Source organism: Hippopotamus amphibius, chromosome 12 (genome assembly GCF_030028045.1).
Source record: "Hippopotamus amphibius kiboko isolate mHipAmp2 chromosome 12, mHipAmp2.hap2, whole genome shotgun sequence".
Classification (NCBI taxonomy): Eukaryota; Metazoa; Chordata; class Mammalia; order Artiodactyla; family Hippopotamidae; genus Hippopotamus; species Hippopotamus amphibius.
Genome location: NC_080197.1, coordinates 43,796,510 through 43,868,598, shown reverse-complemented (window position 1 = coordinate 43,868,598; position 72,089 = coordinate 43,796,510). Strand labels below are relative to the sequence as shown.

Sequence of the window (72,089 nt, the reverse complement as noted above, 5' to 3'; positions counted from 1 at the left end):
ACAACTCATCATCCAGCAGGCTAACTTGAGCTTTTTCCCATGGCAGCTTCTGGATTTCAAGGCCACAGAAACGGAAGCTACAAGGCCTATTGTGGCCTAGGCTTGGAACTCTCACAACATCACTTCTGTTGTGCTCTATTATCTAAAGCAAGGCACAGACCAACTCAGATCCAAAGAGTGAGGAAATAGGCTCCTTCTCCCGAAGGAAGGGGCTGCAAAGTAATTTTGGTCATTTTTGCAATCGAGTACAACCTTCCCGTAAGCATTTAATCTTGCAAAGCGGGGACTGCATGGCCTTGAATTCATTCCCAGACTGAAAACAAAGCAAATAACAACCAAAACAAACAAACTGGACACTCCTACCTCTATAACAGGAACATAACTCAGTGCTCGACAAGATGTTCAAATAAAAATCGCTTTAGAGCAGTATTGGAAAATACGTCGCCTGTTGAACCACGAGTCCCCAGATGGTTGGGGATTTCTGCCCTTGGTGACCAGACATCTGTGCCACAAGCTGCTGGCAGCTGCTGAACTTGGGTTATGCCCTCGTCATAATAGGGAGCCGCAGTTCAACGGTGGTCAGCCTCGGGGCGGGAATTCTGACTGGAACGAGGAAAGCCTCCACTGTGTCCCTGCAGACAAAACACAATCTGAATCACTTTAGGGGGCTGGAACTCAGTTTCCAGACACCCTGCTGTGACTTTTTCCCAGGATACTCTTGGTTCGGAATGATGCTTTAGGAGAATTTCCTTTAGAGTGTAGAGATGACTGTCTTTCACGCACAGTGTAGAATGAAGGCAAGACTGTCCAGTTCTGAAATACAAAGATAGTAAACCCCACTTTATAAAGCACAGACTTGACCTGCCTCAGGCTCAGTGGTAAGCTCTATGTATGTAGGTAAAGTTACCAAGATGGATAGACAATATGATATACATTCATTAATTGACCATGTACTAAGTTCAAAATATTGCCCTGGATACTGAAATGACCGGAAATACACATAAGAAAATATTCCTTCTCTCACAGGACAAAAGTCAGTCTGTGATAACAGCTGCTCAAATTCTCAGTCCTTATAAAAGAATTTCCCTTGACATGACTCAGGAAACTTATAATAAGTTTTATCCTGTCACAAGTATTTTAACTGAATCTAGTAAATAGAGAAATGTCTTATTTCATCACTTAATGTTTAATCTAAAGGGGGAGATTTACAGATAGGTCTTAGCTTACTGTTTTCCTTTCGGGAGGTGACAAGACACATGGGGAAAGATGCCTCAGCGGTAATATTTAATGAAGAATGCTGAATTCCTGGTTCATTCAGGAAGCTCACTCATTCCCCTCAGGGAAGGGAGCTTTGAAGCTGCATCTTCCTCAATGGGTTCGCAGGAAGGGAGAAAGGCAGTTAAGCCCCTCGAAATGATCAAGCCTGGGGAGAGCATGAGGAGACTGAAGAAACAGCTGATGCTCTGTGAGAGAAAATTTCAGGAAAAGAGAAGCAACTTGATAGAAAAAAAAAAAAAACAGACAAAGGACATTAGAAACAATGCAAGGAAGAGTGAATCCAAGTGGCCTACAAATGTCTAAAAAGGTGCTCACACTTATTAGTAGCCAGTGGCTTACAAATGTCTAAAAAGGTGCTCACACTTATTAGTAGCCAATACAATGCAAACTAAAGTACAAGAAGATACTATGTACTTTAGATCTGTTCTACTACAAACAATTTAAAATAACATTATCACTGAAGACAGGTAGCCATATCTCTAGAGGAGAGGCCTAAGAAACCATGTTTCAAAAAATTTTCCAGGTATTTATGATGCACGTGAATCTTTGAGAGCCAGGGCTTTTGTGTAGACCTAGTAGTTGTTGCAGGCTTTTGCGAAAGCAAGTTGACAAAACCTAATGAAATTACAAATATATGCACCCAGCACTCCTGAATCTGAGGATCTTTCCCATAGGAAGAAGTACTAGGAAATATAAATATATGGACAAGGATGTTTATTGCAGCTTTGTCACAAAGGCCAAAACCTAAAACACAATCAAGGCATAACAGAATATTGAATAAATATATCCAATATTAGGGGGAAAGTCTTAAAATATGAATTAAAATATGAATTACATTAGAAGAGATTTCAACAAAATTTTCCATGGAGAAAAGCAAGTTGTGTAGAAATCTGTTAATACGATCCAATTTTGTGAAGCAATAATAAAAATTATAAATTGGTGATAAGTAAGGAAGAGAGAGAGAGAGAGAGAGAGAAGGGAAAAGGCAAAGAGACCAGAAAAAAGAAGAGTCTCAAGAAGCCCTGCCTAACATCAAAACAAAAACAAATAAAATAACATCGGGAAAAACGTTTAGGACCCATTGGCAACTTGCCCGAAGTTACGCAGCTATTCAGGGACAAAGCCTGAACGGGAAGACTAGTTCTGACTCCAAACTCATGTCTGTTTCCATGAGTACACCCTATGTCTCGTTCAAAGGTTAAGTCCTGGCGGAGGGTGTTCAATGCTGATCCAGTTCTGACCCCGTGCGTAGCATCTCGTACGTGATAGCCACTCATTAAACATTTGTTTAAAGGATGTAGAAGGGAATAAAGAACGCAAGCATATTTCAAAAGCGCAAGCAGCAGAATTGTGTTCATTTTACTCACTTGTTAGAAAATCTTCCCAGAGTTCCATTTTGTTGCCTTTGTCAAATTCAAGCAGCTTTGCTTGATATTAAAAATGCGTAAAAGCTAACTCCACCCTCCCAGCCTATGCTTTTCCCCCTCCTTTCTCTCACGCTGCCCCTAGTCCAGCTGTTCCTCTTTCTCAGCCTCTCCTCCCTGCTTTCACTGGAAACTTGTCTCTCTTCCCCTTTCCTCTACTTCTATCCATCTTTCAAGCCTGGTTTCTTTTCTATCTCTCCCATAAAATTTCCTAGGAATAATTCTTATATTTCCATGCACTTATGATGTCTTTCCACCCACATTATCAAGCAGCTTGGTCAGAGATTATACTATATAAGCTGCTTTGCCCACCCACAGGACCTTTCTCAATACTTTGCATTTAGTATGAATTTAATAATGTCTGTCCATGATTCAAGTTTTTGTTCTAAATAAACAGGAGTATTTGCCACTTGTCAATGTCAGCCTTCTCTTGGCTTGTTTTGAAAGTGTCTGAAGCCCAGATGTCCTGAATGGAATTAATTACAGTCCCTCCATGAGTCTATATCTCTTTCTATGTTTTCTGTCCCAGTTACTGATACCATCATTAATTCAACTGTCCAAACCAAAAACCTCCCATATCTGATCCCCTATTATTTGTTCCTCTCACATTTAATTGGTTGCTAAGTGTAATTGATCTCTCCCCTGCCACACTGCCTCTTCATGTATTCCTTTCCTTCCATTGCCCCTGCCAAAGCTCTGGTTCATGTCCTTGTGCTTCCATCTCCTATTGTACAGCTTCCTGATGCCTCTGGTTCTCACTCTCCAATTCCTCCTTCAGAGGTCACTGGAGTTAATCTTCGCAAGTGCCATTTCACTTTTCAAAAGGTCATTAAGAATAAAGAATAAGCGTCAGTGTATGGAATTTAAATCCTCTTCCGTTGGTTTCCCTCCTAACTCTTCTGCCTTTCCTTCCCCATCTCATCCACATGCACAGAATTCCCTGGAGGTCCAGTGGTTAGGACTTGGTGCTTTCACTGCAGGGCCTGAGTTTAGTCCCTGGTCAGAGAACTAAGGTCCCACAAGCTGCGTGGCACGGCCAAAAAAAAAAAAAGTCTTTCTCTCTTCTCTACTAACCTGAACTCTGTCTGTAACCCCTGTCAAATAGGAAATATTATAACATATTAGATAGTTTTATTTTTAAAGGCTGAATTCAAATGATCATTTTCTCTGTGATGTTTGTCTTGATGTTACCAGTGAATATCCATGGGTCTTTCCTCTACAGTCTATACTCATGAATGTCTCCATAAAAACTTTAATTTTTTTTTATCATAATTAGCTCGTTGCATATCCTTCTCTTCGTACTTGATTGTAAGGTCTTTGGGAAGAGAGATGGTGACAAACTCATCTGCATATTCTCACAGCATCTGGTCCATGCGTGGTACATACTGATCGCTCCTCAATTGCTTGATGAATGTATGAAAGAATGAATGGTTTCTCTCATCTAGTTGTGCTGAGGAATTGCTTATACTGAATGCTTCATGATGTTGCATCTACTTCCTTTAGCTGGCAATTAGTAAGCACATGTTTGTTTGCAATTCATAATTTAATTTTTGAATTTATATTTGTATCAGGGCAATATATGGACAAATAAAAACACTTTCTAAACGATTGATGAAGAAAATACCAGTTCCCCACTTCTTAGTCATTTTCCCATTTTCAACTCTGTAGACTTTTCCTTCTGCTTTTTAGGTATGTATTCCTAAATAATATGCATGTACTGAAATGTGTTAGTTTATTGCTTGTAGACATTATCTACTGATTTGCAATTATATATGGTAGATTAACAGTTAGCTCTGTCCAGTAGAGAAGACCATAATCTGAGGCCAAACAGCAGAGCTTTGCCTACACAGAGCCAGCTGATTCTCAAAGGGATCAAGCCTGTGATGTTCCTTGTGTTAGCCCCTGACTCACAATCACTCAGCAAACTGATTTCTTAGCTTAACTGATATGACCATTAGCTTAAGTCTTGGGGCTGTCTGAGTTCACTGTAATGCTTGCTTCTCTACCAAGCTTTCAGTTGATGCCTGTGTTTAAACATTAGTTTAGGATTAATTTCTTGTATCTGCATTTATTAAATGCAATAATCTAACTGCATTAAAGTCTTGGCAAACACTATATGTAGTCATCATCTACCTCCTATGCATTCACTCTGATGACTTTTGGAAAATGCCAGTGCTATTTCCTTTTTGGAAATACATGGGAGGGCTTCCCTGGTGGCACAGTTGTTAAGAATCCACCTGCCAATGCAGGTTCGATCCCTGGGCCGGGAAGATTCCACATGCCGCGGAGCAGCTGAGCCCATGCGCCACAACTACTGAGCCTGTGTTCTAGAGCCCACGAACCACAACTACTGAAGCCCATGTGCCTAGAGCCCATGCTCTGCAGCAAGAGAAGCCACCACGATGAGAAGCCTGGGCACCACAATAAAGAGTAGCCCCCGCTCACCAAGAGAAAGCCTGTGCAGCAACAAAGACCCAACACAGCCAATAAATAAATAATTAAATAAAGTTATTCAAAAAAAAAAGAAAGAAATACATGGGAATACAAATCTTGCAGAAATACCATCTGTAAAGCACAGGTTTTCCTTTGAAATGTCTCAAGAAAACATTGTAGCCATATCAATATTAAGCAAAATTAAACATAAATTTCAGAACAATTCAGTACATTTCCAAGAGAAGACTTGTAAAGGTTAGTTTTTACCTTCTGTCATCTGGGTACAACTTCATACCTCAAGGGGAAATGGTGTCAAACATAAGCTGTGTTTGTCCTGGACATGTTCATTTAGTCAGAAGAGGTCAATCAAAGGCTATGATATGTCCAAAAGATTTCCTCCTTATATCTTGGCCAAGAATGTAGAACAAAGAGAGATAAGGTAAAGACAGCAAAAGCAGGTGTGGTCGAGTGCTAGATGGTCTGTGCTTAGGAAGAATGTTTTAATTGTTAAAATGCACAGCCAGGTAATGCTTCCTATCACTGTGTGGTCAGATTACTAACAGTGGTGCTGTCATCAGCAACATCATTATTGTGTTGGAGCCATGTGTGTACAGGCCTCTTGGTGACTCAGAGTGCTATCATCAGTGTAGGCTGGGGGGCACTGGCAAAGACAAAGACTGAATCCAGTAGAGGAAGAGACAAAGAAAGTTGGCTTTTGAGTGAACATTCATGTCTACAGGAGCTAAACTAGGGAAAGCCCTGAATGTCTCCATGGCCAAAGCCAAACAAATAGAATTTTTATGAAAGTAAAATCTTTGTTAAATAAATGGGCTTCTATGCAAATTTTAAATGGAGAAAAACAAATTTAATGAAATAAAACATATCGCAGTGCCCAACATATTTTCATAAGTCAATCTTTGGGTGAAGTGATTTCTGGGTTGCTTCATTAGGCATGGTTTTGGAGTGTGGTGCTTTTCATCTCATATGTCTTTGTCTATTACTTTCTTTGTGGGCTTTTGAATGGAATAGGGACAGACATTACTCAGAATTAGGATGGAGACTGTCTGTTTTGCAGTAACAAAGCTTTATTTTAAATGTCTACTCTGATCCAAATCTTGTTGTTTTGTTTTGTTTGTGTATATGTGTGTACGTGTAATAATATAATAAAAAAATCTTAGGATGTTTATCAGCAGACTACATGGACTTACAGATCCAGAGAGAAATTCGGATTCCTCAAAGCTTGAAGGTGCCTTACAGAAAGATGGGTTGCAAACAATGGACTTGCTTTTCTGAAACAGCTGTGGAAAGTGCATTCCTTTCAGAATTGGAGCATTTAAACAACTTTGAATCATTGGTTTTCAGTCAAAAAATCACAAATTTACAAACAAAAGTACATTTGTTACATGTGTATAAGTTGATTACATACAGAAAAGAGCTCATGACTAGCTATTTTATCATTATTATTTTATTATTTGATTTTTTTATAATATATATTTATATGACAACAATCCTTCATTTAGCCAGAACAAATTAATTTAGTTAATTTTGAATGTTACTTCCCACATGTTTAAATGGAAAAGAATGAAAATGCTTTACAGCAAAATAAAAGACAATTCTTCTTGCACCTGGAATCTGATATGAATCAAAGAAAAAATGTTAATTTGACTTATGTGTAAGCATTTCCTCTGTATTAAATGACTGATCTCTATATCTTTTCAGCCTATCACCATATCAAGTATTATAGTTAATTTTCCCATAATTTTTTTTATCTAAGTGAAGTTTTAAAAATTTACTTCGATGTCCAGTATGATATAACACTGAGTACTGAATTATAAATCAAGAGACCAGCAGCCACCATGGAGAATAGTATGGACGTTCCTTAAAAAGCTACAAATAGAGTTACCTTATGATCCAGCAATCCCACTCCTGGGCATATATCCATAAAAGACAAAAATTCTAATTAGAAAGATACATACACCCCCATGTTCATAGCAGCACTATTTACAATAGCCAAGACATGGAAGCAACCTTTGTGTGCAGAAACAGATGAATGGATAAAGAAGATGTAACACACAGAGACACACACACACACAATGGAATATTACTCATCCATAGAAAGACTGAAATCATGCCATTTGTAGCAACATGGATGGACTTAGAGATTATCACATTAAGTGAAGTAAGTCAGACAGAGAAAGACAATTATATGATATCACTTGTATGTGGAATCTAAAACAATGATAGAAATGAACTTATTTACAAAACTGGCATATACTCACAGACATGGAAAACAATTTTATGGTTACCAAAGGGGAAAGGTGGGGAGGGATAAATTAGAGTTTAGGATTGATAGATAACACTACTAAATATAAAATAGATAAACAGCAAGGACCTACTGTATGGCACAGGGAACTATGTTCAATACTTTTAATAACCTATAATGAAAAAGAATCTGAAAATGAATACATATATATATATATATATATATATTCAGTTATGTGTATAACTGAATCACTTTGCTATACACCTGAAACTAATATAACACTGTAAATCAACTATACTTCAATTAAAAAAAAATCAGGAGGCCAGCAGATTTGCTATGTAGTTTTCGGTCTAATCAGGTGATCTCTTTAGGTGTCAGTACCTGCAACTGGAGGAGTCTGTGGGGGACTGAATATAACAGTGCCTAAGGTTCCTCTTGGCTTCTACATTAAGTAAAAGCCTTTGGTTGGACTTGGTATGCATTTTACCTTGCCCTGGGCTTACCTCAGAACAGTACTATGTGAGGAAAGATGCTACACTGTATTCTCCTTCCCCAGAGTCAAACTGTTTTCAAATTCACTTGCAGCTGGGATGAAGAGCTCACCCCACAGAGGCATATGTTTTCTATTTGGGAAACAGATCTGGGGAGGGCATTCTAATCAGGCTTGTGCACCTCCCTTTGAACTTGACAGCTCAGTGAACAACACAATACCTCCAAACTATTCCAAATACCAGCATGAGCTGCCAGCCTTGATAAGTTAGTGTGTGAATCTCTCTTTCCTTTTTGCTTTTATTGGAAATGACGTATAGTATTTCTGCATCAAATTAAATCTGGCCCACATAGAGCTCTTTTACACAGAAAATGCGAGAACATGGGTTTTTGGCAGATGTAAGGTAAATATAGAACCTCTGATGGTGTTTGGGTGCGAGGAAGCTTATTCCCTGCCACAGACTAGCAATGACTACATCATTCACAAGTGGTGAGGCTGTGATAGGTTGTGCAATTCCTCCAAAAGTTGTGGTATTAAAATTGATACTAATCACCCTACTGCCTATTTTATTCATGTCTACCTACCTATCTAATTGTGCTAACTTTTGTGGGCTATTTTACTCCTTTCCATTTTTTTTTTTGTAGTTAACTGTTACTATGGAAAGGACTGGCTCATTAGTTTGTATGGAGGAAGCAACTCTGACAGTCAGTCTTAAGTCTAAAATGTGTTCTGGGGTCTGAGAGAGTGGGGTTTGAAAGAATTCTGAGCTCAATTGAGTATTCAGCAGTTTAAGTGAAAATATACTAACCTGAATCTCATGAATTGACAGAACACGAATTGAAGACAAGTTAGTTCTTTATGGGGCAACAGACATTACCCCGGCAGTAAAAATATGACTAGTTGTATTCCGTTCACAACTTAGTAAACAATGCTATGATAAGTTGAAGCATAACTTGATTTTGGATTTACAGTTTTTGAGTACATATGGGCTGTCTTCAAGACTTCTTAGCTTGCATTCCCCATTCACTGGTATGTGATATTCAATCAACAGGAAATTAATGAGAGCCTACTATGTGCCAGGCACTTTGCAGATGTTACGGATATAAATATAGCTCAAAATTGACTTGAATTCTGGGATTTATACAGTTTAGATGTTACTTGTTTCCTATTGGCTTCCAGATAACAATTAACCCCTGAGGTTATCTGTGAAGACCATCCTGATGACTTCACTATTATATTCAGAGAGAAAACTCCGAGTTCTTGGCATACATAGGTCCACCCCACATTTTGAAAATTAAGTGAGGGCCCCTGGAAAGTTCTTGGAACCCAGTGTGGATGTTTGCTAATGAATCTAGCATTCAATGCTTCTCATGAACCTCAAGAGCCATGGTTTCAAAGTCTTTTCATCTGTGATTAAAGAAGAGGCAATTTTGAGGAGAATAGCAATGACAAGAAATTAGATCTAGGTGGAATTACGCAGAGCTTACAGTCCATAGAAGGTTCTTGGATCCTGTTTGTAGGTAATCAGGAGACCAGGAATACCATGCTTTATAGAAAGCTAGGTCAAATTCTTATAAACCTCAATTCATTTTCAAACATATTTTCTATTTTTTCTTTTGCTCATTTTAATAAGTTGTGCACTTCTGGGTATATATTCACTTCCCATCAATTTGAAAATTTAGTAGCATGAAATTGTTTATTATATCCTTATTATTTTATTAATGTCTTAGGACCTTTAGTGAAGTTCCCTTTTTATTTCTGACATTGATTGTTATTAAAATTTAATTATTTGCCTTTTCTCTCCTTCCTTCCCTCTGTCCCTTTCTGGAGCTCTCTCTCTCTCTCTAGCAGTCTCTCCAGCAGGATACTTTATTACCTTTTAAAAAGAGTCACCACTTAGCCTTGTATTTCCATTGTTTTGATTAATTTCTGTTTTTATGCTTTTTATTTCCTTTTTCTATTTTCTTTATATTCACTATGTTGTTCTTTTTCTAATTCCTTGACATGGACACTTAGATTATTGACTTCTAGCCATTCTTATTTTCTAATATATACATTTAAGGCTATAAGTTTCCCTTTAAGTGCAATTTAATTACAGCTTATAAGTTTTGATATACAATATATTCATTTTAATTCAGTTCACAATATTTTCTAATTTTCATTGTTTCTTTTTGACCCATGGGTTACTTAGAGATGTACTGCTTAATTTCAAAATAGAGACTTTCTAGTTATCCTTTTGTTTCAATCTCTAGCTTAATTCCACTGTGATTAGAGTAGCTCCTCTATATTATTTCAATTCTTTGAAATTTGGTGAGATTTTCTATATATCCCGATGTATATCATTTTGGAAATATCTGTAAACACTTGAGAAAGATGTGATTTCTGCAGCTTAGGAGTGCAGTGTTCTAAGAGAGTGAGATCAGTCTTGTTGATAATGTTGTATATGTCTGTTCTCTACTTTCTCATTTTTTGATCTGCTTGTCAACTAAGAGCTTTTATTATAAACTTCTGCCATTTACATCAAATACTATTTGTACATCTATTGGAATGTTATATTACTTTCTCATTTGTTCCATTAATGTGGTAAATTATATATATTGATTTTAAATGTTAAATGAACTTTACATTTTAGTATTGATGAATTGCCTTTTTTTAAAAACTGGGTCTCTGAATTTTTTTACTAGTATTTTGTGCCTCTTGAATTTGTGGCTTGATGTCTTTTCTCACTTTGGAAAACTCCTAGCTATTATCTTTCAAATATTGTTCTGTCGCATTCTCTCCATTTCTTTTGGGATTCCAAATAATTGTATGTTAGAACCTTTTAATAACTCTCATAGGATTTATACTTTCTTTCCTGTACTTTTCATTAATTTTTCAAGTGTCAGTACAGGTATCTCTTCCTGATCTATGTTCAGTTTCATTAATTCTCTCTTCAGCTTTTAACGTTACTAAAATCACTATGTTCTTAATATCTGTTATTGTTTTTTAAGTTCTATAGTTTTCATTTTAAAAACAAATTTGTTCTATTGCAAAATTTTTCTTCCTGCCTTTTAAAACATTTTCTTCAGTATTTCACTAATAATTAATTTCACGTCTGACATCTTCAGATTCAAGATATCCTGTGGGTCTGTTTCTGTTATCTATTTCCTCTTATTTTTTTGTTCTTTTTTTTTTTTTTTTTGGCCATCTTATCTTTGGTATGCTTGTTTAGTTTTTTTGTTTGTTTGTTTTGAATGCAAGATATTGTAATTGATCACTTTTAGAGGTGCTTTGGAGCCCTGGCTGATTTTTATCTTCCTCTCTAGAGGGTTTCTCTTTGCTTCTGGTAGATAGCTAAATTAGTCACTAACAATCCTGTATCACTTTAGTCCAACTGGGAATTGAGATGGTTTGAATCTGGGTTCTCTGTGAGGTTTGGGCTTCTTCCAGTTCACCTTTCTTCCTTAGATGTGGTCTTTGAGGTACCAACCAAAAGACAAGGTGTTCACCAAGGATCTTCTTCCTTGGTGTGCAATGTACTCTACCCCCGTTTTTGTCCTCCTAACAATATAAATCTAGCAAAATCTCTGATCAGCTTTTCAGCTTCTTTTCTTCCACTTTCAAAATGAGCAAAAGCCTTGAGGGGAAGAGTGGAAACCAAATGCCTGGATCATGTCTCTGGACTTCCCTCTGTTTTATGGAGTACTTCCCTCCACATCTTCACTACCTCAATAACTCTCCCATGCCTTTAAATAGATTTGAAACTCATTTCTTCAGCTCTTCCTGTTGTTTTCAAAGATGTAGAGATGGGTCAAGAGTACTTAATCCATTTTTGCCTGGAGCTAAATGCAAAACTGAAATCTTAATTCATTCTCTCACTCACTGTCTTCTCTGTTTGAGGAAATATACTCAATTGCTCAAGCATGAAATGTAGGAATTATCCTTAATTTGTCACTTTCTCATGTCTCACATCCAATTCACGAGTGTATCTTGCCAATTCTCCTCCCAGCATGTTCTCTGCCTCCATTGCTACCACCGAGTCCAACTCACCTTTCTCTCTCTTGTCTACTTTACTGAAATACCTTTATACTGGTCTCCTTGCTACTATTCTTTCTTCACAAAGAAACACAAGTTATCTTCCCACAAATGACCTCCTCCTCCTTAATGTAAACGACCTTAGAATAGCTTGAATTTAGAACAAAATCCACTCCATAGCATAGCTGCCAAGATCTTCTACAATCAGCCCTCTGACTATTGTCCTATCTCTTTTTACTCTTATTTCCTACTTTAAGCTACATGTCAGCTACAATGGCCTTTTACATTTTCTTAAACAAACTTTCTTAACACATAATACCTTTCTTTACAATTTCTCAAACACATAAAGTTGCTCCTCCCCCTTTCCCCACACACAGACCATCACAAGGTCTTGACATAAGCTGTTTCCCCTCCACCCTCTATAAGCTGAGTTCTTTTCATCTTTTGGGTAGTCACTTACCTGTCACATTAGTGAGGTTGCCCACGTTATGTAATATAGATAAGATGCCATAAAAATGTAGAGGAAAGGTAAATAAGAGTGAGGAAATAAGTAGGGAAAGATTTGAGGGAATGTAAGTTGGAACACAAAATGAACATAAGCTCAGGGCTGATGCCAAGCTTTGGGTGGTAGCCAGTAAAAGCAATAATAGGAAACATGCTTGGAGAGGTAGGGTATATCACGTTGTGAAGAAACTTGGGAGGAATGCTGCAGAATTTAAATTTGACATATAGGACAAGCAAAGGAGAAGGGGGAGGGTAATAGGATGAAAGCGTGGGTTAAGGAAGGTTAGTCTGCCAGCAGTGTGTAGGTGGCCTAGAGGTTAAGAGAAATCAGTAAGGTCAACACAGAGGCTGCCCTTGTAATCCAGGTGTGAGGTGACGAGGGGCTGGCTGGGGGTGATAGCGATCAGGATGGAAAGGGGATGGATTTCAAAGACAGCCTGGCAGGCCTTGTCGACAGATGGGATGCGAGGACTTAAGAGGACAAAGTTGTCAAAGACGTCCCCAAGATTTAGTGCCTGGAAGACTGGGAAGTGCGGAAGTGGGAGGGAGAGAGAGTAAATTCATTATACTTATATGTTGATTTAAAGATGAAAACAAACTGTTCAAGACAAGAATTGCCCTAGAAGGGAGCAATGAGGTTGTTTTGTCTTCAAAGAGGGTAAACCTAGAGGTGTGGTCACAGACCCCAGTGTCTCAGAAGCAAAGAAATGCCTCTCGAGGGCCCCTCTTCCACTCAAAGAATCAGCAGCCAGACAGGCTGAAACCACAGTGTCTGGTCTTAGAAAGTGGGCTGTAAGGCTGAGCAGTTTCACAGTGATGGTCTGTTTCTTAACTTCCTTTTTCTGTGAGAAGATAGCAAAGACTTTGCTGACCATGACAGAGATAAGGGGAGGTCATATTTGGATTCCTCTTGCCACGGTTTTGTAACATATTGGGCTTATAAAGCCCTACGTGTGTTTTTGCCCCAAGTCCTTTGCTTAATTTTAAGCCCATATGTATTTTGGAGTCAATTTAATCCATATGTTTCTGATTAATTTATGCTTAGCTCATCAAAATGTTGTTTTAAGAAGAAAAGCTTATAAAAAAAAACAGAGTCATGCTTCACCAGCCGCTGATGAAATCAACTCCAGAAGACTGTAGCTTAGTCAGAAGATCAGATGGGCCAGGGGTCCAGTGGGTTCCAGAATTTGGAAACTCATTGTTATGACACCAGTGAAACCGAGTATGTTCAACACTTGGGGGGAAAAATCTTAGTTTTTTGTTTTTTACCATGTGCTTGTTTTTGATTTCTGACTGTATTGATTTGTTCTTTGGATTAACTATGATTTCTTTACTTAGCTGTTCCGTCAGCTTCCAGTTGCTATTCATATAGCCAAGTGGGGAGGAGGCTGGGGAGATGTCATAAAATGATGAGTCTGTTTCCATGGTGGGCATATGTGATTGTGTTTTTGTCAGTTGAAAGACATCTCTGCAGTACAGGCCATGGAAGTTTAATAGAAAAATCTCTGTATTTTTGTCTACTTGGGTAATGTAGGTGGAATTATGAGTGTGTCTCTGTCATTGTACTTAAGGTTTAGAAACAAATGGCTTTAAAACTAACTCATTGTTTGTGATTACTTGTATCTCAGAAAAAGCCTAAAAAATGTAACAAATATTGACTATGTTTCAGAGTTAGAATTTACATCATTTCTCTGATACCAGAACATCTGCATGGAAATCATAAGTAAACTTCAACAAATACAATCTTATCTACTTTATTTGAACATCTGTGTACCATCACTAATAATTCAAAATTACCTCTGCCTCTTTACATTTCCTTCTCTGTCCTCTTTGCAAATATAGTTTCCTCTGCTTCCTCTCTCAGCGTTGGTTTTAGCCTCATCTTTCTTCTTATTTCACTCCTCACACAAATTTTGGGTGCTCTCACCCACTCCAAGGTCTGTTGGTTATCCATGAACTAAAGACATTCAAATTTATGCTCAGACTTCAGTTCACTCTCTCATGTTTCCATATACTGATGTATTGAAATACTTCCATTTAAAAGTCCAGTGGCATAAAAGGATGGACACGTGGAAAACAGAACTCAATTTTATTTCTCAACTTCCTCTTCCTTCTTCTCCTCTGTGTCCTATAATCTCTATTCTGGTTTATGGAACCAGCATCCACCTTACGACCGACATTGAGAACATAGCTGTCAACCAAGATTCTTTCCTCTTGTTCACCACCCAAACCTAATCAGGCACAGACCTTCCAATTCTACCTTTTAAATGACTTTCACATTTTTCTCTTTTCTCCATCTCCACTGCCACTGCTAGGAGGCAAGAGACTCCCAGTTACTATAATTTTTTCTCATTTTGCTCCTCTCCAATAAACTCTTACTGCTGCCACTGCCACCACTTAAAAATATCTTTTGCTCAAGTGCTTCAAGTCTTTAGTATTCCCTGTTTTCTACATGATGAAATCCACACCATCAAGCACTGTTTCGAAGATACAACATGATCTTCCCTCACATACGCCTTAAAGCTCATTTGCTCTCACTTTCACCCTCTCACATCAAATTGAGCCATACTAGACTTCAAGTTCAAGTTTTTCAAACTCACCATTTTCTTTTTTAACCCTATGCTCTTACCCCATAAGGACCCTTTCGCTTGAAATATTCATTCTACAATTTTTGCATGGATCACTCCTATTTATCCTTTAGATCTGGGTTTAAATACAACTTCTACCAAAAAGTCCTCTCTTACTTCCCTCATCCCCATATTCTATAGGAGCCTCTCTTTTTCTATCATAATATTCATTTCATTTTAATTGCTTGTTTAATCAGAAGTCCCACAAGAATATAAGCTCCTTGAAAGGAAATTTGTTTGTCATCCTTACTTACCACTGAACCTCCAATTTCTAGCAGGGTCCACTCCTGGCACATAATATGTTTTCAATAAATATCTGTTGAACAGATGAGTGAAAAACTTTTTCACGTCTCTGTACTTTCACACACGTGATTTCTTCTGTCTTGAATGCCCTTCTGGGTCTTGTTTGATCAGGGAATTCCTACCTTTGCTTTGACAATTTATTAACATCCCATAGAACTAGTTTCTACAATACACACTCTGGGGAATGCTGATGTAGTACATCTCTCTCCTTTGACCCAAAAGGACACTGAAACCTAGAGAAGTAAAGTAACTTAGTAAAGGTCAGACAGCTGTCTGTAAAGGGGAACCAGGATGCAAGTGCATTCCCTACTATGCCATACTTTTCTAGCCAATGATAACTCAGTTTCATTTGTAAAATAAGAGCCCTGTTATTTGTTTAATGACATCAAATCACGTCTTCATTTGCTAGTTGCCAACAAGGACACATTTTGTTAGTCCACTTCTGGTTCATCCGATAACAAAAGAGAACTCAGATCAGAAGGGATGAGTACTCGTATGCCATTGACAATGGGAGAATGAGAACATGAACAAAAGAATGAAGTGGGCTGTGCTCTCTGAGTAAATTTTTCCACAGTCATAAAATGATCAGCGCTGCACATCATCAGAATCTGGAGTCTCTCCTTGGGAATTTGGTGTTTATTTTAACTAACACTTTTTAAAAAAATATGTTGCTCCTCCCTAAAGATGTAAAATTTCACCATTTATTAAGTCTTCTTGGCTGAGTTGAGGATTGTAGCATTCACATTCTCACATGCAAAATATTTCCTAATCACAGCAAACGTTTCACATCTGCTCTGGGTAGCTGGCCAAAACCCAAGAAATACAGGCATTCTTAGAGGAGCTTTGTTGATCCCCAGGCAGTCTCCTTGACACTGGAGAAGTATTGGAGTGAAAGGGACTCCTCCTCCCCCCACCCTCTTTCTTCTCCCCAAGCATTTCTTCTTTTGGTTACTTGATGACACCGTCTGCATGGAAAGCACACTCCTCTATGCTAATATCCAGGAACTGGGCCAGAGTTCCAGTTGTGTTTTTAGTTCTGTCTACTCTTTCCACACCCATTGGAATGCCAAGAACAGATCTGTGTGACTTCCAACTCCTTTCTGGCTACCCTGGTCTCACTTTTACCACATGGAAATTCTTTACCCATTCTAATCAAACTTAACTCCAGCACTTAATAAACACTCAAGCGGTGATTTACAAAGATCCAACTAATAGCATATTCATTTTCTTGTTCTGCTCTTATTTATTGGTAGTATATTCTATAGTAGTCTCGACTTCCTAGTCTCCTTCTGTTGTGTTTTTGGCTAACCTATCAGAGCAAATGAGGAGATTCTTGTCCATTTCCAGAGGGAAGAGGAATGGAGTTGTCCCAAAGATTATTCACATTGGAAATGATTTTGTGTGCTTTCATTTTGATCCAACTTCCTCTCTTTATTGGAAGCTGAAGTTCATAGTGGATGTCATACTTTGTAAGCCATTTTCATTACTGTCACCTGGTTTCTCGGCATAACTTTAAGCAGCAAAGTGAGAACATTGTTGAGAAAGTCTTAGATGGAGGTGAAGCACCGAAGCAGAAGGGAAGATTTTGATACAGAACGTACTTGGTGGCAAGTGACAAAAAACCTAAAATAGATTGGCTGAAAACCCAATTCAGAATGAAGCCAAAATGAAGATGCACTGGCTGAGAACTGAAAAGATCAGAGACAGGTTGGCTTCAGGCATAGCTGGTCTAAGGACCGACAAGGGCATCAGTGTTAGGTCTCCGACGATTCCTTCCTTTTCCTCTGTATTGGCTCCATTCTCCAATAGCCTTCCCTCCATAGTGGCAAATTGGCTTCCAGCACCTCCACGTGTGCATTTCATCACTTCAGTTACCTCAGTAGAAAAGAGAGTGCTTCTCACAGGTTGTTTCAGCAAAAGTGATGAGACTCACTTTGATTGCACTGATTTGAGTCAAGTGCTTTCCTGAAGCAATAACAGTGGCTACACGTGGGAGATGCTGACTGGCCAGACCTAGGTCGTATGCCTTCTCCAAGTTACATGGAATAAGAATAAGATTGTGATGGTTTCACACAGGATTATTATCGGATTGTTGTTACCATAATAAAGGGGGAAATATATACTTGGCAGAATAAGATAACTCATTTCCACGAAGATATCATACATGGCTCTACTGAGACGTAAGCCCAATTTTTTTTTTTAATGAACAAACCCTAGAGGAAAAAATGGGAATAAAAATATCCTGAGGGAAAGGTTTAAAATGCTTTCATCTAACTATTGTCACTGAAGACAAATCTGATCACTTTATGATGATACAACCCCAGACCCAGAGACCCTTGGGGGAGAAACTTACCAGAAGCTGATCACTGCTTGGCAATGAGGTGACTGTGTTCACAGGTGGGTTTGGGGGGAGTAGAGTCATGTCTGTGGACAGAGATATAGTCTGGCATCACCTGTGAGAACAAAGCAGAATAATGACTGGCCTATTTCAAAGGAAAACCACCTTTATTTCCTCTACTTATTTTTAGTTGTGCAAAAGGCACACCTGGGGATTTCCAAGGGGATATGGTGGGAGCCAAGTGACTATTAATGTGTTTCCTGAGACAACGTGGAAGTAAGACCCCCTGCTTGCCTCTGCCTAGGTCATCAGGAAATTGCATCCTCTTTCCCCGGGTTAGGGAAGACAGGATTGGGGGAGGGGCAGGGCCTAGTAGTGGGATACCTTTGGAGTGAGTTTCACCTATTCTCCATCCTCTAGTCTTTGTGTAGTAGGGTGATGCAGATAACATGGATTGAAAGTAAAACAGTGAGGTGCCCTGGGAAGGCACTGCCCAGAGTGACTGTGGGTGTGTCTTTGGAGGTCGTGCTCGTTGGGTCTACAACTGCTGCTGCCCAGCTCTGGGCTCACGCCAGGAGATAATGCTGTGTCTGTGAATCTTGGGAACTTTAGTCACAGTTGGAAATGCAGCCTTTTCTCTTCTCCCTTGTTCCCTCCCGGTCTCCCCACTCCTGGAACTTTGGGCATTTTTTTTGCCGTCTTTGGACGGAGGGGCAAACTCACTCCCAGGCAGCTGGAAGACATTTTTTACCTTGAGTAATAACTGTGTTCGACATGACTAAATTTGCTCAAGTCTGTAATGGAAGAAACATCCCCAAATGTTCTCAAGGCTGTGAAGGGACAAAGGAAACCATGAGCCTACATGTGTTAAGATGGCATCTGTTGTTGTCATGGGAAACTTTCGTTGTAGGGAGGAAGCCTGCATATAGGCAGCACTTCACCCCAGAGGCTGCTTGATGAAGCGGTTCACTGTGTCCTTGGATGGAATGAGGAACCGCTGGGCCTCCGCCAACATACCTTCCCCTTTCCTCTGCTCCTTCCTTTGGCTGAGCCCAGGCTTGTCCCTAACTGCTTCCTTTGTTCCATTCCTTCCCTCTCATCTTCCCTCGGGCCTCTGTGTCTGGAACAAGCTCTCCCTTGCAGTCTGCCAATCCAGCAGGCTCCTTTGCGGACCTGGTCTCAATGCTTTATCTTTGAAGACATTGAGCTGCAACTCGCCACTAAGGTCAGGGATGTGGAAAAAGAAGGAGGTCCAGAGCAAACTTCAAGTTAGGAGACAATGAAAATAATTACGTCTTAAGCTTTGGAGCCACTCACTTCCGAACTGTTTTACTCTGTTATTTAAGTGAGTTGTTTCTTTTATAACTAGTAACAAAATTGCTGTTGTAGATTGGAATCTAGAAAGGTAACATAAAATAATTTTTTCTTTTTATGTTTTAAAAATGCACCAGAATTTGAGTCCCCAAATCACTGGCCTGCCATTTCATATTCTATATTCCCTATCTGGAATGTGAGTATAAATGACAACTCTCATATGCTCCCCAGAACAGAATATGCCTGCTACGCATCCATCCTGCTTTCAATGGCTCCTGGTTTTACTTAAAATCCTCTTATTCCTGTGCCAACCACCCAACTTGTCCTTGCTTATTTGAGGTGAACAAACTAATTCCTAACTGATCTGGCAAATAGCTGAAATTGCTTACATATATGCTTTCTACACGGGCATCAGTCCTGTCTTTCAGTGTTTGCTCATTTTGTCATTCATTTCTAGGACTGGCAACTAAGGCTTTTATTCTATTTTCGTTCTATTTGGTCCTCGTGGCAGGAAATGGTATTCAATAACACTGTGAGGGCTTTTTAAACTTTCATTTGGAAATTTGTTTTTTTTTCTTATGTAGACAAGTAATTTCTGCTTGACTTTAAGTAAACATTTTATTTCATTTACCCCTCTAACTTGCTCTATCTAGAGATATAGGGAAAAATGTGAGTTATGACATGTGAAAGAAACACTTTACATGTGTTATTTAAAATTCACAGACTGGTGGAAAAATCGCTGAAACTTTGCAAAATTCACTGTGTTTTCCCCTAGGTCAAAAGCACAATTATGTGCTTCCTGAGTTTTCAAATTTGGAAGTATGTGGAGCTTCATGGTTTACCCAACACTTGGAAACAAGCAAATGATAATCAAGTAAGACTGAAGGCTTAGTTTAACAGGTAAACACATGGAAATGAATCTCACGCTCTTAGCAATGTTTATGTGCCTACATGGAGTCCATGCAGCAGTCCCACCAGAACTGAAATAATTAAATCCTTTGCTTGTGTTATTTCACAGCTTTTTCAAGGCTTTGCCACGAATAAAAACTGAGAAAACTATTGACAGATCAAGATGGTGATTTGAGGAGACCGGGGGATAGATGTATTTTAAAGACAGAGACAAAGTATGTAATGTGGATTGACTGGAGGTAAAAGAAAGGGTGTCTACACCTCAAAATGAAGTGGCAATTGTCAGGAATAGTTCATTCTTTGCTTTACTGATGGTGGACAAAGTTTAAGAGTTATTTGTGAAACAGAGCAAATGAAAACCTAAGCTACGCAGCAAGCAGTAAATAAACAGTCCATGGGGCAGAGATTATTTATAATGAAATATATAGTAGAAACACTATGGTTTGACTCATTTAAAACTTGTCTGGACAAAGAAGGGTGAGGAATAACATAAGGAACACTGTTTCTTTGGTAATGAGTGAAGAGCTATGTGGTATCATGTTGTCCGTAATTAAGTGTTTGGGAAACAAGGCAAAAAAAAAAAAAAAGAAAAAGAAAGGTTCACTAATTCGGATGCTTGGAGAATAGGCTAACTCTTGGGAGGCTGATGTAATGGCAACAGAGATGCCCATCAACCCTTGTGTGGAAGTGGCACAATGCCAAGAATGACTTGAGCATCATGGGAGTTGCCCCTGCTCCCCCCAAAAAGGTTGTCCTTTCAGCAATCCTACTTCCAGAGATATATCCAAAGAAAATAAAATTATCTAAAAGAGATATCTTGTTCCCATGTTCATTGCAGCATTACTCACAATAGTCAAGGTATGGAAACAACATGATGTTTAGCTAAATAAGATGTGAGATACACACACACACACACACAATGGAATACTATTCAGACAACATGGATGAACCTAAAGGGCATTATGCTAAGTCACAGACGTCAGACACAGAAAGGCAAATACTGTACGATCTCACTTATACAGGGAATCTGTAAAGCATAACTCAGAGAAACAGAGTAAATGGTGGTTACAGGGACTGGGGAAGTGGGGGAAACAGGGCAAGGTTGGTAAAGGGTATAAACTTTCAGCTTTAAAATGAATAAGATCTGAGGATCTAATGGAAAATGTTGTGACTATAGTTGATAACACTGTATTATATAACTGAAATCTGCTAAGAGAATAGAATTGAAACCAAAGGGGGGAAAAGGTAACTATGTGAAGTGATAGATGTTCATTAGCTAGATGGGGGAAGACTTTCACAATGTGTACGTATATCAAATCATCATGCTGTGCCACCACGGATATATCTTTCTGTGCCTTAGTTTTCTATCTTTATTTTACCTTCCTGGCAGAGCTGCTGTGAGGCTTATTGGTGCAGCTTTAACTACCTTACAATTTTATTTGTCAGTTATACCTCAATAAAGTTGGGGAAAATTTCTCTTTATCTTCATATTAAACCAGTTGGACCTGGGAGGAAAGAAGGCAGGCATTAATTTGTGTGTCAGAAAAGCATTTTGATTCAAAGAAGAAGAAGAAGGAGAAGAGGAAGAAAGAGGAGGAGGAGGAGGAGAGGGAGGGAGAGGAGGAGGGAAAGGGGAGGGGAAAGAGGAAGAAGGACAAAGAAATGAAAGAAAGAGAGAAAGGAAGGGGAAGAGAAAAAAGAGCAACTGGTTATTATTTTATCTTAATGCTCGCACTTTCATCTTCAGAACTCTTATTTTCATTTTGATTTGATTTATTTCTTCTCATCAGGACTGCAACTCTATACACAGTAACAGCTATGGGGATCAAGAGTATTATAAAAATATCCCTGCAGGCTTCTCTGAAAATTATGCTACTTTGTTTATGTAAATAAATAAATGAGTGAATGTGTAAATGTCAAATTTCCAAGGGAAAAGTATACTACATTCATCCCCACTTTCTCTGACAATACTCTATTTTCCCAGAGGAAAATTAGAAAACTCTCATTATAGAAACCCTACATCTATATGGGAGGTTCCGGCTCCCATATTGTCAGAGTTAAGTTTATTCCCTTAGCATCAGTGTGTCAGCCTAGAGCTGGCAACCTTATCTTTGTCCTTCTGTTGTCATGAAAACCACATAGAAGTTGACTTTAGCAGTCCTTGCCCAGTGAGTAGCAGTGCCAGTGAGGGTCCAGGGTGAAAAGATTACCTCTCTCCTCAACTCATGCAAGTGAGAGCTGAACTAAGGACTAGAGAAACATTCTTAAGACATTTTGGTAATTACAATTTAGTCCCAATGTACAGGTAGACATGTCTTTGAAGGAGTTGTCAGAATGTTTCTTTGATTGCTGGGGGATTCCAAGGTGCTTCCAAACACATCATTTTAAAGAGATATACAGCACCTTCAAGGCATTTCTCTTCTTAGTGAAATGGAGTTCTCATTAATGCTCCTAAAAACAACCTCATATTCCTCTTTGCCTACTGATTGTATTGTCTGCTTGTTTTGACTGTGGGTGTATCCCTGTAATCCTAAAGGCATTTTTCTGGTTATAGATGATAATGCATGTGTCTCCTCTAGTGGACAAAGGCTGTGTTTCAATGGGAAGATAGTCCATCCCCTGGTTTTCCATTTCAGTTGTGCCCAGTATCTTGAGGTCTAAAGATTCTAAGCAGTGCTGGGAAGTAGTAAAGAGTATGGAGCATGAAGTGGGACTGGCTAGTTCAAATCCCAGTCCCACCACTTCCCTGCTGTGCCACCATGGATATATCTGTTAAATTTTCTGTGTCTTAACTTTCTATCTGTAAAATAAAGAAATTGGCTTTAGAGAGTTTCTAATTTTAGCAATGAGAATTTCTAATTTTCTTAGTGATGTGAGTTTCTAATTTTCCTCTGAGAAGACTAGGTATTGTCAGAGAAAGCTGGAATGAATATGGTATACCTTTCCTTTGGAAATTTGACATTCATTCATTCATTCATTCATTCATTCATGTATTTATATAAACAAAGTTGCTGGGAAGCTTCATGGTGCAGCTGGACTATGTCTATGAACTCTGGCTGTGGAAGCCCAGTATGCATGAAATGTATCTAGGATATTCCAAGAACAAAGCCAGGGAAACACTCCTTAGCCATTTCTCTGAAATATGTCTTTTATTGTCCTGGTCCTTTCTATAGCCTGTTCCATATTGGTCTCCTAGAAAAAGCCAAGCAGTTCTGCTGACTGTTCATGGCTATCCATCATCCAATTGAACTACAGAGCTTGCAAGTGCTGGTGAAGACTCACTGTTGTCATGTGTATTATCATTATTGATGGGCAGAAGGTTCCAATGATTTCAAATATCCTGATCCTTTTCCAACACTTATTTAAAATTAGATCCAGAATGAGGACGCAAAGGAACAACAGATGCTTCAATTGCACATAATTATTTTTATTTTAAAAACATGGAATATAGATGTCCTAATAACAAAGCATTCATCTGTTTCTAGAATATGCTGGGGCACATCTTGTAAGTATAATCTACCTGCACCAGTAATTATAAACAGTGGGAGCTTTGGAGCAGGTATCTACCAAATGACTATTATCTTTGCAACAATGCTCGTGCTAACTTTAAATGGCTTTGAAAAATTTATTTACTGGTCTTTCTTTCCATTACCTTATTAACTAGGGCACTTTAGCCCATGAATCATATCACTTATTTTTGGAAATAGAAGAAAGAAAGCCATGCTCTTTAAAATATAATTTATATCAAAGAATGCAAAGTAATTACTGTTCAAAAAATAACGTAAATAGCATTTGCCAATACTCTAGGTTCGGAAGGCTATGGAGCTTCTTTGCAAATGTTTATAACCTCAAAATAATCTACTGCCACCTTTCAGGTACATTTTCTAGATAACATATCTTAAAATCCTAAAATATTGTTGGAAGTAAACTTGGAAATCACTCAGTCCTACCCTTCTTTGATGATTAAATTTCAGACCAGGTACTTTTTTAGTTGACTGATTGACATGCTTTCTGCTCTTCTTTAAAAATAAACAGTTTTTTTTTTTTTTCAAGCTCCTTCAAATCATTTTCTTCCCATATTTACTAAAAGCAGAGTTGAAGTCAAAGGTCACTGTTCTGGGCAGATGCCTGTGGATATCAGATTCCTAGGAACACCAAGCCACAGCTTTGGGGCTCAGATTCCTTGGGAGCGACCACCTTATTTCCAATTTCTTCCGCCCCATGAGCTCAAACAAAAATCTTCTACTAAAGGCCTTTCTCTTTTGCTTGTAGCCATCTTGAGCAATCCCTGTTATAGCAGACCATTTCCAGGCTTTCTTTTCTTCCAACATTACTTACCCTGTCTTATGGGTTAGAAATAATCTACATGACATAGTGGTTCTTGTCATATTCTTTGAGGGGCTGGTAGAACTCTACAGAATTTGGGGAATTGGACAGAACAGATATTTCAAAGGCAAATAACCATTGCAAATGGCACTTATTCTAGGTGCAAAGATGTCCTTTAATCAGATGGTGGTGGGCACCTGAGAAGTCACCACCCCTGTTTCTGTTAAAGCAGACCTTGGACTCAGAAATCCTTCCCATCTGGATTTGAAGCTGAGTTTCTTCATTTCCAAGTTGCAAGAATGTGAACCCTTTTGACTCTCAGTTTTCCCCTCTGGGAAATGGGGACCAGGGCACCATGTTCACTGGTTGTTGTGAGAGTCCCCTGAGGTGACACATTCCAGGCTGTTGCTGAGTCTGGCACATAGGAGACATTCTGCATCCTCAACGTCTTGGGAGTGGGCTCATTTTAGAAATCCTAGGCAATTTATTTCTAAATGAACCTGGCCTTGCTTGGGACACCAAATGAAAAACAGACAAGCCTGCTTCTCACCCTATGGGTGGGCTATCACTCCTCTATATTCTGATTCTTTTTCATAGGAAAAGGACATCTTGAATGCAGTGGGAAAGGCAAGCCCACATGGCAGAAAGTCACAGAACACAAGACCCTCTTTATTACATGTCATGTTTCTGTACCACAGATGTGCACACAGATGTGGTCATCAGCAGAGGTAAGTAGTTTACAAGCCCTCCCTGGAAACTCCTCACAGTTCTTAGTAGAAAAGTGATTCTCAGCCAAGTGCTGCACTGAAGCTCAGTCCATGATGAAAGCATTTCCAACTGTTCCACATTGCAAAGAATCAGAGAGGAGAAACGGCCCGCAGTGCCTTTCCAGCCAAGAAGCAAGACCAGGGATCACCTAAGAGGCTAAAAGCTGATTAAAACAAGCCTCTATCATGGCCTTTTCTTTCTGTGTGTCTGTCTGTGTGTCTGCCTGTCTCTCTCTCCCTCCTTTCTCTTCCTCTCTCCCGTCTTTCCTCCCTTCCTCTCCCTTATCATTTTCCCCTCTTCTTTCGTTCCTTTCTTTTTCTTTCATTTCTTTTCCTTCTCCCATCTTCATCTCCTTTTCTCCTAATGGAGAAATGATCAATTTATGTCAAGGAAACGCTGGACAACTGTGGCATATGTTTATGTGGGAAGGCGCATTCATTCAAATTCGGAACGCTGTAACTACTTTATTAATGTTATTGGTGATCTGTTGTGAAGTTGTCACCACAAATGTCTAAGGCAGCAGTTTAGCATAAGACATATAGACTATGTTTAGAAAACAGAAAAAAACCCTGGACTCAGCCCTGGTCTCTACTCATCTCAATTATAGGGCTTCCCAAATAAGCTAGTCCTGAGGAGTCAAAGGAATAAATGCGTGAAAACAATGTATCTGTAATAGATTGAGAACTATGGCTTAAGTCCTCCTCTTTATTTTCTTTTTATTTATATTTTTTTGGCTGTGTTGGGTCTTTGTTGTAGCACGTGGGCTTTCTCTAGTTGTGGCGAGCTGGGTCTACTCGTCATTGCTTAGCACAGGCTCTAGGCATGCAGGCTTCAGTAGTTGTGGCATGTGGGCTCAGAAGTTGTGGCTCACAGGCTCCAGAGCACAGGATCAGTAGTTGTAGTGCACGGGCTTAGTTGCTCTGAGGTATGTGGGATCTTCCCAGACCAGGCCTTGAACCCATGTCCCCTGCATTGACAGGCGGATTCTTAACCACTGTGCCACCAGGGAAGTCCTGGTCCTCTTCTTTAGAGGCAGAGGCTGAGAAAGAGATCCAGATGCGTGTGATTTACAGGAGTAGGGCTCTCAGGAGAAGGGGTTGGGGTGAAGGAAGCAGGTAAGGTCTGGGAAGGAGCCAGGCTGGTTGTGGTCTCTGCTGGACTCTGGCTTTAACCTGATCCAGTAGAGGCTCTGGAGTGTAAATGACACCGTGGACTTGTTCCTCCCCTGAGGTGACTGGCTTGCATTTTGCATTCTTCACCTCAGCCAGTCATGGGCAATGGGTATGGGAGGTGACTTCCTGGGCAAATGGCTGCCATTTTGCCAAGGGAAATCCTCTGGAAAAGGGGGCAATTGAGACATTGTTATGATAGAAGAATAATTAATTAGAATGAAATCCATTTTAGTTTCTCCAAACAATGGGTCTACACAGAAGTTTATTGTTGAAATATTTTGGCTAAAACTTTGGGAAGCACGTAGCTGACATTTTTAATCATCCCGCCTCAGTGATCATACACGAGCAGGATAAGGATTCACAGAAGACACTGTTCAGGTTTAGTTCTTAATGTGTAAGCCTTGGCCATGTCAACGTGCAAAAGGAGAAGCAAAAGAACAATGACAACAGCAGTCAAACCTTAATGCAAACTATGCCTGTGGCTATTTCATCAGCTCTACTGGTTTTTGCAGACCCAGGAGTTAATTCTTCTCATCAGCGCTTTTCCCTTGGGTTGTCTCGACAACATTTCTATCTGTATGATGTTACCTTTGCTCACATAAAATCCTAGTTTTCTTTAACTGGAAGCACGTTAAAGTTTGAGACGCATTTATGTGGGTGCCCTCATTCTCTTTCCCATCAAATGCTAGTTTCTTCTGTTCCTCAAAATGGTGAATCAACCTTTTTCCACTTTCTAATAGAATGTAGAGGATTGTATTTATTTTCCTCTTAATAAAACAGGTACCTATAATGTAGCTTTTCTATTTATCACTCTTCCTTTCAAATTCTATTAAACAAAAAAAAATATAAATTAACCTTCTTATACACAAAAAAATCACATTGTACTTATTTTTCATATTTTACAATCTGTACATCTCTAAGGAAGATGTAGGAGATTAATTAGCTTTATAGAAAATGAAATTGATCCTATGGTTAACTAATATCTACAATATTAGCATATATGTATCGTCCCAATAAGTTGAGATGTGCCTCCTTCCTATATAAAATAATTCATTCCCTTTGTCTTATTAAAATGTTGTCCTAAGACTGTTCTAGTTAGGCTTGCTGCATAGTACAATTTATAGAATAAATAAATTACATCGTCCTGTGATTCAGAATTCTACCATGGCAAAATGGCCATTGTCTTCTGTACGTTGGGCAATAGCAATGCTACATTTTTTTTTTTTTTTTTTTGGTTCCAGAACAATCAGAGGCACTCCTTAACTATCTCTGGCTTATTCTCCTTACATAAGTGAAATGAGTTAATGACAAAGTAATGTTCAAAAAATTAAAATGGTGGTAAAGACAAGAGCCAAGAGTATGCAATGACTAAGGCTTTGTTTCTGTGGCTTGAGGGGGTGGGAGGCACCACCCTCTGAGGTGTCCGAGTGGGTCACCCAACAGACTTGCCAGGAGCTGGGAGGGAAAAATAAGTTGGACAACTCTCCTCTTGGGACAAGACCCAGAGTTCCGTTATTTGTAGTGATAAAAATATGGGTGGAGATTAGGCTATGTAATTGAAAAGAAAAGGAAGAAAAAAGAATGGATTGGCGTGGAACAGAAGTAGGGAAGAGGGTGTTTTAAATGCGATGACTCTTTGGCTTCCACTCCAGTTCATGCTTCTTATCTTTGTAAAGATCCAAGATCCACTTTTCTATCTGATAATCCTACAAGATGCCTGCATGCTAATGGAAAACTGAAACATTTGTATAATGCCTACACTTTTCTTCTTTGGCACAAAATATAGTCATATAAACAAAATTAAGTCACAAGCCATCTCAGTGTCTGATTTTGCCTTAAAATCTTGAACTCTTTTTTTTTTCTTTTCTTTTTGAGTGTTATGCTGAGATACTAAAGGAAAATATAAGTTCCTATGTCAGATCACAGGTCAGTCTAGTTTTGGTTCTTTCCTCCAGCATTATAAACTGTGCGATGTTAAAAATGTAGCCATTTTATGGATAAGAAAACTGACCCTAACATAGTGAAGTTCGTGCTGCTGGCAACGCTAATAGACAAGCTCCACTCATGGCATCGCTGCAGGTGCTATCACAGGCCCCTAGCTTCCACCAGGCCTATCTTGCCCCCTCCAATCTTTTCTTCACCCTAAAGCCATCATGATCTACCAGCAATGTGAATCTAGTTGTTTATCAACCCTGCTACTGAAAATCCTTACATATTGTCATTGGTTAAATTGCATGCTACAAAGTCCTAACCCCCAGTCCCTGGAAATGTGATTTTGTTTGTAAACAAGATTATTGCAGATGTAATTTGTTAAGATGAGGTCATGAGGGTGGATCCTAATGCAATATGACTGGTATTTTTATAGAAAGGGGAAATTTGGACACCAATATACACATATAGTAAGAACACCATGTGAATATGAAGATAGCCATCTATAAGACAAGGAGAGATGCCTAGAACAAACAGATCCTTCCCATATGGCCCTTAGAAGGGATAAACCTTGCTGACCAAGTCTGATCTTGATTTCAGACTTCCAGCTTCCAGAACTGTGAGACAATAAATTTCTGCTGTTTAAGCCATCCTGTACTTTGTTATAGCAGCCCCAGCAAACTAATACACATATGTTTTATTATTCTTAGGATGATGTTCAACATCTTATAAATGGAAGCAGAGGTAGCATATAAAACCACAGAGCAAATGTAACTCAAGCTTGGCACAGTTAGACTTTTTGATTTGTCAACAGGATTAGTAAAAATTCATTGAGTAATTAGCATTGATCAAGTAGCTGAATATTTGGCGGTGAATTAAATTGGCACTATCTGTTTTTAGAGAGCTTACACTGAGGCAGGCAACTAATTCCACAAACAATTAATTAAAATTATAATGAGTCAAGGATTTCAGTGGAATGCCCTAAAGAATGGAATAATGGGGGAACCAATCCTTTTCTTAGAGGAATCAGGAAAAGCAGGAAAGGCTTCCTTGAAGCAGTCATGGTTAAGCTTATATCTGGAGGATGTGTGGACATTAGTTAATGGAAAGAGATACTGGGAGAAGTGGCTTCAAGATCAAGGAGGGTAGCTGTTATGAAGATCCCCAGGCCAGAGGCAGTATGGCACTTTCCAGAATCAAAAAGAGGTAGGCGTTCATGGCACAGGAAAGTCTAGGTAGAAAGTAGTGCTGGATGGGGCAAGAGAAGCAGACAAGAGTCAGATCCAGAGACAATAACGCAATCAGAGCTGTATTGTCAAACACTCCCTCAGGCTGCAGTGTGAAGAACGGATTCGAGGAAGCCATGTGGTAGGCTATGGTAAGCGGTAAGGATGGATCATGAAATGGACAGGAGTGGAAGGATTTAAGAAATAATCCATCGATGTAAAGAAGATGTGGTACATATATGCAGTGGAACACTATTCAGCCATAAAAAAAGAATGAGATAATGCCATTTGCAGCAACATGGATGCAACTAGAGATGATCATACTAAGTGAACTAAGTCAGAAAGAGAAAGACATATCATATGATATTGCTTATATGTGGAATCTAAAATATAACACAAATGAACTTATCTACAAAACAGAAACAGACTCACAGACATAGAGAACAGACTTGTGGTTGCCAAGGAGGACTGGAGATGGAGCTGTAAATGAATCTGAATGAGTTAGCTCAACGGGGGTAACAGGAGGAGAAACAGAGTAACGGATGCTTTATTATAACTGTGAAAGAATCCCGAGCTTGTCTGAACGTTAGTGGAAAGGATAGAGAAGAGAGAAGGTTTAGTGGAATCTATAACAAATACTTTTTCCCCCTCATACTGTTGATTAAAATATGAAAGAAGAAAAGAAAACAAAAGGAAAGAAAAACAACTTGCATCATAACACTTAGAAGACATTTTCGTAGGTGTGACCAAGGGACAAAAGTTTCCTCTTCAAAAGAATAAAACCAGCTCCGATGTTCGTGGACTTTTGTGTGTTGAGGAATTCCCAGCATCTCTAGAATCCACTGTAACCACCCATGACACATTTCTTCCTCCAGATGTGAACACTAAAGACTCAGTTGTCAGTTGAATACTCTCGTATTATTTTCTCAGCAATTATTTTAAGGAATGCATTTGAATAAAATGCACTTTTGGCATCATTTTTAAGAATGGATGATGATTTATGCTTTTCTTGCAGGGACAAGATGGCTCTGGGCATGAGTCACGGCTGCACGCTGGGAAGATTCCGATGGGAACCTTGCTCTCGCTGGTTGAGCCATACCTTACATGGACTTGAAGCCGTGCATGGCTTTTATTAACATGTACATTTTGCTTGTTAAGGCTCGAGCTCCTTCCCTTCCCAACTCAAGCCCTGTTTGTATTTCACACGCACCTGACTCGGAATCTATGTTTGGGACTACTGAGTGGCTGGGGAATAGTCTTTTGGAAAAGCTCTGATTATTTGTCAGCTCAAACAGGATGATGTGTTCTCAGCTGCGGCTGGGAAATGGGCTATTTCTCTGCAGGGGAGCAGATTCCAATGGCAGACCAAGTTCTAATTCTTTTCACATCTCTATCTCCATGGGGCAGCTTTGGTGCAAATCAAAATTGTCCCTGGGTTAAGAAAGCTATGAACCACAGCACAGCCCTGTACTTTTCTCAATTGCAGAAAGAGTTGCTTTATATACAGCCTTCAGATTTCATTTTCCCAGTGAAAAATCCCTGCGCCAGAGCAGATATTCCTTGGAAGCAACACTGGAGTCTTTCAGGAGCCAAGGTGAATGAACTATAAGATTGACTCTTAAAGTTTTCCAGGTTAAAACCATTTCTGTCATTGTCTTTGGCACTGGTTCTCAAAATGTGTTCTATGGCCTTGCTTCTCAGACTTGACGTGTGTACAAATCTCCTGGAGACTTTGTTAAACCTGACTCTGTTTCAGTAGTTCTGGGGTGGGGACTCAAGACTGTGCATTTCTGACACGCTCCCAGAGGAGGCTGATGAAGATCCACGTTGATTTTGGAATCCTGTCCAAGCAGTAGGAGGTACAGAAAGTGGGTCTTGCAAGATGCTGTCCAACACAAGGAGTCTCTGGTCTGAAAAGTTCAAGAAAAAATAAGTTGCATTTTTACCTTCCTCTTCAGAATTCTGCAAATGAATAAATTAAAGACTCCAAGAAGATCTGTTCTGAGGAAGTCTGATACAAAACTAACAGACCATAGAACCGTATTTTGGTATGCTATGCTATCTCAACAACCTAGGGAACTTGATTTTTGTGAAAGGAGAGACCCATCTGATGTGTGGTCTCCGTTCAAATATTTGTCCAGGCACTTAAGCAGATTGAAGGGGGATTGAGAAAATGTTTGGCCTTCTTTGTAGTGACCCTGGTAACCCTTCTCAGGTGAGTGCCACTGGTTCCCCAAATGAGCGAGGCTACAAGACAGGCTCACAGTACCCGTGGTAGAACAGTAAACTTCCCACGTAGAGTTTTAGTATTTGAAGTGTATGGTGTGCCCTTCAAAACCCCCAAGAAATTTTAGGGGTTTAGCTGCCAACATGCTCTTGTTAAAAGACCAGCTGAGCAAAGTAATACCTAAGAAAGCTTGACAAGGGGAATTTAAATCCCTTCAACCATCTTAAATTCTTTGCAAACTTCCACGTGTTTATGTATCAATCCTCTAATAAGTTCCCAGGAAGATTGCTGAGCTTTGCTCCAGAAATGATCATCCTTTGGGTCATAGGTATATTCAAAAATCTTCATTTTAATAAGCATCCCCAGAGTTTTCTGATGCACATTTTAAGATTAAGTTCAGTTTCCTTAGAGATAGAGCACGAGCAAACTGGCCCAAAACAAGCTTCCTTGTTTTGGCTCTCTGAACACGCACCTTTGTGAGTCATGTTTTAATGTTCTGCCCTGGATTTTTGTGGAGGATATATATAACTGCATGGGAAAACATTGGCATTTTCTCTAAAGCTGTTATTGAAGATATTGTCGTTACATCAGAATATCAGAAAATTCTGCAAAAAAGACTACTGGTGGAGAAGTCCAAACTTGCTCCTGCAGTTTGAGGTATAAGCTTGGCAGAACAGCACATTTCTAGATGTGCTTTATTGTAAAAGCAAGTGACCAGTTTGCTTTTATGTCATGACAGGTATTTGCATTAATATAAACATGTAAGCATGTGACTTTTACCCCAAATGGTTAAGTTGGTGTTCTAAGTCATCTGTGCCTTTACATTTACCTTTGACATGTCACCATACTCCTGGGATATTCACAGCTTGAGAATTGTAGCCTTATATCTTGATTAGGGTCTCAGAAATAAAGAATAAATAAGTAAATGGGTGAAGATTGTCAAAAGGTACAATTTCCAGTTATGAGATCAATCAGTCCTGGGAATGTAATATATTCCATGTTGACTATAGTTTACAAGGCTGTATTGTATATTCGAGTGTTGCTAAGAGAGTAGATCTTAAAAGTCCCATCACAAGAAAAAAATGTGTTAACTGTGTGGTGACAGATTTAACGAAACTAATTGGGACAATCATCTTTTAATTGATACATATATCAAATAATTATGTTGTGCAACTAAAACCAATACAATGTTATATGTCAATTATATCTCAATAAAAAAGGAATACATGTCTCCTTTATAATTTGTTCCCAGAAATAAAGGTTGTTTTACATTAATATTTTATGATGAGAATTACATCATTTCCTTTCAGAATTTCAACTTGGTTGGTAGGATGTTCAGAATAGAATTAAATACTTAATTACAGTGATTTTTATTAGTCTAGTTGTTGAGTATATTTGTTAAAAATTTCCAACTTTTCTATTTACATTTAATTTCAACTTTCATGTCCATTTTCTTATTTTATAAGTGGTTTTAAATCTAAGGAACTTTAGATTTTTAAGCTGATAAAGAATACATTATTAGTAAATTTTTACTGTTGACTTAAATTCTCTCAACCATTGATGCCTTCTTAGCACTGATTTTTCAATCAGAAATACTCTTCATTTTTATTGTGGTTGGTTCAGTTTCTTCTTGAGGGTTCAGCAATGAAAACTCAGAAAGATTCTGTTATCAGGGTGACTACAGGGCATGTGGAAGACAGAGATCTGGAGGGCACAAGAGAACAAAGATCATTTGTTTGAAGACTTCTGGCTGGTTCCACCCCTTTTTATGGTGCTGCAGAAGCCATATTACAGCTTTCCTCTAACCTTATTTAGTGGTATTACTATAAAGCATTTTTGCATCCCTTCTCTCACTCAGCCCTCCCCATAACACTACCAGCCTTGTTTTATCTTTATCTTAGAAACTGAAGATTGAGGCCCAGAAGCCACCGAAGGACCTACCCAATGTCAATCAGACAAGAAGCAGAACTGACACTGGAACTTGATCTTCAGATACCAAACCCACAATTGTTCCTTATGGCCCTCGGTTGCCAACTTTTGCTCGCTTGGTGACGTATAGTAGGTGTGAATACTCTCATTTGTCACAGCCTCTTGGCTCTGCCATCTGTCCAAATGGAAAAGTGCTGAACTGGATAATAACTAAGTAAAAGGTATGTGTAAGAAAACAAAGGAAAAACACATTAATTTTAACAAATCAACATTCTACAGTTTGACAAAGTGTTGATTGAATGTTTCTCTTTGGACCTCAGATATTTGAGTTGGTTTTAAAATGAGATACAGAGATGACTTTAGCACAAAGGAATTTTTAAAAAATTCCAACTCATTGGCTAAATAAAGCATATTATTTTAATAGAAATGAAGTCCACATGAGTATTGCACACAGATAAGTTTTTCATCAGCAAATCACATTCTCCCCATGCCTGAGTGACGTCCTGGACTGGGAATTAAATGACATCCACAGGATATCATGGCGACCAGTTAACACTGGGAAACAAAACGGAGCAACACAAATAACAACAACAAACAGTCAATTAACCTGTTGATTCTTCCAGGCTACATCAAACATCCATTCTGGTTTTTAATCCCTTCACTGCCCCCTTCCTTCGGTAGGGTAGACGCCCAGCGGTGGCTCTCACGGGTGCTGAATTGACCCTTTCAGGTTACTGTTATTGTTTCCTGTTGAAGCTGTTTGAGTTAAATTTCTCCCCCTCCCTTTCTTACACACACACATACACTCAGTTCAAACAAATACTGAAGGGACATGGTGAGGACTTGATAAATAATTCTTAAAAATAGATGGGTGAGGTTGCCCTGTATCTCAGTGGTTCTCACCATAGCCACCCAATGGGCTCCACGTTGACTATTGGCCACTGGATGGCCAGTAGGAGAAGGTTTTTATACAAATGACAAAAACCCCAGGGCAGAGCCATTGTGGGGACGTTACAAATGGACCTTAAGCTGCTGGAGACCAGCAACAATTCTTACATTTGCTCTTTATCCTCCACTCTTTCCAGGTCAGTGCAGAGCACCTAGAAGATACCCAATAAAGACTTCCTGGTTGGTGGAGTGAAGAAAACAACATCTGCTTCTCTCATTGGGGGAGAAGTTGTGTGGGAGATATTTATGGACTGAATAGAAGCCAGGAAAAAAGAATGAATAATCTCTTACTTTTCCCTTCAACTTTTTTATTTAGCACATATTATTAATTGTGACAATCACTATTTGTAATAGAAGAATATTATGTAATTTATACTGCTGTTTTTATTTACATTTACCACTTTTTTATATTTATTTTGTATATAATCATAGCACAGATTACAAGTAATGTCCAACATATCCATGACACTGTGTGTGCATAACCTGTACACACTCAACTTAGGAACAAGCATCCTGTAATATGAGAGATTTTTTTATTAAACGTAACATCCAGTCCAACGACCATAAAGCATATAACATGGAGCTGGTTCTCCTTCAGTGCCAGCTTCCTCTCTCTCCCTAGCAGAAGTGAAAACTTTGACCTAATGAAAGTGGTGAAACAAACTGCTCACATTGATTTGCCAACAAGAAGACCCACAGTCTAAATACAGGAACTGGACACAGGAAGTTCAGTATTTGTTTTGCATTATAAGGATATTGGAGCCATGCAGGTTTAAAAAAAATTATTTTATTATTAGAGATTCAAACAACATTTACATACAGGATACCAGTCTGTATGACAGTATATACTGGCAGAGAGCCAGCCTGTACACATACAACCCCGATTGTGTGCAGCAGACAGCCACCATTGGGCTTTGGCTTTTATAAATTAAATTAACACACATTTAACGGAAACCAGCTTTAACAGATAGCTTGGCCAGATTTAGGAGAAAGTTTTGTCATTGTTGTTTTCTTCTGTTCCTTCCCACTGACAGCTCTTGAAAGAATCAGACTGTTACTAGCTCTTCATCTTGTCTACTGATTTATATTGACACAAATTTTTTACGTTTATTGTATGTTTTAATTTTAATTTTTTACTATACTTTTTTAAGAAACAATTTTGGATTCTCCCAGCTACTTAGTTACTTCTTTCCTTCAAACATTGGGCTCTGATATGAGGTCACAGGCATTGTGACTGGAGCCCCTAGAGAAAGGAGGCCCAGAATAGAGTACACTGGGGATTGTCCCCTTGCCAGGGAGCACTGAAAGGTACAGAGGAGAAATTATCAAGGCTACCGAATCCATATCCTCTCAGCACACCCACTCTGTGGGGCCGCCTTTTCCACAATGGTTTGTGGAATCCAGAGAGTTCCTACTCTTTGTTTTAACTTTTCTAGCCTATTAAGGGTACATTAAAGGCCCTAGAACCTTCACAAATTCATTATGCATTTATGAAGTTCAATTCCTATACACTTAAACCCTATCATGGAATTAATTGCCATATGTGCATATGAAATCCTATAGTACTTTCTTATTTCATTTTATGGCAAAGTTTGGTTTGGAAGATGTTAATTCATTTGCCAGTATGATAGTACTTTTCATTATAAAAATTTTATTTTGAATACTTACAGTAATTCTCTGAAAAAAATTTTTAGGAATGAAATATTACTGATATTTATAGGCATGTATATCACATATTGTTAGTTATTATTTGTATGTATCTTAAATCTCCTAGTAAATATAAGTTTGCCAGATAAAATAGAGGGTGCTCAGCTGAATTTGAATTTCAGGTAAATCATGGCTAGCTTTTAGTGCCGGGTATTCCAAAACATGCACAAGACATACTAAAACATTAGTCATTGTTTGTGAAATTCTGATTTAACCTGGCATCTTAGAGTTTTATTTGCTAAATCTGCCAACTCTAAGCAGATTAAGTGTCTCCAGTTATCATACTTTATGCTTCCCTTTTTCTGATACTTGCCTGGCCTTCACCATGCTCTCTAATAACAAGATCTTAACTGCTCAAACATCACACAGGGAACAGTTTTCCATGTTTGGGTCAAAGCTGTTCACACATATTTTATAGACAGGGTATTTCTCAGGCACTCTTTTAGGGAGCACGGGTTATAATTGATAACACTGAAACTGATTATGGAATATCTTTATTGGTCATGTCATTGCTCTTTAGTAAAATAAAGTCAGTGGGTGCTGTAAAAAGAGGAGCAAACCATACTTCTAGAGACCTGGGTTCTAGTTTCATCTCCGACACATTCTCTGGGTCTTTATATTGTCATCTGTGACTGAGCATATCTACGGCTGTCATAGATTCACTCATTCATGACCCAATTCCTATCTCCTCCTCTTAACCACACCTTTTGACATAGGAGGTGGTGGAGTCTATTTCTGTGCCTCTTGATTCTGACTGTGGCCTCATGACTAATTTGGGTCAATGAAATGTTAGCAGATGGGATACACGCAGAGGCTTGAAAACCAACTGTATATGCGTGTTTCTGCTTCCACCGGTGCACAGCTGCCTTCGCCGTGAGAACATGCACTGGCTAGCCTGTTGGAGGGATGGGAGACTGAGGTGGAGAACAGCGTTTAGCCTCTATGCATTCCTGACTCTCACCCAGGACAGAAAATAATCAGATTGAAAGATTTTGCTTTTCTTTAAGAATCATTACTCATCATTTGTATGTAGATATCAGCAAGGTTTCAGGAAAACATATTCATACATGCATATTAGAGTCTTAAGCAAAATCTGATCTGGCCCTGAGCATACCCAGGACCTAAGGACAAACTTTATTTTTTATACTATATCACCATTTCCAAGTTTAAAGACAATATAACAAGGGAGGACTATAGGATAGAAAGCAAATAAAAATGGAGTGTGAGTACCGAAGCCTGGTTGGTCCATGCTATAAACATTGTGGACAACTTAAGTTGAAGATGTGAAGGTAAAGTGTGGGCGCTCCTTTGTGTGGGGAAGGATGAAAATGGATACTGCATGGGACTGAAATCATCCAGCTGCTCTCATGAGATTCTCTGACCATCTGACTTGTTCTTTACGGCTGTTGCTGGACACAGCAGGGAGATGTGAGGGCCTTTCTGTTTGTGCCCTGCTTGGCAGAAGTTTGAATTGTGGTCTCATCTCCATGCATTATTGAGCCGAACTTTTTTTCAAACTTTTAAAATTTGTTTTCCATTTTTAATGGGTTAAGAAGGAAGGGTTATCCAGATTCGACAGGGCGGACATCTGATAACTCCTTTTTTTCTTTTCACTGTGTCAAATGACAAAAATGTTACAGTTGAGTAATGAGTTTGATGTCCTTTACTTAAGGGAAAACAGTCCATGGACTGGGGAAGTACAGTGCTTCACAGACATTGGGGCACTCTTCCCAAGGGATTTTGGGCAAGAGCTTCAGGAGCGGCAACTCGAAAATAAAGCATGACAGGCTAGGAGGCCAGGGTTTCCTGGTAAGGATAGCAGGTCCTGTTTTCTAGGGTAAGGTGAGCCAACTAAAGCTGAGTTGGAAGGTTGTGATGGGTGTATGTTAGCTGTCTCAGACAGCGAGGCATTTCCCATAGGTTGGGTTGACTTAGGTTAAGATTTGTGACATGGGCCAGGCCACTGGGGCAGCCTCTCTTTTCAAGGTCCCCATATATACAAATTTCCTTTATCAGCCAGTAGGCTCCTGAGTTTCGAAGGGCTGTGAGGGAGGGGAAGGAAAGGAAGGATTAGGGTGACTTATTCCAGAAATAAGCCTTTATCATGTCTCCATTTACTCTTTTCCTAGTAAGTAAACTGAATCCTTAAGGAGGGTTACCTGTGTTTAGCCTGGGCTTAAATAAGACACAGAAAGTACCATGGATCAAAATTCTCAGCAGACTGTGACAGGGGTATCACAGGGTCTACTCAGAAACTTGTACAAATACCGTAATTATTCCTCCTCCTCCTAGTAATTTCACATTGCTCAGCAACCCTAGTCCAGCACCAGTAGAACTCAAAATAATGAAAGTAGATGAAAGCAGTGGGCATTTTCTTCAGTTTCTAACTCTGGAAGGAATTCCTAGATAAAATAGGTGTGTTGGGGGGAAAACTTGTTGACAGCACAATTCATTCACTTCCCCGACTTGACTAGTCATGTACTGTACTTCAGGGCAAACAATAAGGTTGTTGTTCGGATGGGAAAGCAAGCAATTTGTTGGAAGGCAAAAAGGTGAAAACATTCTATAAGCTGGTTCTGTTTGGGAAGGCTGCACGTCATTTTCCAGGTAGTCTTAAAAGATGTATGTAATTGACAAATGTTTGAAGATTTGCCTGCCCACTTGTGAAAGCAAGGATTTCTTGTAGGTTTTTTTTACTGCTTTTGCAGCTGGGGGGCGGGGCAGGGGGGGAATTTTTTTTCTTTTTGTTTTTATGTATTCAGATCCAGTCTCCTAACACGTTGATTAAGTTAGGACAGTAGGGTCCCAGATAACACTGTCTGTTCTGTTTCTCTCTAGCACTCAAGCATTGGGGGTTTGTGGCTGGGAATCCTGCAAAGGTGAGAACACTTCAATGAGTTCATAAGACCTCAGACTGTGAAGAACAAAGCTGCTGGTAAGTTCAGTTTATGCTGCAATTAGAGGATTTTGCCAGGGCAGTCTCATGGTTTGGGTTCCCCCTTATCCTTATTTTGCCTCAATTTCTTAGCTAGTGGTGGTCCAGTTAGGATGGGTTGGGGAGGAAAGGGAAAAAAGCCTGATGATTTGCGGAAAAAGAGGAGATATTTGGAAGGCCCTGTACCACATTTACAAAGGTGAGTCAAAAATTATCCAAAATTTCTATAACCAGAGTGTGGGTAATTTTTGACTCATCCTCATAGTACCGTATTTCTGAATTCTATAGCATCAGAGAGTTTTGTTGTCGTGAATGGTGTTTAGATATCTGCAAGTTAGATTTGGGGTTAGTTGTTGATCCTCAAAGAGGTATTATCCATGCAGTGTTTAGAATCTATTTTAATCATTTTCTTTTCTTAATGAAAACATACCTTAACTTGGCCTGATGTTTTTCTCTAGGTTTCTATACCTAGGGACCTGTTTTTGTTTGATTGACTTTTATTAAAATAAATACAGCCCAATTTGTATTTTCTCTGAAAGCACAACATGGCAGGCATCCAGCCGTCCTCAGCATCCCAGGCCCCCCATAGGGAAATCTTTGAATATACATACACACACACACACACACACACACACACACACACACACACACACACACACTGAATAAGCTCTCCCCAGCCTGCTCTCCTGAATTTCCATCCTCCCATCCCTGCGAAGTGGCTAAGTCTCTAAGAAAGATTTAGGCAAGTTTTCAAGTAGTAGGTGTTGGGAATCCGGCTCCTTATATTCTGTCTACAGAAACTTCTGTGGGCGCCATGGTCAGACTGGATGCTTCTTCCTACATTTGTTTATGGGTTCCTCCCAAGTATTTGGATCTCTCTGGTTTCCATTTGAATGTCTGCGGCTGGGAGCAACCATGCAAGCAAAAATAGTCCAGGGGCAAAACAACCTCAGACAGACTGCAGTGAACAGGGAACTGCAGCCTGAAATATCTGCACCGTCATCAGTCGGTGCTAAAAGGAGGTCAGTGGATGTTTCTGGATTTGAGGCAAAGGCAGGATATGGAATCTTGGAAGGCTTTTCTAATATTGATATCCATGTGATTTGGGGGTTTTTGCTAATAGTGGTTGCTGCTAACTTTGAGTGCCAGAGTAAATAATAGTGGCCAGGGAAATAAAGCCCTCTGGAGCTCATTTAAAGAAAACTAAAAGGAGATTTTTCCTGCCAACCTGGGCTTCATCTTTCAACCCACAACTGAGAGAGGTGGAGACAGAGACAGATACACTGGAGTCTGGCGGGCAGTTCGTAAAAAAGGAGTCGCCATTAATTTCTGTGTATTGGTTTGACTACTGATCTGATGATTGTCATATTATCTGTGTTTCCTATGGGCTCCTCTCCAACAATACTGACAGGTAAATATAATCACTGCTCCCAATTTACAGATGGGGGAACCTGATGCACGGACAGTGATTTGCTCATGGATCTGTGGCTAGAAAGTAGGGAGAAGGAAGATGGACCCGAACTCAGGAAGGCTGGTCCCATGCCTATAGTTACCCAATATTTTTATTATCCTGGCCTTCGTTTTTTTACCCTCCATTTTCCCTTTCCATACAGACTACCCAGAAAATATCTGGGATCTAGATTAGAGGGTCATAAAGGATCGATTATGGACCTGACTGATGAGAGCAAAGTTTGTGGGATATTGGGGGATTTCGTTACCCCTGCCAACACTGTCATAATTAACCCACATTGTCAGGAATTGATTTCCTCTCAGTTTGTACAGCTGTCTTATTATTTCTAAGAAATATTTTCCTTTAATGCTTTTCAACTCATAAAAATAATTCCTGGAATTTAGAACTGAAAATTCTTGTGTAACACTTTTTGGGGGCCATGGTAAGTAAAAATTGGATACTTGTTTCAACTTGGAAATACCCTGCAGTTTAGACCACAAGATAAAGATGTGTGAGAGGAAGGAAGCATAACCCAGCACAGGGCTGATGATTTTTAGCTGTGACATCATGAACCAGGTCCAAATCTTGGCCTTGACACTGATTTTTGCCCTGGGCAACTTAAATAATCTTTACATGCCTCCATTTCCTCATCTGTGAAATGGGAATAATAACAGCGCCTACTTCATGGGGCTGTTATGACGTTCATAATGGGCATTTTAAGCATTGAAGACCATATTTGGGATGAGAAAGTGCTTGTACACATTAAATATTTTTACTTATTCTTAAAGCCTAAAGTAACCTGGTGCAAGTTGTGTGCACATTTCAAACCAAATATTCTAGAGGTTTGTTCACCAGTGGTACAAGATTGTCTAAATGTCACGTATTTGGTATCACCTTCCTGAAATCCAGCAGGTTGGAAACGTGTTATCTTCAGCAACTCTCTCTCACCCCATATATAAACTTTGTTCTCACTCAGACTCATAGATCATTCCTCCACCATGACTCTGAGATCGCCTACTTTCTGTTCCCCAAGTTAGAACTAGTGGGCACCCTGTGCGTACAAGTCCCCCCCAACCCACCCCCCAGGCCCACCCCTCAGTCACAGCCCTCCGGGCAGCTCTTCCATAGAAGGGTTCTTTCCGCACCAGCTGCCTTTTGGAGTCTCTCTGGATACCCGCACTGCAGCCATAACTTGGTCTTGTCTGCTCACTTTCATGGCCCTTTCATTTCTGAGCTAGTTCTATATTCTACCTACACTTGGGGGCCTTGAATCTTTAAGTTATCCTCCCCTTAACCCTGATCAGGATACTAACTTCAGGTTTCCTTTGCTCCGCATTCGAAGCTCTGGGCCAGTCCCAAGTCTTTGGGATCCAGCCTTGCCAAGCTGGGGATATGGAATATTTTCAATACTTTTTACAGTGGGGATCTGACTAAAACAAGAGATTCTAGGTCAGTGGGTCTGGGATGGAGCCTGAAACTCTGTGTTTCTTTGATATAGTCCTTAGAACTCAATGTGCAAACTCCCTGGTGATAGAGGTGCTGCTGTGAGTAGCAAAGGTGTAGATTCCCGAAAGAACCTCTTAACTTTTCCCTCTGCTTCTCATGCTGGCCTCTCCAATCGTCCCTAGTGCCAGAGCTGTTCCCTCAAACAATCCTGCACGTTTATCTTTAAAGGCTCCCTTCAGTTTATAGAAAACAAATCCAAACACGTTTGCAGAGTATTCAAGTTACGCTACTTGAAACGCTGTTACATAGTCAAAGACCAGCTAAATAATAACTGCTTTTCCCCAAATCTTCTCCACTGCTGATCAGCCGTAATCACCCCTTTGCACGGAGATTTCTAGTTTGCACCTCTGATTAGCCTTTTCGTTCCTTTTCACTCATGGATAGTAGGAATTTGTTCTTGCCTCGACTCTGAACAGCTCTTTGAGAGTCCAGCTTTGCAGTCCCAATCCAAGCTCAGAGCCAGAGAGATGGCCAGTGCTCTCTAAGTGCCTGGTCATGTGGATCGTGCTAGACTCTGAGTTACCAGGGTGTGGCCACCATGGTGGAGCCAGTTGAATGACTGTGATGGATGGTTTTGTTGTAAATCACTTAAAAAAGTTTTGGGGTGGGGGCAGTTGTAAATAATAGAGCTATACCCAATTCCAAACTGAGAGGAAAAAGGAACTAAGCTTCAACATTGAGAATTTTAAACACCAATTGAAGATTGCTATTGGCTTTCCTTTTTTTGCAGACAGCTACAGCTTTTACAAAGTGTTGTTTCCATGACTCCATGAATCTGAGAGAAATATACCATGAACGTCTGGGTGTTAGTGTTTGAAGTTGATAGCATCTTACTGAGTCTGTCTTCATGGTACTGTGTTGATGCTTACACACGATTTAGAATTCCTTTCATTTTCTCTCTTTGATACAGTCCTTAGAACTCACTGTGCAATGATTCACCACTTTATGGGTGTAACGGGATCCATTTTTTCCCCATTACAATCTGATTAAATTGCTTATTTAATTATGCTTATAAAAGCTTAACATTAAAATTTTATTAAAGCATCACTTATTTGCATACTAACATCTGTGGCCAACTTTTAAAGATGGGTTTAGTTGCTATAATACTCCTGAATCACAGAGGCATTGGCTCAGATACATTCTCTGTTGTAAATTCATAATGCCAGCAGCCAACATCTCCTTTAAGAACTCAAGATGCAAATAAGTTTTCCATTCCCAATGTTCTTTGGATATATTCACAGAAAATTAAAGAGAGTCCTGTAATTCAGGACCTGAAGGGGGCTCTTGTAGCAGAGTTGGACACAGCAGTGGCTCCCAAGATTTTGTTTTAATATCTGGTTCAGCCACTAAATAGTCTGTGATTTTAGACTGGCCACTGTATCTCCCTGGACCTCAGTTTCCTCAATTAGAGTAGGATAGAGCTGGGAAGAATTTCTTTCATTCAGAAGTATGCATTGAGAACCTACCACATGGTGGTAGGCCATGGGATATATTTGCAAACCAGGTGGACATGGCCCCTGTCTCAAGGAACTCATGAGACACATGTGTGCTCAAGGGAAATGAGAGACAGCATGAGATGGGAGCTTGTAAGCTAAGGAGATGGGAGTTGCCTAGGTTCCCATCATATTGAACTTCCTGACATTGTGCAAACTTAGGACCATTTTTCTCATCCTCTGCTTTAGGGTTTTGGCCTATACACAAGTGGGACTCTTCTCTTTGTTTCTCCTTTTCCTGCTTATCTTTTGTGACTTACCTCAAGAATTATTTCCCGTAACCAGATCTGTCTAGGGCAGAAGCTCTCCCCTGCATGTCCACAGCCTTTGTCCTTGAATTTTATCTTAGTCACACATTATGGTGTCCATTTAGTTATGTCATTCCACTAGATATAAACTGTTAGAGCCATTTTTAAAATATGCTTTACTTAAAACTGTTGCATAATGCATACAACACATATGAATTAATTAATGAACTAATATGGGTCAATAATTAATTAATTATTGGTAATGTTAGTACTGTATATCCCTTAGGTCCTTATTAACAGAGCTAAAATTATCCTATAGCAGTGCAGTCAGTAACACTCATTTAGTTATGTAAAGTAAAATTTTGCATTAGAAGTATCTCTACTTTGTAACAAAAACTCAAATATGCTGCATTTCAGTTCCACAATCCAATTTTATTTCATCCATGCAGCCTTCCCTGGTGCCCCACTGGCTCCTCTGACTTTGGACTCAGAGTCCTGGGTGGATCTCTTATGTGACCCGTCCACATCCTATTTTGATTTTTCTTTCCTTTTAATTTGTGTATGATCTTTACCAATGCTATTGTGACCTCCCCCCACCCCAAAGAATATAATTTAACAGATCTTTAAAAAATTTACAGCACCCATCTAAGAAGAGCTAATTGGTCTATTGGCTGGATGTAGCAAACAGGGAGGCAATATACCAACCTGTGGTGTGGAATCAATGAACCTTTGGGAAAGAGTGGATATTCAAGCTTGGTGGAGCTGAGATAACCATTGGCCATTTACTGCTTTACTTGTTAAATATTTACATATCTGATTGATCACGGAGAGCAGGGGTCTGGTACCCATCCGTGGCCTGTTAGGAACTGGGCTGCACAGCAGGAGGTGAGCAGCAGGCAGGTGAGTGAGTGAAGCTCCATCTGTACTTACAGCCACTCCCCATCTCTCACATTATCACCTGAGCTCCGCCTCCTGTAAGATGAGCAGTGGCATTAGATTCTCATAAGAGCGTGAACCCTACTGTGAACTGCGCATGAGAGGGATCTAGGTTACGTGCTCCTTATGAGAATCTAATGCCTGATGTTCTGAGGTGGAGCTGAGGTGGTGATGCTGGGGAGCGGCTGCAAATACAGATTATCATTAGCAGGGAGGTTTGACTGCAAATCCAGATTATCATTAGCAGAAAGTTTTGACTGCACAGAGACCATAATAAATCAGTCGCTTGCAGACTCATATCAAAACATTATCGTGAGTGGCAAGTGACAAGCTGGATTAGAATGGATATAAGCAATGCTCTTTGGGTGTCACTGTCTCCCATCATCCCCAGATGGGACCATTTAGTTGCAGGAAAACAAGCTCAGGGCTCCCACTGATTCTGTGTTATGGTGAGTTGTATAATTATTTCATTATATATTACAGTGTAATACTAATAGAAATAAAGTGCACAATAAATGTAATATACTTGAATCATCCTGAAACCATCCTCCCCCCCATCTGTGGAAAAATTGTCTCCCACAAAACCGGTCCCTGGTGCCAAAAATGTTGGGGACCGCTGATGGAGAGGATGGTGAGAGCCATGACATAGAGGAGCAACAGGCCAGTCTCTTCCAACCACAACTGCACCAGAATCACCAGAGATTTTAAAGCCTCCAGACGCCCAGACCCTGTTCCTAGAGAATCCGACTTGGGAGGTCCGGGGTGGAGCTACGGCATCATAGTGCTTAAAACCCTCTAAAGATTGCACTGGAAAGAAGTCAGGGCTGGGGATCTCTGCAGTAAACTTGAGAGAATTAGGAGATATTTATCCTAAGGACTTTGTGATTCCCTTAAGAGATGTGCAAATGTTATTGCTTTTGAACAATGACCCTGAAGGCCTTGTCTTAGCTGTTGAGAATATTCCTTGATTTTAAGCCTGTTCATGTGAGCTAAATTAAAGGGTTTCAGTGAGCATAGAAACCATGAGTTAATTAAAATCAACCATTAGGTTGAAGCAGAAATGCCAGCAGTCTACTGACTTGTTGATTGTTGACAGATTGGAGAGGAGGAAGTTGAGCCAGTTCACATCCTACGTGTTGTACCATTGGGGGTAAATGAGTTGAGTTTTAAAAATTGTGAACAGACGTTTTAAATGTATTCATGAACTTTCTCAGAAGGTCTGGAAAACAAGGAGGCTGTGTGGTCTGGAGAAAAAGGACCTTGGACCTTGGACCTCCTCCCAGGGCTGCTGCTAACCACACATGTGACCTTGGGCTCCTTATTTAACCTCTTGAGGTCAGTTTTCTTATCTGTAAAATGTGTAGGCTGTAGTCGTCATTCTCCAAGTCCCTCCCAATTTAAAAGTCTGCATTTAATTTTAGAATTTCTTTATAATTCTAAAATACCTAACAAGTGAATGTTCTCTCTGAAACAGAAACCAAAAAGCTCTTATATTTCCCCTGAATCTTTTGAAACAAGACAGTTTGTATTATTTCACCAGTGCTTCCCAATGTAGACTCAAAAAGAGTTTTGTAACCATCCCACATTTAGGTTAACCACTGACATTTGACTATTGACATTTATAGAAGAAAGATAAATCTGAATGCCCCCATATAATGGAGCATTTAATTCAGTTGGTGGAAATTTATTCCTTAAGAAAAAATATTTTTAGAAGAATAACATGCAAAGAGGTACAAAAATTGTACATATATGGTTTGATGAGTTTTTCCAAAGTGAACACAACTATGTAACCAGCACCCAAATTAATCAACAGGACATCACTGGTGTCCAGGAGCTGCCTTACCATGTTCCCTGCCTGGCACTAGGTCCCATCCCCTCAAGGGTAGAACACTGTCCTGGCAGGTGACACTAAGGACTAGCTTTTCCTTGTTTGTCTGCTTATTTGTGTCTGTCTTCTCTCAACATTTCTTTTTAAAATTCGTTCAAATGGTAATATGTACGAGGAGATTGTTCATTCCTGACTCTGTCTAGTAAACCATTATATGTAAATATCACAATTTAATGTTCGTTAGCATCTGGGTACTTTCCGGTTTGGGGCTTTTATCAAAAATGCTGTTAGGAACACTCTGACCTATGTCTTTTGATAACATATATTTACATTTCTGTCAGGTGTATTCCTAAGAGCAGAATTGTTGGGTTATGTTGTACAGTGCACTGTGTTCTGAGTGCTTCATATATAACCAGCCAATTGCTTGGTGCTGGGGTCCCAAATATATACCAGCCTCATGGGGCCAAACCACTGCTTCTTGAATTACAAATGCATTCAGGTACCCTGCACATACACCTGAGTTACAGATAAACTTTCTACTTAAGCCTACTTAGACTAATGTTGAAGCATGTTTTTGTTATTTAGCAAAAACCACGTAGTAGCAGAGAGAGACCCCACAGAGTGGCAACAGGCACTACAATGTCACAATGAGTTTGAAGAATGCCCCTTTAAAAGAAAACACAAAAACAGGAAAGAAAGAAAAACATGTTCTTCTAAGAGTTCTGTGTATTCATTTAAAGTCATCTGGGGAGTATTAGGCACGGAAGGACCGTGCTTTGTTTTGCTTTGTTTTTAGTTTAACAGAGGGTTCAGGCAAGGCACTTAGGACCCAGAACAAGGGCTTCCCACACATCAATCCCTTCAATTGATCCTGAGATTTGGTATATAAACAGTTTTATGGTTCCTTTCTTCCCAAGCCTTCCTGCAGATCCAGAACGTCACCTGCTTATTATTTCCACTGCCTATGGGTGGGGCATTTTGGCCCAAAGGACAGTTCCGATGTCTTTGTGCTACTATTATTGGAGATTTGTTCCTGCCAGAGGTCACGTCCACCTTAGCAGTCAGTGGCCTGCTGGCCCTTCAATGGATGGGGCCAGTTTAGCAGCACATTATACTTAGGTCAGTAGCAGATTGTGAGAAAGTCTGTGGGTGACAAAGTGTGTGGCTTTCAGGAAGGTGGAAAGTCCTTATTCATCTTCCCCAGAGAATCCATAGAGGTCTGAGAAGGACAAGTGAGTCGTAATGCCTTTCCCTGTGAGCTAATGAAGAAGACTTACTCCTGCCACATGTGCAGGATCTTGAGTCAAGTTCTCTGGAAATAGAGCCTGGAACTGGGATTTGGGTGAATGTGATTTATGGAGGGTGTGCTTTCATGAGAAGGGGGTGAGAGCAGCAGGGTCAGGCAGTGGGAGATGTTAGGCAGGATCATCTTGCCTGATCCTACGAGAGCATCACCTAGAAGCTTGGGGACCCAGTGTTTCGTACCTCTTTGCTTTCATGTCGGTCAGTCACCTGTTGCAGGCTGAGATGAGCAGTGAGCAACCTCCCAGGCAGGAGGCTCCCATTCCGCCAAGGCGGCAGCCAGGAACCATCAGTAGCCAATAGGAGCTGGGCAATGGATCCACCACCCAGTAACAGGGACCCAGGGGAGGACACCAATAGCGTCCACCACATACAGCGATTCCTGGAGATTTACCACAGGGGATAGGAACAGAAGGATCATTCCTTTCTAAACTCTAACCCTTTGGTTGACCACAGAGGAAATAACAGAAGACACATTACGGTGGCATCTTCTGCTTGCCAGTAAGTATTTAGCCAACTTTGACCAGACTTGTTCCTGAAACAACTGCTCCCCTTTCAATTCCACAAACCCTCCATGCTCTTTTCCTGACTCCTAATGAGACAGGCTGGGACCTGGGACCCTTTGCTGCAGTGCTTGCACCTGGACAAAGATGTCTCCTTTCCTCCAGCAATAGAATACAAAGAAACCATAAGAGAATAAAAATAACTGCCTGCGTGCACAGCTGGGGCAAAGTTTGAACAGTAAGATACAAAAAGACCAAAACCCAACTGCCATTTCTGAGGTGCTGGGAGCAAAAGCAGGGTACCACTCATGATCCCTGCACACAGCACCACCAGCAGAACACCTAAGCCACCCCTCCAGCTCCACCCACTGATCCACCCCATCCTCATCCCATATAAGGGACCAGCTCACCCCCCCACCTTCAGGGAGCGAGCAAGGGCACCGGGTACTTGTTCTTGCTCCCTCATGCCGCAGCACAAGTCCCAGTAAAGCCTTGCCTGAATTTCTCATCTGGCCTCTTGTCAATTTCTATTGCTTAAAGAGTCCAAGAACCTGGGTCAGTAACACTAACATCTCTCACCTCTCACATCCAGCTGAAAAGCCACTGTATCTCTCAGAGTCCGGCAAAATAGCCCACTTCCTCTCCAAAGTACAAAGTATATCTTCAGCCTAATTTATCCCCTTCTCCTTTATACTTAAACTCCTGTCACATAGTCTAACATTTAATGACTGGTGGTGTTTGCTTTGAAGACATGTTGTCTTATCTTCACAAAGGGACAATAAGTTTGTCTTAGGTTGGGATTCCCCCAAAGCAGAACCTGAGACAAGGATTTGAGTGTAAGGATGGGATTCCAGGGAGCACTTACAGAGGATCTGGGAAGTGAGACAGGGAATGGGAGGTGGGCATTGACGGCACATTACCAAGGTGACTACCATCAGCAACTGAAGTGTAACTCCACCGAGGACCTCTGGGAAAATCTGCAGAGCATACCTCAGAATCGTTCCACCCAAGGGGTGAGGAAATGGGGCATTAATACACCCACTCTTATCCATCATTAGGTGGAGCTTATATGAAAGGTACAAGAGTAGTTCAATGTATAGGAAATTTATCCTGTTTGTAAACAATTATTTTACAAATTAATACTCAATTTTGACTTGGGAAGGTTTTAAAAACTGTTTTCTTCATTTAATCTGACTTCCAATCAGGTAGCCTGGGACTCAGATGAGACCACCAATAAATATGTTTCTATTTTTGACGTAGTTCTGAGCAATACACAATGAATTAATGAAATTTAATTTACACAATGAATTAACCAAAATGTATAGCTCTGACATATTTCCTTCATATGGTCTTTATCCTTTAATTGTCCAGTGGATATTGTGATCTGGTCTGGTGGGTATCAGTGCCTTGCCACGGAGGTGACCCAAGCCTCATGAAGAATGTACATCAATAATGCAAACTCCTCCAACTGGACATGCTCACTTGGCAGGATGCTGATTCCATCTTGGACTCTGTGAAATATTAGATAAACCAGCTCAGTTTGCTGAGGCTGACTCTCACCTTGGGAATTCCAGTACAGTTGGAGGGATTAACAACAAACGGAAAAAAAAAACCATAAACTTTTTCATTGTTGATATTTGGCCTTGAAAACAGAACATACTGGGAGGTTTTGTCTCCTTTTTCTTTTTATTGAAAGACTCTTTGGATACATCCTATAAACTCTCTTTCTGTTACCCACCTTTCCCAAATCAACAGAGTTCCGAGAGAACAAGAAAGGCCTCAATCCCATTTTAAATCATTGACATTTTTGTTATATCAAAATTGATGATCTGTTTTTTTCACTCTGTGTTCTAGAAGTCTGGACTCATCAAGTGGCCATTAATTGATGCTATTCAGTTACACGTTTGTCTACTAAGGGTTGTGGACTAGAAAAGGACCTGGGACAATGATAAAAATTTATTTGCTTAATTTAAATAAGAGAAGCTCCTAGAATTTTGCATATGGAATTGTTCCATATCTGAATCTATAAGGTTTATAATGCTAGCATTATAGGAGATTCTTTTCTTTAGCTGTGTTGAAGAAATTATGAGCCCAAACAAAGGTAGAGAAATGTGAACTTCTAAGATTAGGGCAATGATTATTATTTTATCCTGATATATATGGCTGTGTTTGCTCACTGTTTTCTGAGAACTTCTATTTTAGCAGACAGAATTTAAGAAATTAATCAATCTGCTAGTGTTCCCCTGAGTTTCTCCCACTGAACAACTCATCATAAAAAAAAAAAGAAGGAATATTCTTAAATTTCTCCTGGGCTTATCTTTCTCCATCTGTGAAATGTGGAAAATATAACTTGATCTGGTCTCTAAAACAATGAATAAACAAAATGAAAACTAAAAAGGTTATTGTACAATGAATGTCTACAGTGTAAAGTGTCTTTATTAACAGAGCTATGTTGAGGGTTAAGAGAAGCTTCATGAGGCTGAGAAATCTAACGTCCTTGGTTCAAATCTCAGATTCATTGCATCTCTTATAATTGGTTCTGATCACCTGGGCAACTCCCTCATAGTCTCAGGACTTCCCTTCCCTCGATTATGCACTGAAGAGATGAAACTCTACTTTTATCTCACAGTTGTTAGAGTCAGGTCAAGAAACACAAATGAACTCATGTTGTGAAGGTCAGTGAGCTCAATGACTTAAACCATTGTTGTCATTACTGTTGTTGTTGTCATATTATTATTGCTGAGAAATAAAATAGTGAAATCATCCTGGCCCTGGAGGTTTGGGAGACACTTAGCATGCATCCAAGGAAGACATGGAAACAGAGTGTTCAGGAAAAACAACTACATCTGCATGAAAATCTCTCTCTTTAAATCTTTTTCTTGAAATTTTCATTTCCTAGTCGTTCATCTTTTATAAAACCTCCCTTGAATATTTGTACTTATTAAATGCGTGAATAAGTGAATAAATGAATTCTACATGCTGCTTAGGTTCTTTCACTCTGTTATTTTAATCAATGTTTTGTCTGTGTTTATTGAACGTGTATATATCTTATCTACATAAAATATGTGGCTAGATGACATACCCAATAGATAAAATTAAAAAGACAAACAATATCAAGTATTGATAAAGATATTGAAAAACCAGAACTCTTAGATACAACTCATGGAATGTAAATTGATATAAATACTTTGAAAATTGTTTGAAGAATGTCTACTATAGGTAAACATACGCATTCCCTAGGAACTAGCCATTCTATCACTAGGAATAAATATCCCCTCTGAATGCATGTATATGTACAGTATACAAGAATGTTCATAAAGGCTTTATTCACAATAGCCAAAAACCTGAGACTACTCTGATGCTCTTCATTAATTTCATGGATAAATAAACCACGTAGCGATGAGACAATGAACCCTAACTATACACAACAACATCAGTGAGTTACACAAACATAATGTTGACCAGAAACACCCACTCACAAACATACATAACATGTGATCAATACCATTTACATACAGTTCAAAGGCAAGCAAAACAAATCCATGATGTTAGAAGTTAAGAGCATGGGCTGTGATGACAACCAGGAACCATCACAAGCACAGGGTTTAAGGTGCTGGCTGTCGACACTCCATGACTTGATTTGGGTGTCAGTTACGAGGATGAACTCAGTGTGTGAGAGTTTGCCAAGCTGTACACTTACGATACATGGTTTGCTCTGGACCCCTGATCTCCATATTTGAAGAATGGCTCTGACTAGTTTGATGGAATGTTTTGAACATAAAGATACTTTACTTCCTTTGCTTTCTAACATTAGACTGGAGTTCAAGTGACTCACTACTAAGAGGACTACTCTATTCTTAGTCTATTTGTCTTCAGGACCAACTAGAATTAGAAGCCTTTAGACAAGTGATGATTCTACACCCAAACTTCAGAGGTAGACTCCATTAGGCAGAGTAGCTGACATAACTTGGTAAACTGATTCAAGACCAGTTCTCTGGCTATGCAGGGCCTTTCTTGTTCCTATGAAAGGCAAGTGCTCTGATTAAAGAAGCCGGGATGAAGATTCTTGCTCAGGTACTCATGTGGGGATGAGGAGCTGAGAGGCAGCCAGACCCTGGGCCAAATCTTCCAGAAACATGCATGCTGAAAATCCCCTGACACAGCCCTATTGCTCCAAATCGGATTCTGCGACCTCTAAATGCAAATGGCTGGAATATATGCTTCCTCATCATCCAAAGCAGAGTGAGATGCACCAGTGCCTCCGTCTGCCTCGGGGGTGGGAAGCAAAAGGTAGAGATGTCCCTACCACTGCAGTGACATCAGTTCTGGAACTGAAATATCTGACTGGTGGCTAGTGTTTGTTATTTCCGTGGGGGTACATCTGCTCCACAAGACAACACTCCTCCGTTAAACTATGGGCGGTGCTCCAGCAAACTAGACCTGGAGATTGATTGCGCATGTGCAGGTGATGCCCGCTCTTCTGAGCTCAGGGACATTGATGGGCCGGCATCCAGTCCCACGCAGCTCCTCATACAAAGAACTCTCGCGTAACCAGGGTGACCAGGAGCCTATTCCTGCCACTTGGTAATTTGCTCAAGTTCTTTCAGAAGCTTAAATGGCCTATGACTTGATCTTTGTGTGTGAAAAATGCAAAAAAGCTGGAAGACAATTTGTTCCCACAAACCATTTTATATGGAAATATTTTCTCCAACCATATGAGGGATAGTCGCTCTGAAATGTTTCGTTGGCTGGTGGCTGAAATCAGATTCTCACTTTAAAACAAAGAACTGCAGCACTTTAGAATGATTTGAATCCTTAGAGACCACCCTCATCAACACCAGCATTTCACAGATGAGGGAACTAAAACCAGGGAGCCTGCATCTCCTGACTATGGTTCCTCCAATGATGCCTGTCTTTCTTGTTTTACCCTCCACCTTTTTTTCCCCCTTTCTTGCTCCTCTCTGTATTTCTCTCATCATTCTCTACTTCTGTAGCCAAAGGGATACATTTGAAAGAAGGTAACTTCAGTGCAGAGGGTATGCTGTAATTGTGTATTTTCTTCTATCATGTCTCTTAATCAGCACCTCTCTGAACTCATTCTATCCACACAGCTTTTCATCTCATTCTGTTAATTTGGACACTTTTAATGTGGCTTTATCATTGAAGAGGCATAAAGATTTCAGTAGGAAGTGGTGAAATTTGGGGGATTTCACAGCTGAAATTTTTGGCTTTTCAGTCTCAACAGTAAAACAACTGAAAGCGCCCAAATCAACAAAATAAGTCCAAGTTGCAAAATTATACCCATATTTAAGTTACAATATTAGTAGTTATATCCTTTCTCTCTTAGAAGAGATGGTTTTGACAATAGTTTGTAATGGAAGCAAAGAGTTCCTTGTGTGTAACGGAGACCACAGCATAAGAAAACTGAGAAACTGACACTCTATTTAGGATATCTTTTGATATTAATTGTCCCAGTGCCAAGCTGGTAGATTTAAGGTAATTTACTTTGGAAAGTATTCTCAGGTATAGCTGTAGGCAGGAAGTCCTCCTATAATTTGTAAATATTGCTGGAGAGCACAAAGTGGAAGTGGGAATAATTGAATTTAAAGACACAATTAGACAATCGTACCTTGTGTGTGTGTCAGTGTGTGTCAAACTTAAATGTACTTGCATGGATCCTCAGAGCACACAAGAAGCCTTCTGAATTTCAGAACTGACCAGAGGCAGAATGAAATCTGAAGCTGGCATGCTTCTTTCTACACTGTCTCCATCTGATGAGTTTGCAAATCTCCAGTAGAAAAAAAAAAAATCTCTCCATGATTCATCCACATAGCTTTAGGGCATCATGTCTATAAGCACATAATTGTTCGCCTTTAATGAACAAGGGGGTATTTTTAATTCTTTGCAAAGCTGTAGTTTGTGCAGCTGTGGACACGCCAACATTTGGGCAAAAGGTACTGAGCATATTAAAATAAGCAGATTCATATTCTCTTTCTTTGTCACCAAATCTGATGGTTTCCTAAAGGGCTGTAAGGAAGCCATGTGAGATTTCTCCTGATATGCTAAAAAATTGGTGTTCCTTCAATATGACATTCTTTACATATTCAATCATTATGTACATTGTGGAGACAGAGAAGATTTTTCAATTAATAAAAAATAATTTTCATTTTTTTTACATTTAAGGTGAGAAATTCATAATTTTACATTCATTTTTTGAACTGAACAACTTAATAGGAAACATAAAAACCCATTTACATATAGAAATGAATGACTAATTCCATGTGAACAGCATTTTTCCAAGTGTCATTCAGTTTTAGAATCTCTGCTTACTTTCAATCTATCCCTGATGACACTCAGCTTCCTGAGATTGTATCAGGAAACCTGTACTTAGATGAAGCAAAAACCTTCAACAGAGCTAGGGCGTGTAAAGGAGGTGCTTTTAAAATGTCCACTGAGGGCATTCTCTACTTTTGCAGGATAAGGAAAATTTTACATTTTACCAGTTCCAGAAGGACTCGCAAGTTGAAATCCAAGTGAATTGGTACCAGAGATCCAATTTATCACTGTGATAACAATATCACCCATGGGTTGGTAATTAGGGTAAGTGGTCCATTCCCTGTCCTTTAACCTGGCTCAGTGTTTTCACAGAAGATGCATATTAAATAGAACAAGGCTTGGCACTTGTCTGGCATGTCTTGTCTTCCATCATCCTTTATACTAGAAAGAGGAGCTGGCTTCAAAGGCATAATTTTTCCAAATCCTTCTCTCTGATGCTGAATCCCAATTGCCAGAGCCTGTACCTATGCCTGAAGACTTGTAGTGGCCCCTGATGCCTGACTGGTCCATGCTCGAGGCAGGCCGGAAGTTCCTGGGAATGAATGCTCCCCTGAGCAGCCTTCAACCAGTGATGGGAGGCAGTGTTGAACTACTCGAGCACCCGCTGCCATGAGCTTGTGTTCTACCCACTTGCCCTGAGTTCCCCCACTGGGAATGAGGCCCCACTGTCCACAAGGATAACTTGCTTGATAAACATCCTTATTGGCTGTCTTTCATCACCAGTCTCACCGCTCCTCCACTCCTCCACCAGCGTTTCCTAGAATCTCCTCCCAAACACTTTACTTTTAAATCTTTGTCTTAGGGTCTACTTCCGGTTCTACATCTGGGAGAATTCTGGAGAACTCAATAGAAATACCTGCAGCCTGACTATCCTCCTACCCACTCAAATAACTAAATAAAATAAACCACCTCTCTCCCCCAAATATTCAGAGGCTAAGTCACCACTTTTTCTAGGTTTTGTTGTTTGGGGCATATCATTACCTTGGAAAAATCCACCGAATATATATATATATATATATATATAGAGAGAGAGAGAGAGAGAGAGAGAGAGAGATCTGGACGTGAACAGAGTGTAAATTATATATAAATTATATATATATGTATATCACATGTATATAATTTATATATAGTTTACACTCTGTTCACATTCATCCTGCTTAATGAGCACTTGTTTCAGACAGGAGCTCTGGTCAGCAGTCAGCTGAGATTGGATCATACAATCCCCAAGAGCGAAGAGGCTCAGCAGCTCTGGTCCATGAAATTCAATCTTGAAATAGAAATGTTGCAGAGACAATTTCTGACATTCAGCTTTTCAGATAATTGGCCTGAATAGAATAAAAAGAACTCTCATCTTCAATCTTCTTTCCTTTTCCTCTAAGCAATTGAAGAGCAAGTTTAATGCAGTTTACAGGGGCCCAAGGCAATATTCACCTATTTAAAAATCACTTGTGAAACTTTCTTAAATTATATTCTTTTCTGAATTCCATCTTGAGTCTACAGAATCAGAACTTCTGGAATTGAGGAATTCATACTTCACAGTCCCTCTCCCCTGAAATAATTTCTGTATACTCTCAAGTTACATTGGCTCAGTGCTGGATAGGTATTTTTCCCACTTTTCCTTTCTTCTAATCTCATAGTTAAGTTGAATCAGATTGCCCATTCTTCTGACAATCTAAAGGAAACATATTTGTATGTACACCCTGTAGAGCAGTATTTACTTAAGCCTGGGCTTAACAGAAAATAATAAGCTGTATAAGATGCCCAAATTCCTATAATAAAAATGAAACAATAAATGCATAGAAATATGAGGAAGAAATTACACCCATTAAATGCATCCAGGCCGATGAGTGATCGGATGGCTGCCTATTCAAGCTGGAAATTTTACACGATCGAAGCTTTATTTAGTCTAATGGAATGTGCTTCCTGAATTTGGCTCTGACTAAGCCCGAGAGCACAATAGCGAGTATTATGTGATTGGCCTGAGCTCATTCCCATCTCTAAGCCATTGTGATTCAGCCTTGACTGCTTTTTCTCTCAGGTAGCCCATCACCTTGCTGTTCCTCTCTGGTTTAGAAATTCATTCAGGTTATAGAAATGAACTTGAACATGGGTTCCTCCTTACAGTCTCTCTCTAAAACCTTCTGAAATCATTGGGAAGATTTAACCTCATTCTACAGCTTAGGAAACATAAGCTCAGTGATACAGCAAACGTTACAAGTGGCCAAGGTTACTGAGCCGGTCTCACTGCTAGATGATCACATGGGTGGACGAGTGCCATGCTTATTGCACCAGCAAAGTAGAGATGACCCCAAATGGTTTGTTGGAAGAACTTAATATTTGTAGTTTCCAAGAACAATATTAAAGACATCATTCTTAGAAGTTTCAGAACACTCAAATATATCCTTACATTTATTTGTCTTTATTTTGACATGTATTAAGAGAGGTAAGGGTGCACCAAAATCTAATTGGAACTTGCGGCTTATGAATGTTTCTAATCTAAACATTTCCTGTCCTTATATGTTGCTTAGCCACTGAGCCTAAACTCATAAGTGATTGATTGACTCAGAAAAGCAGGGTCAAGATGCTCATAGATCCTGGGAATAATTCTGTTATTCCCACTAATCACTTTGAGTTGCCCATTCAAGCATCCAAGTTGATGATCAAATCTCAAATAGTTTTGAGCATTTTAACTGAGTACCTTGATATCAGGGGAAATGCACTGCATTCCCAGACGCTTCCCAGGGGTGATTTTCTAATGTAGGTATTAAGATTACAATTGGCCAGAGGTGTTGTGGAGTGGTCCTTCTACCAGAGCTCTTCAGAATCCCCAGGGAAGTGGCAGACATCCCTGCTTTACTAAGACTTTCAAACTCTCTGGTTAGTTCTTGGCTCCCTCAGACCTCTCTTACATACCATGTCTTTGAGTTTATCCCCCCACAACAAGGAGACATCTGGCCCTTAAAATCAATGGAAGAAAAATCCCATGATTCTCTTAAGTCATCTTTCTCAGAGACTCAAGCTCATTCTGGGCCACTGGCCTGAATTCTGGGAAGTGTGCCGGCATCTAGAATTCACACTGACCAATGAAAGACTACAGTTTATAATAACTTAAATCACAACTCAAGTTTCCCTCCTTTCTAGAGTGAAGGCAGCATATCATCAAGCAACATCCCTGATAGAAACACGAGATGCTGCTTCCGGATCCCCAGCAATATCATCCCAAGCACTTCAGCTTTGCTGAGAGCACTTCCTGCATTCGGTGAATTGTGGAGCTTACATGCCTGCTTATTGACAGCCTGTGGTCCAGGACTTCTTCCACTTTGCTATTGTCCCATTGCTGAGTTCAGGGTAGGGAAAGGCAGACTCCTCCCCCCTCTGGCATGACAGTGTTATCATAGCAACTAGGTACCTGACACAGAAGTCTTAATGATTTAGTTTGGTCTGATTCTTTTATTATGGCCACTCCCATTTCACTCGTTTCCATTTCTTACAGTCACTTTCTTTGGGAATGCAGGTTAGCTTCCCTTGAAGGTAGTTCTAAAGACGTGGGTAAAATATATGTGATTAAAAATATACAATTGGACACATAAAACTTTCTTTACTGCCTAAAATCCCTAGTCTCTTGATCTCTCCTGAATCTAGAATGTAAGCTCTAGGGTAGCAAGGATGGGGAAGGATATCAACTGACTGAAAAAACTTACCCAGCAACCAATTTGCTGAAAGTCCACTTGGCTGCCATTTGCACATGAACACTGACCACTCAAGAAATAACCAGGGCCCTTAAGGGGAGAAAACCACTTTTGTTTTCTCTGGTTTCATCTGTGAATCACTACTGAATCAAAGCAATGTAGTTTTACTTTATTTTTCACAAAGTATAAGTGATACCATCATTGTCTTTTTTACTTATTTTCCACTGTGATGTAATCCATATGTCATTTTTAAAAGAGCACTAATTAAGTAAATAAATAACAAGTCGTTTTTAGGAGTGGTAAGGAAAAGTCAATATTCCAAAGTCAAGAAGCAATAGGATAATACAATAAATCACACACACATACACAATCTTAAATTGAATCCATTGCATTTCTATGCATTTTTTTTCAGAATATGGAAGTATTTATGATGTAATGTTACATGAAAAAAAGATAACTTTAAAAATATCGGTATATCAAGTAGTAACTACAGGAGAATAATATGGAAAGGGTCATTGTATTGCCTTGGGCTTTTTTTCTTTACAATTCTTGTTTTGTTGGTTTGAGCGTCTTCTAATGGTATTATTTTCTAAATGTCATGGTTGCAGGCAGAAGTAAAGTTCTGGAGGCAGGGAAGTCTAAGATCAAGGTACCTGCAGATTGGGTTTCTGAAGAGGGCCTGCTTCCTGATTCATAGATGGTTGGCTTTTCTATGTATTTTTAATAGTTGACAATACAGTTCTTTTGCATGTAGATTTGTTTAGTAGTTTATATTTTATATTCATGAACTCTTCTCATTTACCATTTTAGATGTAAATGGGAAGTCATATTAGTCAGCAGTGCTGAGGTTACAGATGGTCCCCATATCTCAGTGGCTTACAACCGCAGACATTTATGCCTTGCTCACATTTCATGTCAACTGATTTGGTGTTGCTCCATGTGTCTTCTCAATCTGGGACCAAGGCTAAAGAGGAAATCCTCTTTGGGCCTTGCCATTCTCATGGAAGATGAAAGAGAATAAAAGCTAACTGTGCAGTGGCTCCAATGCTTCTGTTTAACCATCAGGACAGTTTACATGCCATTGAATAAAACAAGTCACTTGACTTTGTCCAACATCAAGAGGGGCAGGAAAGGAGATTAGCCTTGGAAGAAACTGTCAGAGTGTCTTCCAGCATGCTTATACCATTTTGCATTCACATCACTAGTGAATGAGAGTTCCTGTTGCTCCACAATCTTGCCAGTAATTGATTTTATCAGTTTTTTGGATTTTAGCCATCCAAATAAGTGTGTAGTGGCTCTCATTGTTATTTTTATTTGTATTTTCCTGGTTGTCATTTTTAGAATCAATCTACCATATCCTACCTAGCAATTGTTAGTGAAAAGTAATTTTTGATGAATACATAATTTGAATGAGCAATCTTTCTGCAAGATAGTTTTTCAATAGGCTTTCAGAAAATGGGATTTTCATCATGTGGCTGTTGACTAATTTGGGGCACATCTAAGGTCTTAGGCGTCAAATTTATGTTGTTTACTTTCATAACCTCAGCACCTGACTCATTTTCGGTGCTCAATAAATACTCTTTCTAGGAATGAATGAATAAGCTTCAATGTATCCCTATTCATCTCGGAGGCAAGCCTTCTAAGATTAGAAGTAGCCTTTTTTTTTTTTTTTCCTTATTCTGGATTCTCAATGGAAAGGTAGCCTTACCTGTTCTTTGTTCTCTCCATGGAGACTATTGGGCCCTCTTTCATTAATTCTAGCTCTAATTCTAATATTCTGCAAAAAAATATGTTTAAAAATCAGAATATCAATTAATGTGCCAAGAGACCCAAGATGGTATAGAAATGCTTGGGAATACTGCTCTGTTTCTAAGGGTTTTTCCCTCTTATTCCTGTTCCCCCTTTTTCCCAGTCCTTGATGGCAACACTTGGAAAAATTGGAAAGTACAATAAAATGTTTACTTAATACCTAACCCCTCTTAGTCTCCCTTAGCTAATATAACAATAATAACATATTAATGTATAGATTTATTTCTGGAAGTCTACGTGAGAAATCCAACTCTGGGGAAGGGGAGTGGATGACTAGAAACAAGTCTTTAGTCTTCAGGTATAATCTTTGGTATCCTTTTTTTTTCTCCGTATGCTTAAAAATACAAATATCTCACATGTATTTTCATGCTTCTCATTGTTCAAGCCTGAAAATACATACTTCTGTATTAAGTTCATTTCACCATTGTAGCCACATGCACAGCTGACCTGAATGTTTTTATTGAAGTGAATCATTCATTTGCCCCATAAACCACTATTAAATTTGATTAAGAAATCGGTCATTTTCAATCATCTATTTCAATAATTGCCCATTTTAAAATAAGTGTTTGAATCAGCTTGGTCTAATTTAACTGCACTGTCCACACAAGTAGAGGTATTTTAAACAAACAAGCAATAAACTATCAATAACAATAACAAAAGAGTTTGTAAAAATAGACTCTCTAAGGGAAAATTATTTTGATTAATTCTTCTCTGTGCAAAAAAAATCTGTTAATTTTTCATTATGAAATTGTTTTAAGTTTCCACCACTACAGAATTACATAGGAACGGAAACCACAAGCTTCGCTGGCGCACCTCGTTTTCTTGAAGAATCCAGGGTGCCTTTCTTGTCTTTCCCTTACTAGCTCAGGCTCAAAAGACAAGACTCACTCCCTGAACGTCAGTTTCTCAATTTAAAAATGAAAACCAGAGGACCTGTTTCATTTCTTTCTAAATGGGGTAAAATTGGACTCAGATATCAATCAATGAATGAAACAGGTACCACTTGGAGAGTTGAAATACCTTGTCTAATTTTTATTGTGGCAAAACAAGTAATATGAGGAGAAAAGGACGTTTTCCATGGCTTACTGATGTCAGTGCACAGGCGGCGTATTCAATCTGATGGCTATTAAGGCAGACAACTCTGGGTAGCCTGAATTGGATAAACTCTGGGCAAATTTTTAATCACTATGCTGTGGTTTGACTAAAGGAGACTGTAAATCCTTTAGCCTGGGGCTCAATGGGATCACGCTCACCACCGCTCTGAGAGTGGGTCTGCTGTCTAAGGAGAACGATGATCAGTGTTTCCCAGACCCATCAGTCTAGCACGAAATCCACCAGCCCTATGAAAACCGTATAAATCACTGCAAACTGTATGCCCAGAGTGTGCTATTTAATTTGCTACTTTAACAATCAGCATTTTCCATTACACTTGATGTCTCACCCCATTTTATTCCACAAAGCGATGCTTTGTTGTTAAACATTGGTTTATTTCAGGTGGAGGAGTTAGTTCACACAAGTTTGGAGGACACACTTTTATTTCTTTTAAATTTAGAAAAATAGATTCAGGTTACTGTGGTCTATTGTTTATTATACCCAATATTCTGGCCTTTCTTACAAAAATTGTAAATCTCTGCTTGCTGCCAATGCTGCCATGTGAATTGCAGTGACTTCCCTTGGAATCTGACTTTTCTAGATCAATGACACCACTTTGCTCATGTGACTTGCTTCACCAGTGGAATGTGAGTAAAATAACACATGCCTTGTCTGAAGGTTCAAGAGACTTATTTGATTCAACCATCACCGTCTTGCTTCTGCTATGAGGAGGATGTGTCCCAAAGAAAAGCTGCTTCTACCCCAGATTCTGGTAAGAAGAATGTATGTACAGCAGTATCACAGTCAATATGCAGCTGCCACAGCCCAACTATAAGGCAAATGAGAAACAAAGCTTTGTAAACCTTTGAAGCCACAAGTCACTGGGTTTTGGAAGCTGTTGGTCATTGTAGTATAAATGTAGTAAATACTGGCTTATACATTTAGCTAGGATTCTGAACACAGTGAGAAAAATTATCTTAGGAACTTAGCCAAAATCTTTCCCTAGCCAGATTTCTTTTTCTTTTTTTATTACAAATATACAAGATATTTCCACCTTCTGGAAATTACTCCTTTAAAAACTAATATTTATAGCACATAAACTGGATGCTTTATTTTTTTATAGATACCCAGTCTGTGTCTTATACTATATCAAGTCCTTATAAATATCCTTGAAGTCTTCAGACTGGTCTAATGAGAAATTACTTTAGGGCTCTATGTTATAGAGAAGGAAATCGGAGGTCAGAGGTCGACATTACATAGGTCACAACAACACAATCAGGATTTCAACTCATGCTGCAGCCCTCATTCATGCTATTTTTTATCACCTCAGTTGCTTAATCATCCTTCAAATTAAATGGTCGTCTTGAAAAAGCAGAAAGAATAGGAGAGAAAGATATGCGACTCAACAGAGAAGACAGTTATTCAACCAGAACAACCACATGCCTTCCCCAGAGTTTCACTTGAGGGATAAATTGATCTTTAAAAGGTTTTCTCAACCCCAGCACCTAGGTAGTATATTATCTTTTCTCTCTCTTTACCTTAGACATGAAAGCACTTCCATGTTCCAGTGTAACCATGCAGATTTCAAGGATACAATTTAGAAAACTGTAGACAAAAGTTTTTAGCAGGATGGGATTTCCTTTTCTTTCTTTTTTTTTTTTTTTGTTTTTCTTTTACATGAAAGAAATTTTATTTTTTTATGTGTGTTTTTGTTGAAGTGTAATTGCTGTACAATATTAAATCATTTACAGGTGTTCATTATAGTGGTTCACAATTTTTAAAGGCTATACTCTATTTACAGTTATTATAAAACATTGGCTATATTCTCCGGGCTGTACAATATATCCTTGTAGTTTATTTTATACCCAATCGTTTGTATCTCTTCATCGCCTACTCCTATTTTGCCCTTCCCATTTGCATTTCTTTTACTGCTAATAACAAAAGTGATTTGTGAGTTTGTGTGCATGTGCGTGTGTGTATGTGGTAGATTATTTGAAAAATGTGCAAAGCCTTTAAGAATAAAATGGGGGACTTCCTAGGTGGTGCAGTGGTAAAGAATCCACCTGTCAATGCAGGGGACACAGGTTCGAGCCCTGCCCTGTGAAGATTCCACATGCCATGGAGCAACTAAGCCCGTGTGCCACAACTATTGAGCCTGTGCTCTAGAGCCTGTGAGCCACAACTACTGAGCCCATGTGCCGCAACTATTGAAACCCACACGCCTAGGGCCCGTGCTCCACAAGAGAAGCCACTACAGTGAGGAGACTGCGCACCACAACGAAGAGTAGCCCCCGCTCACAACAACTAGAGAAAGCCCGTGTGCAGCAATGAAGAACCAACACAGCCAATAAATAAATTAAATAAATAAATAAAAATAAATTTATTTAAAAAAAAAGAATAAAATGGGAACTGTGCCATGACATATTTTTCCAAGTGTAATTTATATTTCTGTTAAAATTTTTCATACACTTAAAAAATTATACCACAGGATTGGTCTACATTTTAAACTGAGAGATTTATTTATTAGGTCATTTATTCAATACCTACATAGCTGTTGTGTGTTAGACTAAGCCTCAGATATGGTGACTCTTACAGATAAGTGTCTCCCCTTGCTTACATCATTTACATTTTCTATGAAGGACAGATAATGAACTGGTTTTAAAAAGGGCAATCAAAACTGTTAACTATTGGGATGTTGGCTATAAAGGAAATCATCAAGGCAAAGGAGCTGGAGATGCTGACTTTGGATAAAGTGGTCAGCTGGAGAAGTAATAATTAAGCTGAAGGTTAAAAGATGAGAATGAGTCAGCCATGCAAGGAGTTGGGAAAATACCACCAAAGTCAGAGAGGAAAACAAGGAAGAGGCATGGAGCTGGAAAGGATGGAGTGTGCAGCAGGAACAGAAAGGAAGCCAGTTGGGCTGAAGTGTAATGAGCAAGGATGAGAGCGGACAGAGGTGATGAAGGGATGGAGGTGAACATGGAGTTTGTCTCTGGTAGAACCTGGAAGTATTTAATAAGGAACTTGGATTATTTTTCAGGGCAAAAGAAAGCCATTAGAGTGATTTTATGACTAATGCTTTAGCAAGTTCACTTCTGATGCTATATGCAAAAAGCACTAAGAGAATAGGAAAGGAAACTTCTAATTTACCTATGCATATGGTCAGTATAATCTCACAATTCCCGTATATCTCAGAATCAATGACAATATATCTCAGTTTGCAAAGATTTAGCAAGTAAAAAAGACAGAAAAGGGGAGCTCAATGAGGAAACTAGAATAGGAATCCAGTTAGTTAATGGATAAGAGTAGCTTGGACCAGATGGAGAGAATTAAACAGATTTTAGATATGTTTTGGAAGTAGACTCTCTAGAGTGCAGTGATGGATTGGACACAGAGTATACTAAAAGAGCACTCAAGAATAATCATTATTTCTCTAGCTGTAGAAACTACATATGTGGAAAATGTCAAAGTATTTTTCTCAGATGGAGAAGCCACAACAAAAAAGCAATAGGAGTAGAGAATCACAGCTTCCTTTTAGACACTGAAGGTGTTTGAGGGACAAACAAGTGGAGATATGAGTTATCAACTGGGGGATCCAGAAGGTAAGTATTGGCTGGAGAGGTGCACTTGAAGCCCTGATCATTGAGACCAGGGTTAGCGCACTACTGCATGTGGGTGAATCCAGCCTCTGTCTGTTTGAATAGGGCTCTACAAGCTATGAACGCTTTTTCATGTCTAAATTGTTGGAAAAAATTCAAACCAAGAAGAATATTTTATGACACATGAAAATTACAGGAAACTCAAATTTATCCATAAATAAAGCTTTATTGGAACTCAGCCACATTCGTTTCTATATTATCTACGGTTACTTTCATGCTACAAAGGCAGAGTTGAGTAGTTGTGACAGAGACCATATGGCCTGCAAAGTCAGAAACATTTACTATCTGACTATTTACAGAAAATGTCTACCACTAATTTAGATGATATTAAAGCTATGGGATTGGATGGTAGAAACCCTAGAAAGTTTTTCTTCGCTGTTGCACCATTGCCCAGATGTCCTGGAAGGATGTGGGAACCTGGAGAGAGGACCATTCGTTCACTCGCCTGCTGTGAGCTCCACTTATGGACTCTCTAAGGAAGGAATAGCATCACAAGAGATGATGAATTGAAAGAGCCAGACAGCGTTTCTGCATGGCAAGCTCCAAATTAAGTGTACAGTGAACAGATTTGCAAAGTTTAAAAAAAACACACGTGGGAAAAGGGCCTTCTGTTTATTTTTTTTTTCTCCTTATTAATTTACCACAACCACCATCAAGGGTTCCGGTTTCTGTCTGGGAAGTGAGACTGGCAGGACAGAAGATCAAAAAGCAGCTGGAAAACCCTGAGAAATTGTGGGACCCTCATAAAAGAACCAGAGGACAATGTTTCTCAAACCACTTGAAAAACTGAAGAGTCCATTCTGGTCATGTTATTGTGTTTTTCGTGATATGTTAACAGCTGAAAGGAAGGACCCCAGCAGTTGTGGACTAGGGTGGAATGTTTTCTGTGAAATTCCAGGCTCCGAAATGACAGGATTCACGTGATCTTTCAGGGAAGCCCATGCTTTAGCCTGAGAATAATGCCCATGATGTATCTTAACTAGGAACCCAGGCAAGTAATTCTCTTTTTTTAAACTGAAGCATAGTTGATTTACAATGTTGTGCTGGTTTCAAGCACACAGCAAAGTGATGCAGTATATATGTATATACATGTACGATTTCAGATTCTTTTCCATTATACCTTATTAGAAGATACTGTATTTGGGTCCCTGTGCTATACAGTAGGTCCTTGTTGTGTATCTATTTTATATATAGTAGCGTGTATCTGTTAATCCCAAACTCCTAATTTATCCCTCTCGCACACCCATGCCCTGGGCAAGTAATTCATTAGTCGAATTTCAAACAAATGAATGTCTGTAACAGAAAATAAAACGTCTTGCTTCTTAAATACACTTATACTTGTCTTCTACTGGATCTGTACAAAGTGTCAGGGCTGATTATGTAGTTTTTGTGTATCTCAGAAGCAATGATACTAACTCTTTGAGGAAAGATTTAGCTAATAGAAGAGAGAAAAAAGGTTTCAGTGATTTACCTCAAGATTGCAACTTAAGAGGGAATGGCGGGGAAAGCACCAAGTCAAGAAACAATTAAAACCTCTTTAATTCAATTTATCCACCAGGCATTTGAGCATGGTGGTATTTTATTAGTGTTTTGAAATATTGACGGTGACGCAAGGAAGGCTAGAAGAGGCCACATCCATTCATATATTTTTCTAGAATCCTTACTGCTTCTAATTGTGGTGAACCAACCTCATTCCACCAGTCAGGGTTGCTTGCGATGAGTTGTCAGCTTTTCCATTTCCTGGTCACTTAAGTTAAGTGTATCCATCTATTTCCTTACCTCCAATATTGCCAAAAACTACAGTGAGGAAAAACATTATCCAAACCATTATATGTTGAACTATTATTATAAAATATTTGACATTTATGTATAAATAATTCCAGGTGTAGAACTAAGTGTGTATATTAAAATTTCTGGAATCTCTCAGAATGTATCATTAAATAAGCTTGTAAAATTATTTTGTCATAATATGTATCACCATGAAATATATTCTAGTGTATTTGTGGGTATGTGCACATACACGCACACACACATACACACACCGGTCAGTCTGTAAATTTCTTAAGGCAGTGGCTCTTCAGCAAATGTTGGAAGAAAGGAATACAGACACATTGGTAGCTTTGACCTTGACCACTTTAACCTTCCCGTGGTCGTGACCATGGCTTATTCCATTTAGAGGACATCAGTGTTGTCAGCAGAGCCCCTTGCATATACCAAGTACCCAATAAATAGAGGCTGAATGCAGGATAAAATCAATACTGCCATTTTCTTTTTCACTCCCTAAGGGCCTGGTACATTTTCCAATAAAAACTAAGTTGTTTTCAGATGAAAATAATAACATTTTATAGTTTACAAAGTGCTCTCACATCCAGTTTCTCATTTGATCCTTAACACAGCCCCGTAAATTAAATATTCTTATTCGCATTTTAAGATGAGAAAATTAAGCACAGTTAGATGACTTGCTGAGGGTCATCAAGAAATAAGTCAACCCACTGGGCATCAAATCAGATCTTGACCTCTTTGCACCATCACTGTTCTGTGCAGCTTGGATGAGTCAAAAGCCTGTCTCTCATTTACCAGTGGGGGCTGCCCACTGGGGAGACGCTCTTGAGTGTTGAACCTCATGTGCTTAACGGACAATTTGTACTGCCACCATTTTAGATCATCAGTGACAGCATCCGCAGCTACAAAACCGTCTCCTTTTCTCTTTAGAAGCTTAAAGGCTGGGCATTTTCCTTGTGAAAATTCACTAACTGATAAACATCCCATACATGGTGTCTCATATGATCTCAGGTTTAGATCCTTGGCTGTGCTGTCTGCTTAAATATTAGGGCATCAGACTCAAAGAACTTCCCAAGCCCCCAAATATTTCAAGTCACACCTTTACCCTTCCCATTTGTGTGGAGCTGGTCTGAAATTCCAACCTATTCCACTGAAAACTTCAGTAAGTGATCACTTACAGTGATAAATTCACGCTGCCACACACCTACCCTTCTTTTATTTGTTTATTTTTCCCATTAGTTCCTTTAAAAACCAGTCAAGTTGGATTAGTAAGAGGATTATTTTTCCCTTTTGGCTTTGGTGTTCTGTTGTATTTTGTCTTGCTTTGGGTATCAAGTTTCAGTGTCCGTTCTGTAAGGATTTACCCTGCAAGGCATATGTGTACAAAATGGAAACACACACTCCCAAAGCTACAATTAACAAAAACACTTTTGGAGAAGAAGAAGGTGGAAAAGATCTCAGTAAAGTGAAGAACGCATGTTTTGAGGGCTTTGGAGACCAGGGTTTGAGGCTTAAGCCAACGCACCCAGCCGGGCTCCATCTTGGTGCCTTTCTAAACTACGGGCCTGGCGATGACCGTTCCTCTGAGTAGCTTTGAGGCCCTTGAGAGGATGGATATAAGCACAATTTAAACACTGGAGCAGTTTCTAATTGCCAAGTAGCATTATTCACCCAAACATAAAAATAGCTCATTGCCCATCATCAAAGAGAAAAGCAAATGTTCAGTGTTCATCTCAGTTCCACTGGTGCTGGGGAAAGAGGCTCCTTGTCTCTTTAAGAGTTTTCAGACACATCTCCAATCACATCCTAAAAGCCTTCCTGGTTGTGTCGCTTAGGTGCATCCGGGAGCACGGCTGTGTTCCGATCTTCCTGGCAGATGTCAGGATTTACTGTCACCCTCACGCAGGAATGCGGTGCGGGGGGCCTCCACTCTGGCTCTGTGATCCATTGCCTGACAAGTCCGGAGTCAACCTCAGGCAGGCCCAGCGGAGGTGGAACACCATTTACCTGATAGTGCCTGTGATAAAGTGGGCAATTAGATGCACTTGGAAAATCCTGGCTGGAAACTGGCTGGCATTTGAGAAACATTACTGCCAAGTCAGGCTTCATAAAAGTTAATGGGGAAAAATCAAGTCTTTCAAGGTCCCCCTTGGTCTCTGAGGAAGTCAGGGACACAGGACTCTATAGCTTTATCTCCTTGCGTGTCTCCCCCACCTTCTCACTCTAGTTCCGCCAGACAGGGTAATATATTCTCACTGGAGATGGGAGCAGAGGGGAGAGACTTGAGAGTTACTGTTTCAAGTTTTTGATCTCAGAGCCGTGTTATTTCCTTAGTCCTCTCTGTCACTGTCTCTGTCTCTTCTCTCTCTCTCTCTCTCTCTCTTTCATATACAGACACACACAGTCACAGTGCTGGGATTTAATTCAACACATTCACTCACATTTTATCTCTCACTGGAGTTTCTGGGGTTTGGTGCCAGCCCCAGAGCGTGATTTACTCGACATGTCTTCCACGACCCCTCTTCACTTCCCTTAACTGGATAGCATCAGCTTGTCAATGATTAATGAGTCTGGAAGGTGAGTGACAGTTATCCTAAGGACTCTCAAAAGTTTGTTTCAAGAGACTAGCCAAAATCTCCCGCTGCATGAAATGCACTTAGATTTCCTGTTGATAACAGCCCGTGGAAAATAACCGCTCGCCCCCCAAGCTGCTCTGAGCCAAGCGCGCTGTGCACCAGCCAACCTCCGCTGCTCTTTGCGCAGCCCTGTACCTTTGCCATTTCCCTTCAGGCTGATAAACATTTCACCAATGAGCAGTAGGAAGTCCGTCGTGAGGCTGGTCCAACATGGGGCCTCATTTGGAGGCTTTCTGAAATTGAAAAGTCAGGACTGATCTGGAAAATGTGCTTACAGACAGTGGAACAGGAAAACGATTTCCTCCCCAAGGCTGGTTCCACCTCCTCTGCTGGGTGGAGAAGGTGGGAGGAAGGGACAGGCTGTTCTCTGTGCGACTGGAAATCCCCTCCAGAGTTGGAGGGGATGAGCAAGACTTTGGCTTTTATTTTATTTTTTTTTTAATTTTATTTTTTCACCTAAAATAATGTGCTTGCAGAGAGGAAACAGAGGTGCCCACAGGAGGATTTTTTCATCTTTAAATAATGATGAGGTCTACACTAAGCTGAAGGCTTCTAAAGGATGCTGGTGGCTGGATGAGGGGGACTAATTGCTTTCGGATTATAAGGAGGTCAGGGGACTTCCAGCGGCCCCAGGGTGTGCTCTGGTGCCACCCACTTGATTGGAGTGAGTAGGGGAGAATGATGTGGGCTGCTCCGCAAAGTTTTGAGAGGATGTCTGGGATTCTGGGCCAGTGCCGTCACAGACCCTTTAACGAGTAGGCTTGTTTCAGTTGCTGAAGGTTAAGAAGGGGGAAGCGAGAGAGGAAAGCAAATGCTTGGAGGTAGAAAGATGTTGGTGTGCTCCTCACCCATGTGTATACTGATCCCTCGTGTCATCGGTGATCGTGCCACCCAAGTTACATTTTCCTTAGGATGCCTTTTCACTGGGCTTGAAGCCTGCCTCACTCATCATCTTTGAAGAGTACACTCAAACGAGCTGTTAACAAGACTGTTAAAAGAAGCAATTGATACATCATTGCATCTGTATATGTGGAAAGTTTCCAAAAATCCAGGTCCCATGGGGAGCATTCCCACCTTCAAGAAGAGGCACTCAGCTGTGCTGCTGGGCAGAGCTACTCCTGTTTGTGCCACAAGACCTCTAGAGCTGCTGTGGCAAACTGCAGTTGTGACCTCAATTCTTTACCCCTCCCTCTAGCCTGACTTCTTTGACGTCCCTCCCATCTGGAGGTGGGGTCTATTTCCCTACCCCTTGAATCTGTCCCTGTGACTTGCCTGGGTCAATAGTGGAGGTTATGCAGTGCTTGTTCTAAGCCCTGATATGCCCTGTGTGCTTCCTCCTGCTCACTCAGCGCTCCTCTGTCACCACCATGACAACCTGCCCAAATACCCTGCTGGAGGATGAGACAAGAGGGACAGAGCCACGACATCCCATTTGTCCTGAGGCCACCTTAAATCAATCGGTAGCTAACCGATATCCAGAAATGTGAATGGGCCCATCTGAGCCCAGCCTCAATGAAACTTACTGTTTTGAGCCAGCGTTTAGGAGTAGGTTGTTATGCAGCATTATTACAGCAATAAATAGCTGATACAGTTGTTTTCTGTCTAATGTTGTGTTTCCAGGTCTTAGTCCTTACCCAGTCACATTGTTGCTAGTGAGCCAGTCTGTGGCTTGGCTTCTTTTACATGATTTTTTTTATTCCCTTCTTTTTTTTTTTTACCTTAATTCTCTTTCTTTCCCCACACCTACCACTTCCCACCAGGACTCTTTGTTTTTCTACAGTGTTTTAAATCAATATCAGACAACCTTTGTATTAGTAGGGATGTTTTCTCAATTCTTGACAAGCATCTTCTTTATTTTGGATTCTTTCTGACATTTGAGAGAAAGAAACAAAAACAAAAAATAAACAAATCTCTGACACATCAGATGATACTTAGTGATGTGGAGAAAAAGTTAGCAGAAGTCATTAAGTGTTGAAGGGAAGGGGGCAGAAGGGGAGGAACATATTGATTCATAAAGTATCATCAGACAAGGCTCCTCCGAGGAGACATCTGAACTCATACTGGGTGAATTTAGTTTTTCTAGACCCTATTGAAGTGGGAAGAAGAGACACAAAGGCATCACGCTCCCGATCACCCACTTCAAGGACTGAAATGGAGATGCTAAGAGTCACCACGGCTCTCCCAGGAAAGTGCTATTCATCCAGGGTCATGGTGGGAAGGTGATAGCACCGCAGGGCCTGCAACCCTTCACATGCTTAATTCTTCCAGTATCAGACCTATAACAAGCACCTGTTGGGCCAGTGGTCTAGAGAGCCAGCTTCTCACATCTGTCCTGCCACAAGGAAATCATGTGACCTTGGCGAAGTCATTTATTTTCTTTGGGCTGGATTTTTCTTCTTTGTCAGGTAGGGGGTTGAATTAGCTGCACTGTAAGCAAACTATCAGATCTGACATTCTATGCTTTCGTGAGATTGTGCAATTGGTGCTACATTGGGCTTTGCAGGAGAAAACAAGAGAATAAATATGATAATAATATTGCCCTCCTCACAGTCACTTATATAGTAGTCATCTTGAATTCTTCATAAAGATGAAAGGGAGAGAAATAATAATGCAAGGTGGTAGAAAACCATGCATGGTATAGGAATCTGAACAAAACCTTTTCAAGTCCTCCTATTCTCTGCCTCAAATCCAGAAGTAGTTAGTTTGCTTTTTCATGAGTTCTCCTAAATCTGTAGAGCTTTGATCTTTTGGTGTAC

General features: G+C 39.8%; 1 long non-coding RNA gene across 6 annotated transcripts; it reads left to right on the top strand.

The window, feature by feature from the left end:
* The first annotated feature begins 38,596 nt into the window (after positions 1-38,596).
* Positions 38,597-63,277, top strand: LOC130833862 (uncharacterized). 6 transcript variants are annotated; one of them, XR_009048566.1, is made up of 5 exons: positions 38,597-38,736; positions 38,968-39,064; positions 45,915-46,032; positions 54,807-54,930; positions 57,808-63,277. It is a non-coding gene; the product is annotated as an uncharacterized LOC130833862 (long non-coding RNA). The 6 variants fall into 6 exon arrangements; XR_009048563.1 differs by having other exon boundaries at positions 45,912-46,032; XR_009048565.1 differs by having other exon boundaries at positions 38,714-38,811; positions 45,912-46,032.
* The last annotated feature ends 8,812 nt before the right edge of the window (positions 63,278-72,089 follow it).